This window comes from Natrix helvetica (genome assembly GCF_964273705.1).
Source record: "Natrix helvetica genome assembly, chromosome: 4".
NCBI lineage: Eukaryota > Metazoa > Chordata > Lepidosauria > Squamata > Natricidae > Natrix > Natrix helvetica.
The window spans coordinates 71,665,934-71,738,022 of NC_138550.1; the positions used below are offsets into that span (position 1 = coordinate 71,665,934).

The 72,089-nt window shown below is 41.9% G+C and overlaps 1 protein-coding gene across 1 annotated transcript; it reads left to right on the top strand.

Moving 5' to 3' along the window:
• Positions 1 to 29,545: 29,545 nt before the first annotated feature.
• HBEGF (heparin binding EGF like growth factor) lies at positions 29,546 to 43,497 on the top strand. Its single transcript, XM_081951695.1, has 6 exons — positions 29,546 to 29,859; positions 30,862 to 31,041; positions 35,301 to 35,466; positions 40,500 to 40,655; positions 41,823 to 41,914; positions 42,950 to 43,497. Exons 1-5 carry the CDS (start codon positions 29,832 to 29,834, stop codon positions 41,893 to 41,895), a joined length of 603 nt encoding a protein of 200 aa, XP_081807821.1. The 5' UTR covers positions 29,546 to 29,831; the 3' UTR covers positions 41,896 to 41,914; positions 42,950 to 43,497.
• Positions 43,498 to 72,089: the final 28,592 nt, after the last annotated feature.

Below are 72,089 nucleotides of genomic sequence, written 5' to 3' on the forward strand. Positions count from 1 at the left end.
AGCCCGCGCGGCTGCGTTCTGAACTAACTGCAGTCTCCGGGCGCGTCCCAAGGGCAGCCCCATGTAGAGAGCGTTGCAGTAATCCAGGCGGGACGTCACCAGCGCATGAGTGACCGTGCGTAGGGCATCCCGGTCCAGTAGGGGGCGCAATTGGCGCACCAGGCGAACCTGGTGGAACGCCCCCCTCGCCACGGCTGCCACATGGTCATCCATTGACAGCCGGGCATCAAGGAGGACGCCCAAATTGCGCGCCCGTTCCACAGGGGGCAACTGTTCGCTCCCTATGGCCAGCGATGGAATCAGCTGGCTGAACCGAGGTGCCAGTAGCCACAGCCACTCAGTCTTGGAGGGGTTGAGTTTAAGTCTGTTGTCCCCCATCCAGACCCCGACGGCCTCCAAACACCGGGACATCACTTCGTGTGAACATGAGACCAGTCTAAATGGAAAGCACTTGGCTCTTGATGGAACTCAACAAACAAAAAAGAACATAGAATAACAGAGTTGGAAGGGACCTTAGCAGTATCCTAGTCCAACCCTCTGCTCAAGCAGGAGACCCTATATCTGGGATGGCGAACCTATGGCACGCATGCCACAGGTGGCACGTGGAGCCATTTGTCAGGGCACATGAGGCGTTGCCCTGTCAGCAAGTCATTGAGAGAGACAGCAGAAGGATCTCTTCAGTGGCTCCCAGAGAGCTTTCAATCATGAAGGTCTAGCAGCCAGGGCACAATTTCTGGAAAGAAATTTAGTGTCCAATTTTCCACGCCAATTTGTATCAGATATAACTTTCTGTGAGCTTCCAGACAAGTTTCAAGCAAGCAGAAGTCCCAAAGTTCTTCACAGCCATGCTTTTCCTTTAAGTTACAGGCTGCCCATTTCAAAGGGATGGCTCTTGAATCTGCCCTAGCTCTTAGTTAATGAGGCCAAATTGAGTTTAGCTAGTGTGCAATCCAGGCTATTTAGCATTTTTAAAATTACACACAATGAACCTGGGGATTCTACTCATGAGACCACCAGTGCAACATATCCTGCTTTACTGGGCAATGGGGCAGCATCATTTTTGAGTCAGTCAGGGCTTGGGTTTTGAAGATCCTTTCTGCTACTCTTCAAGTGGGGGAATTGCCTGAGGGGAATTGACCTTCCCCCATGGGATGAACAGGAAGATATTACTGCTTAGGCTTTTTTGTGCCAGGGCAAAAATCAACCTATTAGAAGCTTTGTGTGGAGGAGATAGTTTCAATCTAATTCTGAATGGTCTCTCTCTCTCCCTCTCCCTCTCCCTCTCCCTCTCCCTCTCCCTCTCCCTCTCCCTCTCCCTCTCCCTCTCCCTCTCTCTCTCTCTCTCTTTCTCTGTATCTGTGTGTGTGCGCATGCGCATGTGTGTAGCTGCTTCTACAATACAGAAAATACAGACATTTTGGACAAAATTTCCCTCCCACTAGACAGAAATCTAAGGTGTTCAGAACTTGCTGTGCTAGCCATTCTCAAATACAATTCTTACATGAATACATTAAACTGATTACAATATAAATGAGACAAGAAAGAAAACCTTACAATGAATTTATGTGAAGGAAGCAAAGAAAAAAAACCTTACAATCAATTTCCACCCTCTCCCATAGTCTTTACAGCTGTCTTCTGGGGATAGAAGAGAGTCTTTTGGTCTTTACTTCTCTATCTCAGGGTCCGTTCTTTCATATCTGCTGGATGGCATTAGGCTTAGCTTGCTGGTAAGAGTGGTCAATCAGGCTTGGCAGAGTCTGTCCCAGGCTTGGCTAAGTTTTTCCCCCCCTCATGTCAGGTTTTATCAGAACGCAATCACCAGCAGCCAATTCAAGAGTTATGGTTTGAGGTAGCAGTTTTTTGTTTCTGAGGTGAAGAAAAAGAGGAGAAGTATACAGTTCTTTACAGACATATCTTTAGTCTCATGTTGTGGAATTTCCCCCATTCTGTCTAAGTGTGGAAACACAAACATTATTTCAGAAGGCAGACAATGTAAATTTCATGGAATGACATTCCCACTGCCTCTATGATTGAAGCACTTTTGCAATGATGAGTAAATTTCCAAGAGGGACAACAATTTGTATTGCAAACAAACAAACAAGCAAAATATCATAGGGTAGAGCACCTTGACTCATAAGCATTTAAAAATGCACTCATGCGTAAAAGAGGGAGGGAAGAAGAAAAGCTTCAAAAAAATGGCAATTAAAAAAATGAGGTACTTTGAGTCAACACTCCAAAATATCAGATTCCATTCAGATGGAAGCAAATTCTCATTAAGTATGTTAAAACATTTACAAATGTAAGCAAAATATCTCAAAATAATTTCTTTTTATAGGTTTAATTAAGCATTTCAAACCTCAAAAATTTCCAGAAGAAAAAATTAAAATTGTATTCAGAGCAGACAAGGAACTGTAACTGCATAGCTTTTATATGCAGATGAAAAGATCACAACAGTGAAAGGTAAAGGTGCAGGAGCAGGTCACCCATTTACTCCAAATTTCTCAGAAGAGAGAGAGAAAAAAGTGGTTAAAGTGAGAAGAAAAACCACAGCTGCCTTTAATGACCCAGAAGGAGGGAAGGAAAGAAGGGAGGGATGCACAGAGGCATTCACAGGTATCACTAGGGGCATCTCATACACACACTCATGGTAAAAATGAGCAAACACTCACACTCCCCCTCTTTCCTGCTTCCCTCCAAAGAATGACCCAGAAGGAAGAGGGGGGGAATACACGCAGGAAATCACAGGTCTCTGCATCCCTTCACTTAATACTCCCTGGGGCATCTTGGACACATATTCACATTCATACTGCAATCAGACCTTCATGCTTGCTCATGCCAACCAATCATAGGTATTTCAGGAAGCTTTTTCACAAGCCAATGAGCTCCATTTTGCATTATTATTAGAGGATCTCACTCGCTCTTCAGGTTTGGAAATGGTAACACACATGCATATATACACATACCATTAAACAACCTTGCAACTTACTGTTTCTTTATATGAAAGGGAATCAAAATACATTCACACCAACTTTTACCATCAACATACTCACATTTGCACTGCAATCAGACTGCTTGTGTAAATTAATTTCTCATACAAAAATCCCATTTCATTTTTTCTTCATGCGAAGCAGTTATTGCAATTATTTCAGGGAGCTGTACATGTTTATGTTTGTTTATGTTTATTTGGATTTATATGCTGCCCTTCTCCAAAAGGACTCAGGGCGGCGTACAACATTAAAAAACACACATCCCAAAAGTTAAAAAAATTAAATCCATATCCAAAAAAAACAAACCGAATTTAAAAGACAATACATTTAAAATAAATTAAAATTAACAGGCCAGGCCGGCTTGCTGGAAAAGCCAACTTTTTAGGGCGCGTCAGAAGGACCGGAGGTCAGGGATTATGCGAAGCTCCGGGGGCAGCTCATTCCAGAGGGAAGGCACTCCCACAGAGAAGGCTCTCCCCCTGGGGGTCACCAGCCGACACTGTCTGGCCGACGGCACCCTGAGGAGGCCAACTCTGTGGGATCGTACTGGACGGTGGGAGGCTACTGGTGGCAGTAGGTGGTCTCGCAGGTCCCCTTGGTCTAAGCCATGGAGTGCTTTAAAGGTCATAATTAATACCTTGAATCGCACCCGGAAAACAATTGGCAACCAGTGCAGGCCGCCTAAAAGGGGTGTAACATGGGAACACCCCATGACAACCCACGTGGCCTCATTCTGGACCAGCTGAAGCCTCCGGGTGCTCTTCAAGGGCAGCCCCATGTAGAGAGATTACAGTAGTCCAGGCGAGAAAGGACGAGGGCATGAGTGACTGTGCACAGAGAATCCCGATCCAGGAAGGGGTGCAACTGACGTACCAGGCGAACCTGGTAAAAGACCCCCTGGTCACGGCCATCAGGTGTTCTTCTAAACTAAGCCACGTATCCAGGAGGACTCCCAGATTGCAAGCCTTCTCTGAGGCAGCTAAAATTTCTCCCCCTATCATCAAAGATGGGACAAGATGTACAAATCGGGATGACGGAAACCACAGCCACTCAGTCTTGGAGGGATTGAGCTTGAGCCTGTTCCTCCCCATCCAGATCCTCACAGCCTCCAGGCATCGGGATATCACATCGAGGGAATCGTTTGGGTGGTTTGGGGTAGAGATGAAAAGTTGGGTATCATCAGCATATTGATGATACTGTACCCCAAAACCATGGATGATCTCGCCCAGAGGTTTCATATATATGTTGAACAGGAGGGGTGAGAGAACCGACCCCTTGGACACCCCACAAGTGACCTTGGGGTCGATCCCTACCCTCCAGTCAACACAAACTGCGACCGATCTGACAGGTAGAAGGAGAACCACCGTAAAACAGTGCCCCCCACTCCCAACCCCCCGAGTCGTCACAGTAGGATACCATGGTCGATGGTATCGAAAGCCGCCGAGAGGTCTAATAGGACCAGGACAGAGGAACAGCCCCTGTCTCAGGCCCGCCAGAGATCATCGACCAACGCGACCAATGCCCTCTCTATGCTGTACCCGGGCCTGAAACCCGACTGAAACGGATCCAGGTAGGCAGCTTCATCCAGGTACTGGGGAAGCTAACGTGCTACCACACTCTCAACAACCTTTGCTGCAAAGCAAAGGTTGGAGACTGGACGATAGTTGGCTAAAGAAGCTGGGTCCAGGGAAGGCTTCTTGAGGAGGGGCCTCACCACCGCCTCCTTCAAGGCGGAGGGAAAGAACCCCTCTCTCAATGAAGCGTTGGTAATTGTCTGGAGCCAGCCTCGTGTCACCTCCCGGGAAGCCGAAACTAACCAAGAGGGACACTGGTCCAGCACACAAGTGGCCGCACTGAGTCTCCCCATAATCCTGTCCATGCCTTCGGGGGTCACAGGGTCAAACCCATCCCAGATTGTCTCCTCAAGATTCATCCCCGTCGGCTGGCCCGAATCTACCCAGTCAGAGCCCAAGCCTGTCCGGATCTGAGCGATTTTATCTTGCAGATACTGAACAAATTCTTCAGCCCTACCCTGCAAGGGGTCTTCCCCAGTTCCTTGGTTAAGTAAGGAGCGGGTCACCCTAAATAGGGCGGCTGGGTGTTTATCTGCAGACGCGATAAGAGCGGAAAAATATTGCCATTTTGCCGCTTCCATTAAACTGGGTCTTCCCCAGTTCCTTGGTTAAGTAAGGAACGGGTCACCCTAAACAGGGCAACTGGGCATGTCACTGCATTAATTGGTTTGCTTAGCTGTGCTGAAATTTATTGTGCATGCTCCAGTTCTTATCTGACAAATGATTTAGTATGCATTACGTCACACACATTCCAACTTTCCTTTCTTCTGATCTTCTGTTTGCCTGTGAAGGATGCACATATCTCTTGCCAAGATGTGATTAATTCAGTTAGCAAAGTTTTTGTATTTTTATTTTCTTTTATATTAAAATGTTTTTATTAGATCTTGCTTCGGGTTTTATTTTTGCTTGTTTTCAAAAGTACGCTCAAAGAGAAAAGCCACGGTCCACACTTCATTAATTTAGGGTGGAACTCCCCCCTGAAAAATGGTAGCAGAGGATGGTTGTATGATTTATGACTTTTCCTTATTAGCTACTTCCAACAGATAAATGTAATAGGCTAATTAGAGAGGATGATTTATCAACTGAGGAACGATTAGATCATCTTTCTAACAATGCCGAAAAAGAAAAAGAAAAATGGAGCACATTCCGATGGCTCCCTCCCCTCTGATACAGAAGCAGAAAGCTTTTCACGCTGGCTTCCAAGTTTCCAAATGCCCATAGCTTCGGCAATCGGACCGGATGAAAAATCAGCTGTGGGGGAAAGATCTCAACAAGATGGGACTGCTCCAGGAGATAACAATCTACAACTGAGGTTAGTAGAACATCTCCCTTCTAATTATGCATGTTCCCAAATATCTCCAAGAGATTTTGAAATGCTCAGGGCTAAACCAAAGCGTTCACTGCCGCTAGAGCAAATTCACCCCCACACAGAAAGAGAAACTTATGAATCTTCTGAGCAAGATATGGAAAGCTATTGTAATCACATAGAATTTTTTGAATGCCAGCTTTTACAGGCCAAAATAGATTACGCAGTGTTAGAGGCAAGTAAGAAGGGTTTTCCTATTTTTCAAACTTCTGAAAATGCCATCTTGCCTTCTTCTCCAAAGCCTAAGACACACCCCCTGGAGGATACTGTGTCAGGCAAATCAGAACAGAGAGATGTGCACACGTCACAATTGCCACGTGGTTTCCTTTGTTCTCCAATATATGCCACGCAGGCAGATATATTGCAGCCAAGAAGTGAAGCTGCACCGCCATCTCCTGGCAGAAATAATTTACTAAAAGGAACCGACATACATTTAAAAATCAACGAACAATTTCAGGCAATGCAACAGACACTTTCACAAATGTCACTAGATTATTCAAGTATTCAGGCTGCTAGGCCACAAATGCCTTCTCAGGCCCAATTTTCAGCACCTCCTGATGGTTCACGTGCCTTTCCAGATAGAACAAGACAGTACTTAATGCAGCAAAGGCAGATGTCTGCCCCCCAAGCAAGCCAAGTTAATTTTGCTGCTCAAGCATCAACTGCACCTGTAATACAGAGACCACAGGTCCAATTACAGTGCCCCCTGGGTCAACAACCAGCATTTTTACCTGCACAGCAAGTTGTTCAAATGCATATTCCTCAACAGGCATTTTCTATCGCTCCTTTGACTGGTGAGTCCAAATTAAAAATGTCGGGACAGAATTATAAAGCCTGGATCAGTGAGGTTGCACTCTTGCTTCGCAGAGAAAGTACCCATTGTATGGTGTTTAATCTTCCTGCCCAACCATGGACTCCTGCAATAAGAGACCTAGAGACTAGGGCTTGCACAACATTATTGATGTCCATGGATACTGAACTGCAGGTTACTTTTCCGCCTGATGCAACAGCCCAACAAATTTGGACCCTTTTGGAAGATTGCTACAGGCCCATTTCAATTGAATCTTCATGTTTGCTCATGTCCAAGTTCCATGGTTCGAAGTTGAAACCTGGTGAACAAATTGGTGGAAGACAAGGTCATTGTGGTCCAAGGCATGATCCGCAACCTCCACTCACAACATTGGCTATAACCAACGATCCACAACCTGATCCAGAGTACGACAGATGTCTTTTGTGGACTTTGGACAGTGGAGCAACTTTACACGTTACTTACAGAAAGGAACTTTTCACAGAGATGCACGAGCCTGAATCTGAATTTCGAGAACTGTACTCCTTCTCCAGCCACCCTTGTAAGGTCATGGGAAAGGAACTGTTTACGTTGAAGAGCTTGATACATCCATCCCTGATGTTTATTACATACCTTCAGCAACCAGCAATTTGCTTAGTCAGTGTCACTTATCTAGAGTGTTAAAGTTCCAGGTTTACCACCTCAAGAAAGCAAGTTACATAGTTAAAGATGGAGATATTGTTGCTGAAACCATGCTGATTGGTGGTGTTTATTACTTAAAGCCAAGAGCACAGGCAAGTATGCAAACTCCAAAAAGGGAAAGCACAGACCCAGAGAGAATTGGTTCAGAGAGAGATCCTGTTGCTACTCCAAAGGCTCCTAAAGCCAACAAACAAAAAATAAGGAAGCAGGTTGCTCAGAGCAAGCCTGAGGTTCCTCATGAAACTGTTAATGTTGAAAATTCACTAATTGGTAAACCTTTGCATTCCAGGTGTATCCACAAGTGGCATAGAAGATTGGGGCATGCCAGTTTCTGTGTTCTTAGAAAAATGCCGGAGTTTGCAAAAGGTTTGGATCTAAAGGGGTGTAAGGTGTTTTTGGATTGTGCAGTTTGCAGGAAGGCCAAATTCAAAACAGCTGCCATTCCCAAACACGATACATGCCTGTCAACACACATTTTTGATTTGGTTCACACTGACATAGTGGGTCCTTACCCCCCCCACTCCAACCGGGCCCACGCCAACTACCGAAGCCATCTTCCACTGGCATCAATATCCATGCCAGCTGCCTCAGCCACTCCCCGCTGATCCAATCTATCATGTCCATAAGCAAGGTGGAGGGGGGGGAGCAACCGGGATAACACCATGGCGTGGGGAGCGGCAGCTGCAGAGCCCCCAGGCTGGGTGTCTCGCCGCCGCTGCCACTGCCAACGACCACTCCCACGCCGGCTGCAGAGACCCCAGGCCAGGCGTCCCGCCGCAGCCGCTGACCACACCCACGCTGGCAGCCGCCGACGCTCTCCATTCTCCTTTCACTGCCAACTGCCCCATTTCACTCACGACGTTCTGGCTACAAGGCAGGACATCGCAGCTCAACGGTATCCCCGAGGTCCCAGGAAGTTCTCATAGCTGGACCTGGAACCAACGATGGGATAGGGTACCCCCTGCAAGCCCCAAGAAGGACAATCATCTCCCCGAAGCTCTCCTCAAACGCGACAGGACACCATCTTGGGCATGTGCAGTGATTTTTTTCCTGTCCCTTTAAATCTTCAATTTTCTTTCCTTGGGAAACATGTGGCTCATTCTCCAAGCATAGGAAAACTCAGAGAGAAGTTTAAATCCTAACTACTCTCCCCTTCCCCACAGGTTCAAGCCCAAGCTGAGAAGCTTACTTATTTTGCTAGCTGGTCAAACCTATCACAATCAATCCAATGCCATTCATTTCTACATATCATTAGTATAGATGCACACCTAAGAATTTTAACAGACATTACATCAAATTAATCAAGTCCAATTATCTAGGTCTTCCCATTCAGACAGGCTTTACCTTTTTATTACCTGCTAAATTTCTTACTTTTGCTCAAAGTTACCCCCGTTTTTCTATCTCCTTAAGCACTAGATTGTTAATACCTGTCTCTGCCCTGGGGTGTTCACTGTCCTCTTTCTAATTTGGACCCGCCAGCACATGCTGGCTAATTTTTAAAGATCCAAACTCTTCTATCTTGATCTCCCAGCAAGTGCTGGCATAGTTTTAAAGATCAAGGTGTATGGAGACCTTCATTAACACATCATTTGCATCTCTTGAGCTCTACTTTTCTTTTTTAAAGACAACTATTTCTGCTGCAACAGCTTTTTTTTTACGTAACTCTATGGACTCCTCAGTCACCTTGGGGAAGAAACTCAGATAGAGCTCCTCTTCAGTTCATCTGATGGTGGCCAGAAAATCAGCAAATTTGTTGACAAAATCTAAATCAAAACTGCCTTCTGGAGGCCAGGTTTCTACTTTAGGACTAATAGAATAGGTTGGCCAGATAGGTGTGCAGAGGGTTTTTACTCAGGTCGAAGGTAAACCTCTAGTAGGAATTTCCTTCATCTCATACATGCACACACAAGGTAACACTCTCCTCCTCCCCCCAAAAGGGAAAAGAAAAATCTATACTCACATAGAAGAGTACAAACTTCCAGGGCTAAAAGACATGAGAACAAGGTCCCCTCTCCCACAGAAAAGGCATTGTTGGAGGATTAGAGGTAAGGAGGGGTAGATAGCTTGCAGGCAGAGTTTGGGGGGAAAAACCCACCAGTATTGCTGGTAACATTATTGGTATATCACAGATGAGAAATGGGGTCTGGATTCACATACTTCAGGAAAGAGATGAACAGATAAAATCATTTAAACAGACAATACATGCAAGGATGAGACTTCTCTTGTAAATAAACTTAAAACATTCTCTGGGTTGTTACTTTAAGGTACAGGGAAGGAAGGGAAAAATACTTCTCTTTACTCTGTTTTTGTTGGCCAAACAAACGCAAAGTAAAGACTCCCCTCCCCCTTCACTCAGTTTTCTGGGCCCGACAAACTGAGGGAAGGCAATTTCTGCCAGTTTACTCTTTTCTTTCTTTGAACAATTTAAAATTCTTGTCTTTTTGGATTGGAGACATTACATTACCTTGAGGGTGCACAAAGACTTAGACACACATATACACAAGGACAAGGAGAAAATAAGAGGGGGGAAAAGAGAACTCTCAGGTTTACACATCCTAGTCATTCCCAGCACAAATCTGTTAAATTAGGGAAGGCACAAATCTTAACAAACAAACCACATGGTTACATAGACGACAGAGAAAGAGACAAACAGAGAAGAGAAAAAAAAGAAACCCCAACATTTCCCCTTTTCTTTTAAGTACCTTTATGTAGGCAAATTAGTTTTCTTGTATCATCTTTCAGCAAAGCCCATTGCCACAGTTTCCTTGCTCTCCATGCCAACCAAGATAGGCATGTGCCTGGCATCCCAGGCTTCAAGGAAATCTCCAAGGGAAATTCCTGTCACCCACGAGCTAACGCTTTACATGTAGGGCTCACTTTGGCCTAGCTGGAAGAATAAAAAATTCCGGGAAGGACTTTGATTCCCTCAACGAAGTATTTGGCCCCTTTCCTCGTAGGGAATTCTGCTAAAGTTTTCCAAATCCAAAAAGATGATCCGGGGAGGACCTCTGCTCCTCTGCAGTGAGTATCAGCACCTCCTCTCTTTACGCATAATGGGCTTTGCTTTTTGGTTTTCAGAGGACAAAAGCAACAACAACAACAACAAATTTCATTCACTTTTCCATCCATTTTCACACACACTCTCCTTTCCCTAACAGAAGGTCCTGTGCTCTGGCCTGACTCTAATACTTTCCAGGCTCTCTTGGTAAAACATTCAGAGGAACCAAGATCAAACTGTGACTGGGAGAAAGATTTCATCATCACCACATGCAGGCATACACATATTTCCACGCTTTGCCATGCTTTAAAATTAAATTTTAGAGAATTAAAATTTAGAGGTACTCACCTTCTTTCCAGGCAGCCTTTGAGCTCAAACTCAAAACCCCTTTAAAACCTAGATCCAAATGGCTAAGGCCAAGATAAAGTCCACCCACAGACTCAATGGGGTCTGTGCCGGCATGGGGAGCTTACCTGGGCCATATCCATTGGTTAGGCTAGCTTGGGTGCCAATTGTTGAAAGAAATGTCCTTCTGGGTTCGGCTCCAAGTAAGGAAAAAGACACTGGAGACACAGAGGCTGCTTGGAAAGATGGTTTTAATGGTGGACAGGACCACATGGCTTGAGTCCTGAACAGAAAAGGTAATCACATGCTTCAATGTTGGTGGAGAAGAGAAGGGAGGCTGAGATGCTGTCCCTGGTTTTATGCCCTTTGATCTTGAGCTTGTATACTGATTGGTTGTCAGACTCCCATGGAGCCATGCAGGGGCAACTCTCTAGGCTGCATTTTGAATCCAGGTTTGGTTGAGTTCTCAGATGCCATGTGGTGAGTTGGGTAAAGGGCCAATATTATCATGCCTTAATCCCATTCCCCTGGATCTGAAGGAGAGAACTCTTTATTACAGTGATGGCGAACCTTTTTGGCTCGTGTGCCGTAAGTGGGGGGAGTGCAGGGTGTGGGTTTGCTGCACCCATAATGCAATGCGCAGCCCCCAGTGCACATGCGCGCACTACAGGCACTCGCCCTCCCATTTTACTTGTTTTTATCGCCCTCTCCAGGCTCCAGAGGCTTTATAGTAGCCTGGGGAGGGCGAAAACAGCCTCCCCCACCCCCCAGGATGCCCTCCGGAGGTGTCAGCGAAGCCTCCGGACAGTCCCTGAAGTCTTTGGAGCACGCAAAACGATCCTCCGAGCAAACCAGACTTCCATTTTGCTCGGTGGGTCGTTTGAGCACTCCGAAGCCTTCAGGGACCATCCGGAGGCTTCCCTGACGCCTTTGGAGTGCTCAAAACGACCCTCCGAGCAAACTCAGAGGGTCTTTTTAAGCATTCGGAAGGTGTCAGGGAAGCCTCCGGACGGTCCCCGAAGCCTTGGTTTTTAAGCATTTATGGGAAAGGGTAAAAAGGTACACAGAAAAATTTGGCAGCTCCCGTGCTAGTGGTAGAAATCCCTCCAAATCTCACAATTTTTACAATGTTAAAAACAACGTATAAAAGATAAGCATAAACAGAGTCTTGTTCTACATTATATCAGCCATGTGATCAATCATCTCTTTGTCACTTTCTACTATATCAACAATTACCATAATATTTCAAATACATTTATTTTTGTGACCTGAGCCTTTTCGATATTGCTCCCTCCTCCCTGTCCCCAGATGGAGCCACAGCCCCCCCTTCATATCTTGTACATTACTACCTTTTTCACCACCTCCCTTATTTTCATCCTCTAGGAGAGAAATATGTTTTTTAATGAAGGCTTCTGCCTCCTCCACTGTATTAATTCTAATTCTATTTCCCTCCCCAAAAATCAACATTCCCTCTGGCAGTAACCATCTAAACCAAACTCCTTTGTTGTATAATTTCTTTGATAAGGAGGAATACTTCCTCCTTTTTTCCCTTATTTTTTTCGGGATTTGCTTAAGAATGGTAATTTCTTTATCTTTATATTTTAATGGTCCCTCCCTTTAATGGTCCCCCCCTAGCACCTCATCCCTCATGGTCCTCCTAAGAAATTTAACATGTACCTCCCTTGGAACATTGTGTGTTCTAGCATATGCTGAATTAATCCTGTAAACCAGATCCATATCCCACCACAACTGTTCTTTGTTTCTCTTAATATATTCTGCTAAAATTGTACTCATAATATCCTTAAGATCTTCATTTTCTGTCTCTGCTTCTGGAATCTGAGAAAAAAGGACATTATTTCAAGTTCTATTTTTGCCATAAAATTGTCCAGTTCTAAATTTCCCTTCCGGACTGCCTTAACCTCCTCCCCCAATCCAGCTGTCCCCTCCTCCAACACCCCAATTCTTTGTTTATTTTCTGTTATATGATGTTGTATACCTCTGAGTTCATCTTTGAGATCTGTCACCTCTTTTTTCAGTTCCAAGGCACGGAGGTACACCAGAAAGGGGAAAAGTCAGATAATCAAAATTAATCAGGAAGACCACGTAACAGGAGAAGTCCAGAGCACTTTCAGAGGGGGTATTAAAACAATACCAGAGATTTTTTTTCAAAGGTAGTTTCAAAAGGCAGGCTTCATTTATAAGTACAAAAACGAAGACGGAGGGGCGCCATCTTGGCTCCTCCTTTCACAGGGAGAAGAACAAGGATTTCCATAAAGTTTTTTTCCTTTTAAGAAAACAGCTCAGCAATCACCTCTTGCAGCTGTGATATCGATTTTTCTCACATAGTTAGTACAAGTGGCAAGTCAGCCTTTATTCTCTCTCCATTCCGATATAGAGAGAGATAGTTCAAATGCCGCTTTGTCTGAGGGGGGGGGGTAAAGAAAAAGAAACACCCCCCTCTAATCTTCTAGTTTCAAATAGATTGAACAGAAACTTACAATAGTCTGCTCCTTATCCTTAACAATGATTAAGGAGATTAAGATGGATCTCCCCCCATCGGCATTCCAGCCACTCTTCCTTCGATTAACTCCTTCCTCCCGGAGCCCATTCGGCGAAAGGGCAGACAGCCAGAAGCTGTTTCATGCTCACTCCCCGGCTCCTGGGGCAAGGCTGGAAACACCCCCTCCGGCTGCCGCCGAATCTGGGGGGTTCCAGCAAGCCGCCCTGCGGCAGGAGACCCCTCCAGGGCCCCCTGTGCTCCTGAAAGGAGCCCACCGGGGAGGCGAGCAGCAGGCAACACGCTCCGTCACCTACAGGAACTGAAAGTGATCCTGACTTGGCCTTCTTAATGGCCCATTGACAAAGTGTGTGAGGGCAGGAAGCTGCAGGGAGCTATTCTCTCTTTAAAACATGTTTCTTCCTTTTCACATCTAGTGAAATATAATATTCTGCCATTTCAATATTTCCTAGGATATTTCATTTTTCTGGGAGAGGGCTGGGTGATAACTTTCCACACTATCTTAGCACCTTGTGATACTTCAGAAATAGACTGAAAATGAGGGAACAGCCAGATAAAGTACAATCTCTCATTTCAGCATAAAATTTCCCACCCCAAAGCCTGAGCCTGACTCTGCTCCATTAATGAGATCAGAGTGAGCTGCTGCTTTGGAAAAGACATTTGCCAATCACTTTCCTTAATGTGTGCTGAGTGGGTAGGCTGGTAATTTCAAAACCAGAATTAGTCCTCTGTCAAACCCCAGTAACACATCTGTGACTTGCCAGTTGGACTATTTCCGAACATAGGTCTAGTGTTCATTTAAAAGAGCACTAAGCCTCTGTCCAGAAATAGCCAAGCTAACAGTTTACAAGCATAAAGGAGAAGCATGGAATGGAGTGTGAGGAAGCAAATGGTACGTTCCTGGCTAGTGCTACAAAGAAGTGGTAGTGCTGACATCACAAGGCTGTGGCCAGAAGCACTGCTAGTCTGGGGGGAGGGAAAATGGTGTAGGATTTCTACGATTTGAATTTTTCATATATTCAATAGGTTTTTTTCCTGTTTATCTGTCTGCCAGAGCTGATGTTTTTTCCCCTTTTGCTCAATGTTTTCATCTCTTTCATTATAACTGACTGAAAAGTTAATAAAAATTGATTTTGCTCTTCAAAAATTTCATTTATTTGGTATTCTTCATTTTCATTGTTGCCTATACTATTAGCATTCTCAGGTTTTTTTTCTAATTCTTGCAATTCAAGAATTGAGCAATGAATGAGAAATCTATTTGGAATTTTTCTTTTGTATGTTCACTATTAAAAATGGATTGTGTATACTTTTGGGGCTCTTCTCCAAGACTGGTATGGTTGAACCTATTAGTAGTTAAACAAGCACCAGCATAGCTCCCGATGAGGGGGATTATGATGATTATATTATCCATGATAATTATGGCTTAGTATTGCTTAGGGTTATTTTTTTTAATAAAAGTTTTTATTTTTAAACAATCATAAAACAAACAAACATAGACACCCAAAGTATAAAAACCATCCACGAATTTCCTACAGTGTGTCAATTGGTTACCAAGCTTTTGTACCACCTCACAATAGTCTTCACTTGCAATTTACATAAAATCTCATATCATCAATCTAATAGTATATGTATACAATTATTATGATTATTAAACATGCATTGACTATAGCTATTATTACATCCTTTTTATGTGAAATATTCTAAATTTAAAATAAATTTATATTATGGCATTTCATTACATCATCCTGGAATCCTCCAGTAATATTACATCTTTATATTCTATTTTATATAGAATTAGTTATCTTTTATAACAAAGCTTTTCAACATCATCTCCATAGTCCTCACTTACAATTTATGTAAAATTTCATATTATCAATCTAATGTATATATGTGCATTATTATCATTGTTAATCATTTATTTGACTATAAACTATTATTACTTTGTCTTATGCATAATAATCAAAATTTAACTAAGTTTAACTTAATTTTTATTATGGCATTTCATTTCATCATCCTGTATCCTTCCAGTAGTAGTGCAGTCCTATATCTCTTGCCATTTGTAGAATTTGGATTCTAATTGTTTTCTTGAAAAGTCTTATGTGGACTTCTCTTGGCAATTTGTTGTTCATTGCATATCTTGTAAAGACTCGAAACCCTCCATCTGCTGCTTCCATCAGCTTGCCTTTAGTTATCACTGGTGCTTCTGTCAAAAATTTTCTCTATTTCTGCCAGATTTCCTCCCTTTTCTTCTTCCACATTTTGAAGTCTGAGATAAGAGTTCCAGTTCGTCAACCTCTCCTTTGGATATTCCACTCCTATCATTTCCCTCCACGCTCGATTTACAGTCAATGTCAACAATTTTCTTATCACTTTGTTCATATTTTCCTTCAATTTTTTGAACTCTATCCTCAAATTTCATCATAGTTTTAAAAATATTCTCAAATCTTCCCTCCATTCTTTCTGTTCTTTGTTTTATAATCTCAAATTTCTTTTCAATGTTTTCTGTACTTATTTGTAGTTTTTGAATTTCTAGCATAATTATTTGCAATGTTAATTCCTTTTTTTCTTCATGTTGTGCCATTTTTCCAAGTTGTAAACACTGCCATTAAGACAGCCAAGGCTTTTTGCTAGGTTTCAAACAGATTCACTGTAATCTTTCAAGTCAAGGCTTTCTCTTAACTCCAGTCCAGCTACTGATAGTACTCCAGATTACAGTGACATGCAGTCAGGTGAGGCAAGTGAGGCACAGCCTCACCAGTCTCATCATGAAAAAAAAAGTAAAAGGAAAAAGCTGAGCTAGTTACTGCCTCACCGTGGATGACTCTGCTTAACTGTTAAAAAAAGCTGGAAAAGGTACGTGTGGGTTGGAGGGAGGGGGAGGAATTCAAACTTCATCCTCCTGGTGCTGTGCAGGGCTTTGGGCAAAGGCTGGAGGGAAGGACCCTGGCTCGCTTGTGCTCTCCCTCCCCAAGAGTAGTTTGATTACAGGCAGAGCCACGTTGTGGGGCCGGTGTGTGTGCTACAGCATGGCTCTTTGCCTGGCTTCCTGCCTCCTCCTGTGGTCTCCTCACTGGTGCTCTCCCTCCCCAAGTGTAGTGACTTCCTCCCCAGGCCCCCATTCATTTCTCTCTCACACACACACAGCTGGATAAAACTATATAAAAATCTAGCCCAGCTTCACTGATTACAAGTTTGAAAAGGCAACGTGGCTCCACCTGCAATCAAACTACACTTGGGGAGGGAGAGCACAAGCGAGCACTGAGGAGACCACAGGAGGAGGCAGGAAGCCAGGCAAAGAGCCATGCTGTAGTACACACACTTCCCCCCAGCCTCTTTCTTTTGGAAGGCTCAGATCGGCTCCCCTCCGGCTTCTCTGCCTCTCCTCTCACCCCAGCCTGCCAGCAGGAGGTGGTGGGTGGGCTTTATTGTGTTCCAGGCATTTCCCACCCAGACAGCAGGCTGCATTTGCAATGGTGGAGGTGTTTGGGAAAGGCAGCAGGGGAATGGGGGGGATGGCAGAGGAGCTGCTTTCAAGCCACTGGAAAAGATATCCAATCCAACTTTTGTGTGTGGGGGGGTTTGTTTGAGAGTGAGTGAGAGAGGGAAGGGGTAGGAGAGATAGTCCAATCCAACTTGTGTGTGTGTGTGTGTGTGTGTGTGTGTGTTTGAGAGAGGGGGAGGAAGGGAGAGAGGGAGGAAGGAGGGGAAGGAGAAGAAAAAGAAAAAGAAAGAAGGAGCAAAAGAGAAAAACAAATGCTGTCACTTTAAATTGGAACTGAGCATGCCTGGCTGTGGAATTCTGGGAGTTGAAGTCCACAAGTCTAAAAATATTTGAAACCCAGCACTGTGTCAGTGCCTCACCAGTCATAAACCTCACCGCACGTCACTGCTCCAGAAGAGCACCTGCATAAACAAACAGTGCTCTTCCCACTGTCCCATTCAATAAACAAAGTCAGAAGCCTTGAGATATAAGATGTTTCCAAGCCTCCAGCCTCTAAGTGGCAGTGTTACTTCTTTTTCCTCTGTTTCTACCCCTTTCTTTAAGCTCCGGTTGAGAAAATAAAAAAAAATGCTTAAAAGGTACAATCCAGCTGAGAATTGAAAAGAAAGAGATTCTTGATCCACAAAACAAAAAATGGGGGAAAATAGAAGAAGAGGAAAAAAAGACCACCCAATTTAAAAAGTAAGAGGCATTTGTAAAAATTCCATCCATAAAAAAAATGAAATTAAAAAAAGAAAGATAACACACTGATTTTAATCCAGGCTTAATTCGGTGCGTATTTTCTTCAGTCTTCAATTTTAGTTTTACTCTAAATCTTTTTGGGTATTCTCTTCTCTAATATTTAAATTTATCTCACCATTTCACACTGTCTCTCCTGCTTTTCTTCCATTCAGGGGCTGTCCCGACCTTGTGCAGCTTCAATGGCTGCTTCTCTTTCGCCGGAAAAAAGGGCTTCTCCTGGATCAATCAGGGACTTTGTGATGTCCCCAAGATTAGCAGGACATGCCCTTCTCTATCACCGTCTCAACAAAATGGTTTAGATCTAAAAGGACCATCCAGCAGCAGAGATATCGACAGCAATCCTGGAGCTCCAAGATTGCATGTTGTGTCATCGCGACATCAAGCCCCGCCTCTGGTATTGCTCAGGGCTATTTTTGAAACCTCAATTCTTTTAAAATGCATAAAGTCACTGGAAGAATGTGGGCTGAGCTATTAGTAACATGCAGATGATACCTAGTTTTACCTGTTCTTCATTTGATAAAAGTGGGGGAGTCAGCATTTTAAACCAATGCCTAGGGAGTGTAATGGATTGAATAAGGGACAAGAAATTGAGATTCAGTCTAGACAAGACAGTCAGATATACTGTTTGTGAGTGGTTCATCTGTCTAGTCAAATGAGGGATCACCCTGGAAGGAACATCACCTTCTCCAAAAGGTTAAAATGACCAAGTAGCCTCTATGGTATATTATTATTTATTAAATTTGCCAAGCCAAATCAGGCCCTTACAGAAGGATAGGAGCCAATCTCACCTTAGGAGACAAGATATTCCAAAGGGCAGGAGTCTTGGCAGAGCTGTTCTCTTGGACTTCGCCAGCCAGAATTCCCTGACCAACAGGGTCTGCAGCATTTTTCCTCTGCCGGCTTGGCTGGAATAGGCGAGTCTGATAAGGATGGAATGATTTCTCAGGTAACTGGATCTGTGCCATGTATGGCTTTAAAGATGATAACAAACACCTTGAATTGTACCTGGAAGCAAACTGGTAGCCAGTGCAACTCACAGAACAGTGGCATAACAGTGGGCCCCAAAACTGCCTGCACTGCCACATTCTGCACCAGTTGTAGCTTCCAAATGCTCTTCAATGGTAGTCCATGAGAGCAGTAGTCCAGAATGCATTTTATCAGTTTTGACAAATACCCTGATTGGAACAGCTATACACAATATTTCAATTTCTGGTTTGTAAAACGTTTATCTTTTCACTATTTGGGGTGTTTAGAACCTACAGTAGATTGCTGCAATGAATGGGAATTTTATATTGCTGTTCTTTTCTATGTAAATTATATAGCTTTTATGTTGTTTTATGCTTTTATATTGTTTCTATATTATTTTACATTTTATAAATAAATAAATATAAATACAGTGCTAGCAGTATTAACAGTAAGACTAAATAATTTATGTTATATCAACAAATATGACACACAGGCAGAGTACTGTTTTATTAATGTATTCTCAAATACACTTCAAACATACTTTATTTCCTGAGGAATACTTAATCAATATAAAAAGGACTTTCCCACACCTTCTTGTAATCTATGTGTCAATACCCGTAAGTGTGTTGGAACATTCTTTCAAGGTAGGTATTGGGTGGAGCTTGCCAAGAACTTTCCCCAGATTTGGAAATACAAATGTTTTATAGCCATTTCTTTGTTCCTTGCTGCAAGTCATTTTAAGATGGCCTTTAGCCAAGTCGGTGATAAGTTCCAATCCCAGCAGTCATCTCAATCTTATTGCCTGAAAATCCAGCTGGAAGAAAAGAAGTATTTCTGGATCTGGCAAACAGGGGTTAAGAACTTATGGATTTCTTTCAGTCATGCTATTGATTTAAAAGCACCACCGAAAGAAGTAATGAATAGTATGAATCCCAAAATATTAAATTTTATTTTAGAGTCAAATTAATATATGTAAACATTTCTTACCAAACATCATAACTTTAGGACATTGCAAATATGTGTGTGTGTGTTTGTGTATACAGGTGAAACTCGAAAAAATTAGAATATCATGCAAAAGTTCATTTATTTCAGTAATGCAACTTAAAAGTTGAAACTAATATATGAGATAAGACTCATTACATGCAAAGCAAGAGAGTTGAAGCCATGATTTGTCATAATTGTGATGATTATGGCATACAGCTCATGAAAACCCCAAATCCACCATCTCAGAAAATTAGAATATTACATGCAATCAATAAAACAAGGATTATACATAGAACAATATCGGACTTCTGAAAAGTATAAGCATGCATATGTACTCAGTACTTGGTTTGGGCCCCTTTTGCAGGAATTACTGTCTCAATGCGGCGTGGCATGGAAGCTATCAGCCTGTGGCACTGCTGAGGTGTTCTGGAAGACCAGGATGCTTCAATAGCGGCCTTCAGCTCTTCTGCATTGTTCGGTCTCATGTCTCTCATCTTTCTCTTAGCAATGCCCCATAGATTCTCTATGGGGTTCAAGTCAGGCGAGTTTGCTGGCCAATCAAGCACAGTAATCCCACGGTCATTGAACCAGGTTTTGGTACTTTTGGCAATGTGGGCAGCTGGAAAATGAAGTCAGCATCCCCATAAAGCTCGTCTGTGGAAGGAAGCATGAAGTGCTCCAAAATCTCCTGGTAGACGGCTGCGTTGACCCTGGTCTTAATGAAGCACAGTGGTCTAAAGTCCTGTTGCTCAGTGGTCCAAAGTCCTCTTTTCTGATGAGAGCAACTTTTGCCAAAAGCACCAAAAACTGGTTCAATGACCATGGGATTACTGTGCTTGACCTCTCCATTCTTCCTCCATACTCTGGGTCCTTGGTTTCCAAATGAGAAGCAAAAGTTGCTGCCCACACTGCCAAAAGCACCAAAACCTGGTTCAATGACTGTTGGATTGACCTAGGGGGTATCCTGAATGTGCCAAGCCGCGGGAGCTGGGGCAGAGCACCACATGGCTTGGCACCTTAGGGATACCCCCTAGGTCAGTGAATGGTGCTCTTCCCGGCTGGAGAGGGGATTTGCCGGGCGGCTGCTCGTGAGCATGGTTACCTCATGGCTGCTTCGCCCCTGAGGCTGTGCCCGGCTCTTTGGGAGCCAGTTCACAAGGGAGCAGCTGCCTGGCAGCCCCAAAACAATAAGCCCTCCCTGATATATATATGTTGTATTTGTGCTGATAAATACAAAAGGGAGACTAGTATAGATCCATTTCGAGCTATTTAGCTCTCATCAGCTAGCCATACCCTTACTGGGATTTCTTCCTCCCATATTTGGGCATACCAGGGGTTGTAACACACACACACACACATATACACACACACACACACACACACATACATATGTAGATTTTCACGGGTGTAGGTATGCTGGTTTTGTTGTATTCGGGTCTTTTCCCGTGTAAAGTTGAGATTGTCTTTGCAACGTTTCGGCAGGATCGCACCTGCCATCTTCAAGCGTGCCCATATATATGCTGGTTTTGTTGTATTCGGGTCTTTTCCCGTGTAAAGTTGAGATTGTCTTTGCAACGTTTCGGCAGGATCGCACCTGCCATCTTCAAGCTGTGGGCTTAAAATGGGAACGGAGCTGCCGTCTTTCTATAAGTCTTGGTGGGAGGGGATGGGGTGGTGGCTTTGTTTCAGTAAGTGGAATGATTGGTTGTGTGGTTGTATCATGATTGGTAGATTGGTGCTGATTGGTGCAGGTTGTGTGTGCATTGTTGTTTTGTATTTTAACGGCTTGGGTGGTGGGTGGTGTTCGTTTGTTGGCTAGGGCTGGTTTCCAGATGTTTGGTAGGCGGGAGGTATCATCACGTTTGTTCATGCTGTGGGGATGTTTCTCTATTTCGATGGCTTCCATGATTATTCTCTTGTGGAGGTGTTCTGTTTTGGAGATTAACCTGGCTCCTTCAAAGTTGATTTCGTGTCCTGTAGCTTTAAGGTGCTGGAAAAGGGAAGAAGTTTTTTCTTTTTTTCTTACTGCATTTTTGTGTTCTGTGATGCGTGCATTTATTCTCCTGTTTGTTTGTCCTATGTATATTGCTGGGCAGATTTTGCATGGTATTTCGTAGACTCCTTGGTTTTCTAGCTGGATTTTGTCTTTGGGGTTTCTTAAGATGTTGGCTATTTTTTGGTCAGTGGTGAAGGCTGTCCTGATATTGTGCTTGTGGAGAATTTTGCTGATTTTATCTGTGGTGCCTTTGATGTAAGGGAGGAGGGCGATGCCATTTTCCTGTTCTGTATCTTGGTTTTTTGGGGGAGTCTCCTTTTGGATTAGGTTGGTGATTGTTTTTCTTTGGAATCCATTGGAGATTAATACATTTGTGAGTTTGTGTAATTCAGTTTTCAGGTGGTCTTTGTCGGCTAGGCGTTTGGTTCTGGAGATGAGGGTCTTGGCTACAGAGTTGATCTGTGCAGGGTGGTGATGGGATTGTGCATTTAAGTAGCGGTTGGTGTGTGTTTTTTTCTGGTAGATGGTGTGTCCTAGGGAGCCATTGGGTTTATATATATATGTGTTTTCGTAGATTTTCACTGGTGTAGGTATGCTGGTTTTGTTGTATTCAGGTCTTTTCCCGTGTAAGATTGGGATTGTCTTGGAAACGTTTCGGCAAGATCTCACTTGCCATCTTCAGGCTGCTGTCTTTGGCTTAAAATGCGAACGGAGCTGCCATCTTCTGTAAAACTTGGTGGGAGGGGATGGGGTGCTGGCTTTGTTTCAGTAAGTGGAATGATTGGTTGTGTGGTTGTATCATGATTGGTAGATTGGTGCTGATTAGTGCTGGCTGTGTGTGCATTGTTGTTTTGTATTGTAACGGCCTGGGTGGTGGGTGGTGTTCGTTTGTGTGTGTATGTATGTATGTATGTATGTATGTATGTATGTATGTATGTACGTACGTACGTACATACATTTCTGGTTGCATCTTCAACAACACAATGTTCATTCCTTTTTTTTATTAAAAATTTTAAATAAATTTTACAATTATCACCCCCCTTACCCTTCCCTCTTCCCACCCTCCCCCCCCCCGACTCCCAGAGCAAAATACAGGGTATAAACATTTAACAACCATACGCTAACATAAGCTAACTAATTTTAACATGTTATTATTCTTGTGCTTTAACTCCCCCTTTATTAAACTAACTTTGAATAAATTGTAACATTCTTTATGCCTTCATTCATAAGCTAACTGAAATTTTTTAGTCTGGTATTTGTTTTGAATATAGTCAATCCATCTTCTCCAGTCCAGCTTGTACTTCTTATCTGAGTGATCCTTCAGATACGCTGAAATTTTGGCCATCTTTGCTAAGTTTACTACTTTTAACGTCCATTCTTGGATAGTGGGCAACTCTTCCTTCTTCCTATATTGCACCACCAACAATCTTGCTGCCGTCGTTAGGTTCAAAATCAAATTAGTCTCTATGACGGTACAGTCTGAAACTATGCCTAACAAAAACTATGCCCAACTGGGGTGTGAACTTTATCCACTTTTTCAAAATATTTTGAATAACCCACCATATTTTTATCCAAAATGCTTTAACTTTTTTACAAGTCCACCAAATATGGTAGTACGTGGCACCAACATACAGGCTAGCCTTTTTGGATCTAAATGCTATCTGTACAGCATCTTGTAGAAATTCTCTCTCAAGTTCTGAGCTTGCGTACATTTTACATTTCTTACCCAAATCTTTTCCCATGTTTCCATCATTATTTGTTCTTCAAAATTTTGTGCCCATTTTATCATACAATCTTTAACTAATTCTGTTTCTGAGTCTATTTCTATCAATACATTATACAACCTTTTTATGTGCATTTGACCCTGATCCCTGTTTTGTTTTATTAAGTTATCCTCATTTTGGATAATACCGGATTTCTGGTCTTTTTTCCATCTAGCCTGTAACTGACCATACTGAAACCAGGTTTGAATTACCCTTTCATCTCTTAATGTATTCAAAGATTTCAACTGCAGTGCACCTCTATCCATACTAAGGAGTTCTGCATATGTAGTTACATCTTGTTTTTGTTCTATACTTATGTTCTCTATAGCGTGTCTAGGCACCCCCCCACACACACGTAGGTATCTTGTCGTTTAGCCTACCTTGATATTTTTTCCAGACACGCAGTAAGGCATTCCTTAAAATATGACTTTTAAAGATCTTGTCGGCCTTCTTGTCGTATATTAAATAAGCATGCCAGCCATATACCAAATCATAACCCTCAATATTCAATATTCTATCCTCTGTTAAGTTGATCCAATCACTGACTGTTGCTAAAACTGCTGCTTCATAGTATAATTTTAAATTGGGCATTTTGAAGCCTCCTCTTTCATGTATGTCTTGCATTATTTTAAGTTTTATTCTCGGTTTCTTTCCTGCTCAAACAAAATTGTTAATACCTTTCTGCCATTCCTCCAAATTTGCATCTTTTTTAAGTATTGGTATCATTTGGAAGAAGAATAGAAACTTGGGCAAAACATTCATTTTAACTGCAGTTATCCTTCCCAACAAAGACAATTGTAATTTTTTCCAATTATTCATTTCTATCTGTATTTTATGCCATAATGGTTCATAATTGTACTTATATAATTTCCCATTTGAAGTTGTAATATAAATTCCTAAATATTTAACCCTTTTTACTATCTCACATCCTGTTACTCTTTCTAATTCTTTTTTTTTTTTTTTGGTTCGTAGTCATATTTTTAGCTATCATCTTTGTCTTCCCTAGATTTACTTTGAACCCAGATACTTGACCATATTGGTTAATTATATTCATTAGACCTATAACTATTCATAGTGCCTAATCTTAATTCCTTGTAGTTCATCAGACCCACGTATTCTGTTCAATAACAATTCCAGGGTTAAGATAAACAATAATGGAGACAAGGGACACCCCTGTCTTGTTCCTTTTTCAATTTTAAAAGATTCTGTTAACTATAATTTGTGCTGTCTGTTTCTGGTATATTGCTTTGATAGATTGCATGAAATGCTCTCCGAACTGCATCTTTTCTAATATTTTTATTAAAAATTGCCAATTGACTTGGTTGAATGCTTTCTCCGCATCTAAGAATAGAAGCACTACCGGGACTTGATTATACTTTCCCAAATATTCCATTATATTAATGATTTGTCTTACATTACTTTTCATTTGCCTTCCCTGTATAAAACCAGACTGATCATTGTGAATCGTTTGTTGCACAATTGGCATTAACCTATTTACCAATATTTTAGCAAAGATTTTGTAGTCTGTATTAAATAATGAAATAGGCCTGTAGTTTTTTGGCTGGGTAGGATCCTGTTCTTCTTTTGGAATCAATGAAATAAAAGCTGTTTTCCAAGATGGTGGGACCCTGCCTTCCATTTGAATTTTATTAAATAGTTCCCTAAGAGGTTCCATCATTTCTAGTTGTAACTTTTTATAATAAACTGCTGTCAAGCCATCTGTGCCAGGCGCTTTGCCGATTTTTAATTGCCTAATTGCCAGGAAGATTTCCTCTGTAGTTACAAGTTGATTCAATCTTCCCCTTTGCTCATCTGTAAGTACAGGAATTTTCTCTTTCTCCAAATATCGGTCTATGTCTGACACTTGTATTTTGTCCCCAGCATACAATCTGGTGTAAAATTCTAAAAAAGTCTTTTTAATCATATCCTGTTGAAAAACTTCTTTCCCTTTATATTCTACTTTCTCTATATTACGGGATCTTTGTTTTTCCTTAACATATATGCTAACCATCGACCTGGTTTATTAGCATTACAAAAAGTGTTATGTTTAGCATATAGAAAATTAGTGGCTATCTGGTCCGACATTAGCATATTGAACTGCCCTCGCAATAAAGTAATTATCTCTTTTGTCTTCTTGTCATCTGGTTTAGACATTAACTCCTGCTCTTTTTTTTTAATCTCTTCCTCTAATTCCCTGTTTCTCCCTTTGTCTGCGCCCATGAACATTATTCAGATTTATTAAACCGCCTCTCATGTATGCTTTACTTGCGTCCCAAACCATTTCCATAGATATCCGTGTTCATTCCTTTTTTTGTACAAACCAAATAGGGTCCAATAATTCTGAAATACTCTTTTTGTTGTATAAGCCTTACTCTAAGATCTAGTGAGGTTTTTGGTAATAGTATTTAAACATTTTTTCATTGTTTTGATAAAACCATAGACAACTGATTCCTCAGTGCCTTCAACAATGGGAGATTTTCTAAAAATTCAGGGAGATATTCAGAGATGCGTCTGCCTTGAAAGTAGCCTGTGAACTGTATAGCCATCAAACATCAGCAGCTGATCATAGGAAATTTTTTATGATCACAGGAATTTGTATTATGCAGTGGTGGAATTCAAATAATCTAAAAACCAGTTTTCTGCCCTAATGATTTCTTCCAACAACCAGTTCACCAAACTGGTCAGAAAGTTAACAACTAGTTCTTCCGAAGTGGTGGAAACTGGCTGAATCCCGCCACTGGTATTATGTCATAACATGCTTCATGATAATTTTTATATCATAAAATGTGTTATAAAATTTTCCAAATTTCAATTCTATGAGAACCATGGGTTCCCAATTTTGGAAACATTCTGTAAATTAATCCATTTGCAATACCTTGGTTCAAAACATTTTGCCCTATGATGCACTATTTTACCCAGTTAAAGGTGATAGGCAGTAATCTTTTAATAATATATAGAAGTTGGGGATCTCCAGGCCTTTATTCTATTTAGTCTAAAATCTGCATATCAGATTGTTTTATTGGTAACAGACATTTTTAAAAAAGACTATATTCTTTTTAGTCTGATAGGGTTTAATAATCCCTTTTAATATGTGGTAAGTATAAATTCTGCAAGGTGGGAGAGGAGGGAAATGATAAATAATATTTATCTTTTAATATAGACAAGTCTAAAAACAATAATCTGCTAGCTGATTTAAAGAAATGATCTCAGTTTCTATCAGGCTCTTCTAGATTACTCTATATTAATTTAATTTAATTTAATTTTATTTTATTTATAGACCGCCCCCTCTCCCCAAAGGGACTCGGGGCGGTGTACAGACCACAATAAAACAATATACAAACTTAAATAATTATAAATACCCATTAAAACAAATTATATGATAGGCTGTACATTATAGTTAAAAATTAAAACAACCTATAAAATCTATCCCTAAACATTTAAAATTTAAAATACAGGCTAGAGGGACACAAAAGCTACAGTTAGGCCAGGCCAGCTAAATTAAACAGGTGGGTCTTTAGTTTGTTACGGAAGGAGCGGAGATCGGTCGTTATTCTAATGTTGGGGGGAGGTCATTCCAGAGGGTCGGGCCCATCACAGAGAAGGCCCTACTCCTGGGCGTCGCCCGCTGGCACTGCCTAGTGGACGGCACCCGGAGGAGTCCCTCCCTGTGAGAACGAATCGGCCGCAGGGATGTATGGGGCTGGATGCGATCCCGCAGGATATATAGTGTTTGAAAGCACTTCAAATTGATGTAGTAGAGGGAGTAGAGCAGCTCTATTATATTTTGAAGCAAAACTTGTCCAATTAACTAAGATGCTTTATAGAAACATTCCAACATTTTAGAATATGCTGATGAAGTGAGGTTCATGTCATGGAAGCTTATGCTTTTTAATAAAATTGGTTAGTGGGGAAAGGAGCTACTCAACTCCTGGATTTTTGTCATCAGATCCGATGAAGAATTATTGGAAATAAGAAATCATGTAACAATCTAATTGGTTTAATAAATATTGTACTTCACCATGGATAAAAAGTAAACATTGTCATGTTAGTTCATGAGGAAAGAAAACTGAAAACCCAGAGCTGGACAAGACCATCATTAGAAGCAGCCTAAATGCCACAAAGATGTCTGAGTGTAAAGGTTCTCCAGTGCTTTAATTAAACTTGTAGCTGTCAAAATAAATCTTTTCAATTCTGCACAGAAATGAATAGGTTAACATTGAGAATAAAGGATAGGCAGGAATCAGTGCACTTCAAGGTGTGGGGACAATTTTATGATTGGTTAGAAAATGAAGAAGTAGTAGCGTTGTTGTAAAATAAGATAGATGTATGGGATGGTAGAAAAGCAATCTCGATTATATTTTTAACTTTAGGGGGAGGAAAAATTGTTATAAATGTTAAAGTATAACACATATTATTAATAATAGTTATAAGATTGTATATTTGTGAATGTATGTATGAGAAATAAAAAAACTTTTTTTCAAAAAATGTTTTCAATAAGGATGAAAGGAATTAGAAGAATGCTAAGGAAACAAAACCATGTCAGCACAGAAACAAGGCTGATCAGAAACCACATTTTTTCTGAATGACTCAGAGTTGGCAATTGGTTAAATGTTAGTAAAAGTTGCCCTTTCCAACTATTACCACTTAAGCATGCAAAGAAAAAAAATAATTCAGACCATACCCATATGACATGCCAGCCCTTACTCTAAAGTGATCTTATTCAATCAAGCAGTGATTGAATTACTTTTTAGATGGTCAACATCCTTGACATCTCCAACCTGTCAGGATGTCCCCCAACCATTCCTAGATTGCCTCAGAGAATAGTTAATCACTTCCCTTGATGTTTTAGGCTTGGGAGAGGTAATGTGTCATCCACAGACTGATGAGCTAACAGTCCAAAACTCCAGATGAAGTCATCCATGGTTTCGTGGAGACGGCAAAGAAGTCCTCAGTCACCTTTCAGGCCAAAAGTCATCAGAAATTGAAACTGAGGCTCCCAGCAAATGCCTTCTGAGAATGAGTCTTCAAGAAGAACTAGCCACATACCATGATCTCCCACCATGATCTCCCACTTAAATAAGGAAGGTCTGGTGCATAATAGTAATTATTAGCATCGTTTAATTCCAGAATAACTTACTTTAAAAGGACATCAGAATAGGAACTACCATTTCTTTGAAAAGGGTGTTTAATTACTTCCTAGAGAAATCCGATCAGACTGCCTCGTATGGCTGTATTAAGGAGCTATGCTGGACAAGAATCATGTAAACCTGGTTTGCTAAATCCCTGAATCTACTAAGCAAATAGTTGCTTAGAGGAATAGATGTATCCAGCCTATGCTGTACTTGTGTTACAAAGTTGGAGTACAAGCAGAGTATGTTTGTCTGTGTGAGTTTGACGGACATGTGGTTATGAAACCTGTAATATAATGCCAAGACACTTAAGTATCCAAGATGAACTGAACAGAGGAACATTAAGCTATATCCTTGGCTTGCTAAAATCATGCTGTGGAGAAGGAAAATGTGTGATGACCCCAGCCCGGGACTGTATCTTAAGTAAAAGGAAGGGAACACTTGTGTTTTCAAGCTCCTACATTTTCCCTGTTCTAGAGCTGCCTTTATGTTACAGAAATGACCCAATCTTGAATCTTCCCATAAATCAATCAAATCCCACTCCGCTCCGCCCCACAACCCATTACCAGAATGGGCAGAGGAGGTGGCAGCAGAAGTTTGCTACCCTATCTGTGATACAGGACCTGTCCTATAAAGTTGCAGTAAAAGGGTTATTACTTTGAGTCATTTTATCCTGGTTTAGCAGTTTAAAAGTCAGTACAAAATACCAACTCTGGACTCGAGAGTCTGTAACCAACATTTTCTCATTTCACTATCCTGAAAACATCCCGATAAGTAGGCCATGACAGTTCCACGTTTGATAGATGACGTCGTTGAACAGCATAATGTATTTTTAAACTACCAAAACCTAAACGTGTATCAGCAATCGGGAAAAGGGATCACACATCCGAGGGAACTGAACTGTGTAGTTTCTTGAAACTGCTAATGTCTCAGAACGCGAGCGGGCGCGGACAATTCCACCTGTAGCACCTACTGTTCAGAGGATCACCGACTAAAAAGCGAAAGATAGACTCTGGCCCTCCCAAAAGCAGCCAAAAGTCGGGGAAGCGCCATTTTCCCCAAAGAAATGGAACCAGGCGAGGAAGCAGCCGCGCCCGAGGGCATGGTGAGGGACTCCTTCCCGGCGACCGCACCGCAGGAGGGCCCGCGCTCTCGCCCAGGGAGTGGGCGTGGCGTCGACTGTCGAGCCCTGCCTGGCCTGGCCCGGCCCCTCCAGCTGGGAGCTGCTCTCCTAGGGGCGCTGGGTCGCTATTCTTCGAATCAGCCTGGCAGTTAGGCGGTCGGCGCTGCACGGGGCTGAGTCTGCTTTGTCTTGGTCCCGGGAACAGTCGCCGCGACATCCGGACGAGCCCGCCCCGGTCATTTGGCGTACTCCGCCTTAAGAAGCGAGTCCAGGAAAAGGCCCGTCTTTACAGCCCTTCCGTCGGGCCCGATAGCAGCGAAGAGAGCGGCGAAGCCTTGCCAGGAGCGGTGATGATCTCGAGCGTTGTTCTGGCGGCAGGTAAGCAGGGAGACGGAATGACTTTGCGCCCGAATGGACGCAAACACAAATCCTGGTCGTGAATGTTGGAGAACGCACCTTGTCCTGGAAGGAGGGTGAGAGGGTCGCTCCGCAGACGAAATAGCTCTAAATTGCGAAGTTGCGTTGGTCGCAGTACATGCTCTCGCCTAAGCGAATACGAGACTTATTTCTGACTGGTAATGACACCGAAAATAAAACATGATTGGTAGTCCATTCACAGTTGCTTGGCGGTTTTCTGAGAAGCTGCCTGCCGGGTCAGGGCTTCTTTCCACCACTGCCAAATTTAGCTTGTTTTGATAGCTAATATGGGGCTATATGACAGCATTGAATCGTTGGGATGGGTGTATTATTTATATAGTAAAGGGATACGTTTTGAGTCCCCTTACCCTTAGTGAATTCCCTGGAACATTTGAGAGTAAATGTAATTTTTAAATTGCACGAAGTTTATAACAACATCGATTCTCTGTTGGTTACATTTATCCTAATTTTTAAAAGGTGCTTGGAAGTATTTTCAGATTAGAATGCTTTTCCACTAGTTGCTATATCCCTGAGTCTACTAGGCAAATTGTTGCCCAGAGGAATGGAAGTATCCCAGTCTATGCTGTACTTGTGTTACACAATTGACTAGAAGCAGAGTATGTTTGTCTATGTGTGTTTGCTGGGCATGTGGTTTTGAAAATATGAGAACACCTACTATAATTAGTGCATTTGTGTGCCATTCACATGTAAGTGAATCTGGCCTTCATTTGTATCTTGTTTTGTTCATGCCTTTGTTTTTGTGTTGCACTGTTGTTCTATAAATATCTTTGCCCCTCCTGTAATGTTAGTTCACTTGTGCTGCTCTGCGAGAGAATTACATGACAAATTTTAGCTTTGTTTAAATCATTTTGGATTTTGACTCCAACATTTGGTAATATTAGAATTTCTAAATTTTCTTTCTTTTTTGGGAGAGTACTGAAATGTCCTTAATTCTACTTGTAGTTTGTGCCATCCTGGTGAATGGGGAAGGGACTGGCATACTCCAGAATGAAACTCCCAGGAGAGAAAACACAGACGACTTGACAAATCTACATCTCCGCCCATCCCCAAAAGTTTTGGAACATATAGGACAGAAAGATGTTTTGTTATCCAAAGAAGATACCTTAAGCAATCTCCCTCAAGGTATGGCTCAGAATGGTACTATTTCCCTATTACTGTACAAACGGTTGTAGCTATAAGCAATATATATATATAATCAATATATATATATAATCATATAATCATTGGTAGAGACTGTTAACCTTGCATGCTCTCTGAAGAAGGAGCATATCTATTATTTCTAGAGATCACTGGTTTTACTTACATAGCCTGGCAGTAACTGATTTTGCTTATATCAGTATGTATAATCATACCTACTTTTGAATTCTTGTAGTTTTTGAATGACAGAAGTTGCGATTGCTGATGCTGGTTGGTGAATATCTTCAAAAACTTGTGATATCATTCCAAATTATGGAATACGATTTATTATAAAGGACAACATTGGCTCCTAATAACCTCATTTGCTTTTAAATAGATGAAAAAAGAAGGGCAGCCAGGATTTTAGCAGAGGCAACCTAAAATTTATAAATACATGTTAAGGCTATCTAAATTCAATAAATAAGTGAAATATGTTACTGTGTTATTTTTTGTGCATGATGTCTTTGATCCTTTCTCTGTTTAAAGAACTGGAAATAGCCAAGGAAATTCTAGGGAGTGTTTAAATTGTAAACATAAGTAAATATATTTCGGGATGACCTGCCGGTATATAACCAGTACATATGCTCCAATTTTATAATAGAATAATAGAAATTAAAGCACCTGTATTTCAATATTAGCCATGCAACATGTTTGTTGTACTGCTTTAAATGTTTGTAAATCTAGCATCCAATGTTCTATGGAAATTCTTGTCATATTTGATTGATGTCAGAACGGATTGATAATGTGGTCATTTCTCACTTATATGTTCCGAACTGTTGTCCTAGAGGCCCTAATTTGAGTCAGTCACACATTTCAATTCTTATGTGCTATTAGAACTGCTACTTCTCCCACCCACAGCTTTATATGTTCTAGTGAAATATTGCCATTTACTTTCCACAAATCCTGCCACTTGTAGCATATATGTTATTCTACTTTTTGAATAGCAGAGCAATATTGAACAGCTATATAATCTACTGCTAGTTGGTACTTTCACGTTTATAGAGATATAATATGCTTTGGGGGTTATTTTTTATCCTTCACTAATTTTCCTCTAAGGATCTGCAAACTTGGTGACATCAGTATTTTCCTCCCTCTTCCCCCTCCTCATCCTATTGACAAAATTTCCTTCATCTTAGGGAAAACATTTTCTAGCATTGATATTCCATGGCAACAGTATTTTTAAATATAACAAAATAAGTAAGCCTAGTTGGCATTTTCACTACTGTATAGAATTACAGTCACTGGGAGATTTGAGAAAGGATTAGCTGGTGAAAAATGGTCCAGGCCATATAGAACCTATTGCTTATCCCCACATGTTAATTACTTTATGTGTGGGTCTATCCAGACAGAAATATTAATTTTCCAGTCTGTAAATGCTGTCAATTGATGAGAGGATCCACAAATGACTCACAGTTCCTGTCCCACACAGTGTGTCTCTTCTTACCTTACTGAGTTTAGTCACTAGGGCGAAGTTGTACCATCTGAGGGCGTCTAGCTTGGGTTTCCATTTCATCCTCTTTGCCTGTTTATGTCTTGAGACCCTAGCATGTTTTCTGCTAAATACTGATGCCCATGAAATAGTCATAGCAAATGTGTGGGAAGAACACTGAGCTGCTCTCCTTAACTAGGTTCACTATTCAGCATATCTTTGGAACCAGACTTTCCATATAGCTAAGACTGTGTATTCAGTTGACCTGTTTGTTTTAGTCATTTAGAGTCCTCAATTGCTGGTGTGTGTGTATGTGTGTATTTATGTACAGAGATTTTTAAAAATCGCTCAAAGGGCTCCTCCTTTCCCTCTGATTTTTGAAGACTGTGCTATATATTTCATTTAGATTTCTGGAGATCTGATAGATATATAGTGGATAATAGAATAGTTCAATACTTCCACTTTTCCCTACTTTTTTCTAGTTGAACTAGGTAAGGATCTATAGCTGGGGTCAGAATAATAAGCAGTGATCTATCCAGGCCTGTCAAATTGGCGGCCCAAGGGCTGGATCCATCACGCATAGGCCATGTCTATCCTGGCTCTGCAAAAGCAAAAAAGTCACAATATGTCACATGATGCGAACGAGTTTGACATGTGTGATCTATACTCTAAAAACTTCTTCAAGTGAAACTCATCTACTTTTGATAACCCCATGGAAATGCTTTGCTGTTGCTTTCTTCCTTGTTTTCTCCATAGTGAGGGGGGAGGAGTATCCAGGATGGGTTGACCTTATCCTCCAGCTGATTGGACTGAGTCAGATAAGCTCTTGGGACACGCCCCTGGCACACCAGGCAAACTAAGATTTAAGTTTGTCTCATTCCAACCAGGGTCTCTGGGCATGAAGGTGACCTCCACCACCATAGGCAGGTGGTTGAGAACTTGCATAGCTACGGCCTACCAATCTCAGGGCATTCAGCCGCTGAGTCCCATCAAAGCACACTCCACACGAAGTGCGGCCACCACTGCGGCCTGGGCTACCCAGGCGTTATGGACAGAGATATGTAGGGCTGCCACATGGTCTTCCCCCTCACCTTTCATGAGGAACTACAAGTTAGACACCTTCGCCTTGGCTTCGTTTGGTCGCAGGGTTTTACAGGCGGTTCAGAGGGCAGGGGACACTCCCCACCAGGCTTAGTTTGGCCATGTGCCCTCAACATGTGACCCTCCCTAGGGATGCGCTAGTTTTGGTACATCCCATCCTGGATACTCCTCCCCCCTCACTATGGAGAAAGGGCATTGGTATTTACCTGATACACCTCTTCTCATAGTGGGGGGAGGAGTATCCAGACCCCCCTTGACATGGTTATGTAACATGTGTTATGATGCTTGTTGCACTGGTATGTTTAAGTTATACATCAATAAAAGGTTTGAAACCATTCTAAGGTCTGGAGTGGATGGCATAACGAGTCGGATAGAGTTCTTCGCCAATAACTGGGCGGTGCCTGGTGGGCCAGGGGCATGTCCCAAGAGCTTATCTGACTCAGTCCAATCAGCTGGAGGATAAGGTCAACCCATCCTGGATACTCCTCTCCCCACTATGAGAAGAGGCGTATCAGGTAAGTACCAACGCCCTTTTTCAACTCCCCTCCTCTGATCTATAACCCTAGGGCTTCCCGGTTTTCTCTCATCCAAACACAAACCAGGTCTGACTCTGCTCAGTGTTTTTGAGATTAGGTAATCATGCCTCCTAACATTATTACCTAATGGGAGTTATGAGCAATTGCAAGTTTGCTCAATAAGAATGATTTCTTTTTGTTGTAATAAACAACTTAGCTATTTACTTTGCCAGTTATGTTGCTGAATGTGTTATGCCTATTCTGCCTCAAGCTTGGTTTCATGGAACTACCAAAGCACAACCATTACACAACGAAAATCAACACACTTTAATTGTAATTTTATACAATGATACATTCTCTTTTATTGTTGCAGAAGGAACAATATAAATGGGGTTCTTAATCTTTTTTTCTACTAATTATTTTCCTGTAGATCTTGCCTTGCCATTTTCTTGATACATGTCCTTTTTTTGATATGTTGCATGGGAAAAGCAATTTAACTTTATGTATGACTCCACTGTAAATTTAGCATGCCATAAGTCAGCCATTGGTTAACTGGGGTACACCTACTTTAGGAGGACTGTGAACAGCATTAGGAAAAAACCCAGAAAAGTTAAAGGCAAAGAGCAGTACAATCTCTTGCTTCTCTGCATTGTGGTGATCAGCATTAACAAAGCAAATCTTGGCATATGTAATTCCGTATGCCTTTTCTGCATGTGTGTATGAATCCTAAATGTATAACTGAAAATTGCAATAATGCCGGAAAGCTCTTGAGGTTGCACTATGATTAGAGATAATAGGAATCATTGTGTTTATGTGAGTCTCAAATGGATCCTACTTGAATTCTTAGGCTGTCATTCAGGCAATATAGGGCCTATGTATTATATATTATACTATATTATAGGCTATATCCAAATAACAACATGGACCTTGGACATTTTGCGAAATGTGTTTGGGGAGAACACAAGGTTATAGCTTGTTCGTCTTACCATGAATATTTAGATGAAACCCCATTTTTAGGGAGAGAGATACATCATAACTTAATTTTCTAGAAAAAAATGCAAGTGCTAATATTTCTAATCCAATTTGAGCTATAATGCTTGGGATATGCTTCAGTATTCTAACACATAATGTAAAATTAGTAAATCTCTTTCTTTTTCCAGTTGCTTTCTTGTCCAAACCTCAAGAACCTTTGACTCCAAATAACGGAGGGAAGAAAAGGAGAAAAGGAAAGGGAAAGAAAAGAGATCCTTGCTTGGGAAAATACAAGGATTATTGTATTCATGGAAAATGCAAATATATTAAGAAACTTAAATCTCCATCTTGTATGTAAGTTATTTATACTATTTATATCCTGTAATAGTTAATTGCGTATAGGGAAAACAATAGCTATATTGCAGATTTATTTTCCAGTTAAATGAATTAGAAGTTCATACCAATAAGAGAGAGTTGTATACTGAAACTCTCATTCAAAAAAAGATATAGCTTCTTCAAAAAAAGAATAGCAGGATATTCCTTTACATACTGTAACTTACAGTATCATCTAGTACTTAAAAGTTATAATGAGAAAAAGCACAGGAAGCTTTTCTTTGTATTCTTCTTTGCAAAGTCATGTTCTTTTTTTTTTCTTCCATAGAAGAGATCCATATTTCCTGTTCATTGTATATTAGGTCACAAAATATCATGTGGGCCATATAGATTCTATATTTTTAAAATCAATCAATATATGTGTCCAGAAATTTTGCTTTCAGAAGGATAATCTTAGCCATTTTAGAAATTAGGAATCAGAAGTAACAGAAATATTTTTACTCAGAATGGAAAAATTGGTATACATAAAATTGGTCATACAGGCCTCTTTTGATTCTTACCTGGGTTTCATTAGCACTGTTTTGGTGCCTTGTAAATTAGAGAATCTGAACATGATGCTCTTTTGATAACATATTACTGAAATGGTTTGGATTTATTTGAAAAATATATTCCCTGCTCCTCCATCGCTCACCCCGAGATGATAGATGACGCAAGTAATAGAACAAAGTCAAACTACTGTATTTTTCGGAGTATAAGACGCACCAAGATTTTGAAGAGGTAATTTTTTTAGAAAAAGGTTTTGTCCTCCCCACCCCCCAGGAGCACTCTGCACTCTGTTTTTTGGGGGAGGGCAAAAACGTGACACACGGGCTCGATCTTCCTAAAGGGTGAGGCTTTTATCGATCTCAAATCCACTTTTCTCTACCCCTCCCATGGCACGGCAGGACTAAACATATCTCTCTGCACTTTTTTTCCCCCCATCCCTCTGATCCGAAGAGATTGGATTGGTGGGGTGTGGAGGAAGGGAAGGGAAGAAGAACAATCTCTCTACGAAGACTTTTCTCAGAACGCTAGATTAGGAAGTTAAAAACCTGGAACAGGGTACAATCAAGCTTGATTCAAAGGCTTTGGATCCTGAGATCGTTGCGCTGCCACCCGAAAATGCTATTACCGTGATCTCTGCCGCCTGGAACCGCCCGAGAAGGGGCAGGTAAAGTGGGCACTGCAGATATCGCAGTACCAGCATTTTGGGTGGCAACGGATGAAAATCTTAAAGGGGAAAACAACCAAGAAGCTTGGGAATCTCTGAAAAATGAGATTATAAAATCCTGGCTCAATAGCAATAATTATGAGAGGGATCTAGGAATTCTAGTGGACAATCTCTTAAGTATGAGCCAGGAATGTGTTGCAGCTACTAAAAAGGCCAATGCTGTGCTAGGCTGCATCAACAGAGGGATAGTATCAAGATCACACAAAGTGTTAGTACTACTTTATACTGCAATTGTAAGACCACACTTGGAGTATTGTGTCCAGATACAAAAAAGATGTTGAGACTCAAATAGAGTGCAGAAAAAAGTAACAAAGATGATTAGGGGCATAAACCATACAATGAACAGTTGCTGGGAATGTCTAACTTAATGAAGAGAAAGATTGGGGGTGACATGAAAGCAGTCTTCCAATATTTGAGGGGCTGTCACAGAGAAGAGGGGGAACCTATTCTCCAAGGCACTTCAGGGCAAGATAAGATCTTATCAAAGAGAGATCCAAACTTGAAATAAGGAAAAAATCCCTGTCAGTGAGAACAATTAATCATTTAAACAGCTTGCCTCCAGAAGTTATGGGTGCTCTATTATTGGAGGTTTTTAAGACTGGACAGCCATTTGTCCAGAATGGTATAGGGTCTCTACTTGAGCAGAAAGGTGGCCTAGAAGACCTCCAAGGTCCTTCCAACTGAATTATTCTGTCATTCTATAATGACAGTTTATTTAGATTGCCAGATGACATGAAGATAGATGGTTTGGTGCAACAAACATGTTGGGCAAGTGATGTCTGGAGCTATATAATGCTTGACTAAAAATGTCAGAGAAAGCTGCCTGATTCACATGCAACTCTAAGCCACATATGCATCATGTACACACATAGGAGGGATTAAACTTGTGGTATGATACTGTGATGCTGCTTTCATCATTCTGACAAAAGTAGTGAGTTTCTATTGGGTGCCACTGCACAAATCACATGAATAGTGACCAGGCTAATTCTTTGCTCAGCCACATTTTACTATAAATATAGATAGACCACAATTGGGATAGAGCTTCAGTCACTAAATAATGTGATTATTAATGTGGTTTTTGCAATGGATGTTAAGTGAATCACACAGTCATTAAGCAAATCCTGCTTCCCCTCATTGACTTTGTTTGTTGGAAGCCAACTGGGAAAGTTGCAAATGGTATTTGCCAAACTCCTTAATGAGGGGTTGTGACTGTACTGGTCATAGGTGTGAGGACTAGTCATGAATCACTTTTCTTCAGTGTCATCATAACTTTGAAGGATTGCTAAACAAATGGTCATAAATTGAGGACAACAACTAGCTTCTCTTCAGCTAATCCAGGAGCTGTTAAAATGTTGTAATGGGAACAATCGTGTCTGTTTTGCCACTGCACCTCTATACCTAGAACCAGAAGATGAAATAAAGCATTGTTTAACTCTCATCAGAGTCGTAACTATGAGAATTCTCAATTATCCTAGTCATAGTTGTATCAAAAGTGGTTTTTACTTTGAAAAACACAGCACGGAAAAACAAAGCAACATTGTCATTCCATATATTGCTGGAATATCTGTAAAGCTCAGGTGGATTTTTAGTCAACATCACATACTTGTACATTTTAAGGCCAAGAATGCATTAAGGCAGAAACTTGTCCATCCCGAGGATAAAACACAAAGAGAGCAATGTGTTATATGCAATGCAATGCAGTGAGACATGTGCAGATCTGTACATTGATGAACCAAAGCAACCACTTCACAAGTGCATGGCAAAACATAAGAAATCTAACCTATCAGGACAAGAGTCAGCAGTCCATCTGCATTTGAAAGATAGCGGTCACTCTTTTGAAGACAGCAAAGTCCACATTTGAAAGAGGGGTAAAGAGGGCCATTTATGTTAATATTGAGCAGCCCTCTTTCAACAGAGGAGGAGGGATAAGACACCCTCAATTTATCCCCAGTTTACAACACAGTCCTATTGGCTGTTCCAAGAAGATTCTACATCTCTGACTCAGGTGACCCTGAGGTCACAGATAAAACCCCAAGTAACCACAATGATTCTCAGAGAGTGTTAAGGCCAGTTGACTGCAAAGAAAATACAATCTTTCCATTCCCCACATCCATCCTGTCAGAATCTGTCATTCCCCCTAATCTCAATTGTCAATAATTGTCCTTCCATCTCCAGCACCAGCCAATACAATTGATGAAGCTTCCAGGTTAGGAAGCAAAACGTCTTGTTTTTCCTCAAAAATCAATCCAGTCACTTTTCAAAATAAAAACCACGTTTGATATTCTCATATCCAAGCCCTGGAATAATAGAAAGCATGAGAAAGAATCTTAAAATTACTCTCACCTTCACTGTGTCAGGTATAAGATGAAATAGAGAAAGCTTTGACAGCTTTCAGGATTCTGTTACAATACCCTAATCATTATCCAAGACTCTTAATAATGCCAGTTTCCTGATCTTGCCTAGCTTGAAAGGCTGGTAAGAATATACACAATGAAATTAAAACAGAAGAAAAACTTCTGCAACAGCTCTCTATATAAATGTACATCTTTCATTAGGACAAATAATGCTATAAAACTCACCAAGCAGGATTATGAATCATCCTACTACTGCTATTATGTTACAGTATGTAAATGATAACTCACTTTCCAGTTGCAAATGTGAATTTGACATGGTGGCGTCTGCTTATGTATGCATGCACATTTCTATAAAAATTGAATTTAAAATGATACAAGTATTTACAGACATATATTTGACTTTAAAACTAAGTCTACTCTCAATATGGTTTAGCATATCATGCAAATACATTCTTTTTAGGAATAATATTTCTGTCTGAAAGAAATATTTTAACTTTTCATACCATGGAAAGCAATAGAGTGAGAAATAATCAGTGAGAAAGTATGAATCAGCGAGTGAGAACTGGGAACCTATGAATACCTTGCTAAGCCTATTATTAGATCATTGGAGAATAAATGTTTAGGCCTTACAGCAGGGGGATATGCAACAGTTACAATTGAACTCATGAGGTGGCCAATTTCCAGAGATACAGGCTTCTGAGAAAAAGGCATTGCCTGAAAGGTGAATTAGCTTCTTGGGATGTTACCTGCCAATTAACAAGAGAGGCATATGCTTTATTTTGTTACATGCTTGCATGATATTTTAATATTAAAACAATATTTGAAAAAGATTGGGAAGTGATGGGGTGAATGTATGTTCATGGTCATCACATTGTCTACCTCTGCCTTATAAAGGTAGGTATACTTCCTATCCCTCTGGTGGGGCTACAAATTGGCATTTGTACTGTAATTTTATAAATTCCTTGTACAATAACAGTTCTACAGAATTATAAATGACAGACATAAAAGAAACAAAACTTCTAGAAATTCTAGAAATAAGAATTCTAAATAACAATAATAACAAATTACTTCTGTTTATAAGAGTATCCTCTACAGCTCGGCCTGGTTAAAACCTAAATAGATTTTCAGAAATCTTCTGGGGAAAAAAACTTTATAGAATTAATTGTAAATATTTTTTTCACCCTTGAATGAATTAATATGTATGCTTAGGACATCAGTATATAAAACAATCTGTATAGGGTGTACAGTCAGAACTGAAATTCTCAACAAGAAAAAAGTGGAGAAGAGACTTAATGGATTGTACATTGGGAACAAAGCTTTTTTTTCCCATTAAACTTAGATGGAAGTAGCCAAGTGTATCAATAACAGATGCCATTACAGCCCTATTGAATAAGCTTCATGTATTGATTTTTAAAATACTTAATTCCTAGATGCCAGGAAGACTACCATGGGGAGAGGTGTCATGCTCTTAGCCTACCAGTTGAAAACCGCTTTGATGGTTACGATCGTACAACTATCCTGGCAGTTACAGCAGTGATTTTGTCATCCCTGTGTCTTATCATCATTGCAGTATTGTTGATGCTGAGGCAAGTAGTTTAATAGGATTGAGATGTATGGAGACATATAACTTCCTTCAGTTTATGATGATTTGAAAATCTGGTCTCCTGAAGGAACAATGTATGCATTTATTTGTATAATCTCTGTTTTTCTAAGGCTCTCTGAGAGGTTTATATTTTATCTATAGCCTCTTATCCAAGCCTATGGCACTTTGATGATAGAAATACGGCATGTGCTTTGTGACCATTTTCTGAGTGTCTCTAAAGCAAATTAACTTTAGGATTTCTATGGAATCTGAAGGAGCGTGGTGGCTGAGCAGTTAAGATGCTGGGCTTGTGACCAGAAGGTTGGCAGTTTGAGACCAAGTACCCCATGATGGAGGGAGATTCCATTACTTGCCTCATCCTGCCAACTAGCAGTAAACAGTAAATGCATGTAGATAAATAGATACTACTTTGGTGGGAAGGTAACAGCATTCTTGTGTGTCTTTGGTATATAATCATGCTGGCCACATGACTGTGGAAGTGTCTTTGGACAATGCTAGCTCTCTGGCTGTAAATCAGAGATGAGCACTGCCCCTTAGAATTGGGCATAACTGGCAGAGGAAACCTTTACCTTATGGAATCTGAGCTTCAGAAAAGATTGACAGATCCAATAAGTTCTATTAAATATGCACAAAGGTTTGTAGCTCTTGCCTGCTTCAGCTTCCCATCAATCTTAAGGATCTTTTCTGAATGGAACTTAAACTGATATATTTGCCTAAGACTTTCTACAGAGTATACCAGAGTTTAACTGATTTTTTAAATTCTATTTCTCCTTAATTTGATTTCAATACAACCTCTGAGAAGGCAGATTATATCTTTATGACAAATAGTTGATAAAACATGCAGAGAATGTGAATCCTGTTTTTGTTCCTCTGCTTTGATCATATGACTTTAGAAATTATGTTAAATTACTTTTTTCATTATTGAGTGGCAATCAGGATACCTCACATGAACCAGCTGGTAAAGGACTAAAGTCTAGTTTTAGTGCAAAGAATTCAATATTTTGTGGTGGTTCTATCCCAAAAAATACAGGATGGGATTTCCCATATTACATCTTCAAGATTAGTAATGGAACAACCATAGGTCCCCTTTGAATATCTGTGTAAATTTAGAATTGTTTTAATCTTGGCTCCTCTTTTTCCAATTTTCTAGATGTCACAAGCAAGGAGTATATGATGTAGAGAATGAAGAGAAAGTTAAATTGGGCATCACTGTCAATCAATGAACTGTCCAAGAACTGCAAGGTAACCCTTTCAGCATATAATATCTGGGTAAACTTGGCCTTCTGTTTGTTGGTATGAGGAGAGACTATTTAATGGGTTGGTTCTTTCCTCTCATTTGGCAGATCAACATAAAAAGGAAATGTTTATCATCCTGGGTTAGTCATAAGAATTTCTTTAGAAACAACTTTGAGAATCCAGAGTAAATGTTACTGATTGTTTCTGCTGTTGCATCTTGTCTCACTGGGATCTACCTAGTTGTGCTGAACTACGGTAATAGTGAGGCATTGGAGAGGAAACAGAACTGTTACAAAAGAGACACCTCAGCCCAAGGGAGGGAAAAGTGTAAGAGTAAATATATCTTAATTATGCCATGTCCAAGTTTATCTGGAGAGCTGCTTTAGCAGGCTTTCTAGTGTCTGTGTTTTACTCTACCAACAATATAGGTCTTTCCAGAAATCTTAAGTAGTCTTGATTTCTGAATTTGTCTGCCTCACAGGGCTTGACACCAGTCAACTACTTTGCTATTGCAATCCAGGCACTTATTACTTTTTTTCCCTGAAAATTTGTGCAGCTCAGGCACATTTTTAAAATATATACATTATTTACCCCTCTTTGCCCTTCTATGGCAGCTGCTATTTTCCATTTCCATTGCATTACTTAGGCTACTGTAGACCACATTTTAGACTCAAAAATAAATGTTCTGTTTTTCCTTGGAGGCCATTTCCTTTAAGATGATCTTGGATTTTGAAGATGCACATAATCCTTTGATGGGATTTCCCTAATCAGATAAAATCCTTTAAGAAAGTATAACTGGATCTGTTGTAGAAGGTTAGCAGGTTGAATGTCGTTAGTTCTGCTGAACTCCATGAGAATGCATCAATATAAGCCTCCAGTCAATTAGTCTGTATTAACCCTGAAATAGCTCTAGTTTATCCTAATTCTGTTTGGAGATGGCTGTCAATATTATATGTAGAGTCACTAAAAATTAGTATTATGAATCAAATGTTGTGTAAATGATTTGTTTTAACTTGAGGCATGCTTTTATTACAAATTCAGGTTTAAGCAGTGAAACAAGTTCTACACTCACAATTGAATGGATAATACTCTTTCTAGGACACGCTTAAAGAAGAACTTGTACAAATGAGAACAACTTTGTTTTCAAGGAGATAATGCTTTGTTAAAGAAGCAAATCATATCTCTAAATTGAAAGAATTCTCTGAGAGACAGAACCACATTTATTTGCAGAGGACTTGTTCACAATCTGGAGCTACAACCCGAGAAGATTTTAAATTTGTCTTCTTACCAGTGGAAAATGACTTTGGCATGAACCAAGCAAACAATGAACCAGGCAACTGGATTCTTTACAAAACTGTTGCTGAATAATGCTCTGAAAAACTGTGAAACACTCTCCTGAAGAGATCTACTTCTTGAACTTTTATTTACTCCAAAAAATATTTAACAAGATGCTTCATTTTAAGTTATATATTTATTTTAGATACAGTGTACATGTTATTTATTTAAGACTTAATCCTGTAATCCTGAAATCAACAGGAAAGAGAGGAGTATTGCACAGTGTACCATTCTAATAAATAATCTTTCTTATGCTTGCTGGCACTTGAATCCTGATTTAGAGATTAAAAGTGAAAAGCAATTATTTTTACTGATACAATATTATAATATTTAACAATTGCCAAAATATATGCAGTCTGGACTAAAATTCTTATAGCAAATCTTTGATTCTTTAGTAAATTTGGCATTCTGAAAACATCAGAATATTTCCTCTAGAGCAGTTTTAAAAATGTTATCTAATCTTGTCTCTATTGCAGTTGTATTACTGATGGTTTGACAATGCTGAATTCTGCATAGTGCTTTTTCAAAAGACATTTTAGGTCAGCATGCAAAGCATTTGAACCTCAAAGCAAATGTTTTGCTTTCTTTGATTTATTCTTATGTTTTTATATGCTGTTTTGTGTTCTTGTTAGCCACCAAGACTCCTCTGATTGTGGCAACATATGGATGGATGGATGGATGGATGGATGGATGGATGGATGGATGGATGGATGGAAGAAAGGATGGATGGATGGAAGAAAGGATGGATGGATGGTCAAAACATCTCTGTGCTGAGCTTGGAGCAGGTGCTTCAAGTTCCAAATGAGAGTTCATTGTGGAAACTGAACATTTCCACAATGAACCAAAAACTATAAATGTGTTAAGCACAGCTGTATTCTTTTGCAAATGGTAACAAATACACATTGCCCATGGTGGATTTACTACTAAGGAGATAAAGCTGAGTTTTGCCCATTCATTTCTGACCCCAAGTAAGAATCAAGTGAGTAAGAATAATGCAGAAGGTAGGGGAGAAGTTTTACTTTAAGCTTCTTTCAGACATAACTATTTTGTATATTGCTGAAAGTTGTACTTTGGGGTGGGATTTTTTTGCATAGATATATTCAATTTAGATGCAATATTATTAAATTAGCAAGAGATTTGCCTTTTATCTCATATAATCTAAGCAATGGATATCTTACATGCTAAACTATAATTAAGTTAGATTAGCATGAAACCACCTGCTGTGATATGTAAACCATTGCAAACTCTTTATGAGTTAGCACGTAGTATAGTTTTGCTTCTTTTATGATGTATGCTTAAGCTTTATGCTAAAGCATTGAACTGAATGTTTACATAGAGTGAAACATTTTTGTATAATACATTTTGTATAATGGCACATTAAAAAGAAAAACTTAAATTTTCAAGCACATAATAGCAAAATTGCATAAAACAAGGAAAAACTGTATACCCCACATTTCCACAGTTGTTAATCTGATTTATTTATCTTTGCAGTTGTAAAATCTGTTCTACTGGTCATATTTTCTCCTTTAAAACATCTTAACATAAAATGACTGTTTGCTGAATGTTCATATTTTACATATGTGTTTCATCCAGTCAACTTTTAATCATCCAAATAAATTCTTGGATAAACTGGGCTTGTTATATCTACTAGGAAGTGTTTTCCTTCCAGTATAACAGAGTGGGAGGGGCTTTTGGAAGTCTTCTAGTCCAATCCCCTGCTCAAGCAGGAAAATCTATACCATTCAGAAGAATGATTGTCTGTAATGAAAGGAATTTCATTAATGAGATTTATGCTTTATCCACCATTACTCAGAGATTGAGTTGCTGAATTTCAGTCGCACTTTTGTTCATTTTTTTTTCTTCAAAATGAAAAAAGAGACTAGGAATGGGAAGATTATGAAGGGCAAATCACTCCTATTCTTGCTCTTAAACCAATAGATACTTTCCCAAAATCAGCCTGAAATACATTGTTTCATTTCTATTACTAAGCTAAAAACAGGCAGTAAAATGGTGAATGATATAAAGAATTATATAGAGAAGCATTAATACTCCATATCTATATCACATCAGAATGAACTCTAGACTATAACATGGTACTCCTTGAAGAGATCCTATTCCAAGTTCCCACTAGGCATGAGCCTGCTTAGCTCCTGAGCAGTGATGGGATTCAAATTTTTTTACAACTGGTTCTGTGGGCATGGCTTGGTGGGTGTGGCTTGATGTTTGTGGTAGGGGAAGGATATTGTAACATCTCCATTCCCACCCCACTCCAGGGGAAGGTTACTGCAAAATCTCCATTTTTTCCCAATTAGTTGGGACTCAGGAAACAGAGAATAGATGGTGGCGGGGCCAGTCAGAGGTAGTACTTACTGGTTCTCCGAACTACTGAAAATTTCTGCTACCGGTTCTCCAAAACTGGTCAGAATCTGCTGAATACCATCTCTGCTGCTGAGGCCGTACAAGAACAGCAAGGAATAGTTGGGACAGGAACATTAGTATAGCCTTTATTGTCATTGTACATCACGTATACAATGAAATTGGTTTTAGCCCCACTGGTGCAATCTATGACAAAAAATACGAACAACACAAATTGCATAAAGAATATTGTGAGCTTGTGGGGGCACGATTTCCATCTTTATGCCACTCTGCCACCTGAGACATACTGTAGGTTTGTATTACACTAATGATTTTTGCTTTCATATTCTCTAATAGACTATGTCAACTGAGAAATATATTTGAGGATGAGCCCAGGTAGTATGCTAAACCATAATGTGGCTTCTTTTGCTTTTGCTAAACATACTATGAACTCAACCATTGTGGCTTGTTGAATATGGTTTACCATGTTATACATGGAGCAGTCCATTATGGTTTGTTCAACAAACTAGTTCAGAATGAACTATACCTTGACATTGCATTTTAATCCAGCTAATGTTGATTGCAAATGTCAATTATTAGGAGAAAGATTGTGCTAAAATTATTAGCTGGAAGACATAATCATCTTCATATGCAAATTTAGAGGAGTAAAAGCATAACATTTTTTCTCACAAGAAAATATTGCAGAACTCTCCCAGAATATCCCAGAAATCTCAGATTGAGTTGTCGCCCACTCATATATATCAATGTATTTTTCTCCTGTCCATGAGATGGAAGAAAAGAACAAGTAGTCCTCATCACAATTGAGCCCAAAATTTATGTTGTTAAGTGAAAAATTTGTTTAGTGAGATGCTTTATTTGATGACTTTTCTTGCAACATTTGTTAAGTGAATCATTGCAGTTCTGAAATTAGTAACACAGTTAAGTGTTAGTTAGTTAGTTTCTCCATTGACTGTTTATCAGAAGGTCACAAAAGTGGATCACATGACTCTGGAACACTGCAACCGTCATAAATGTGAACCACCTGTCAAGCATTTGAATGTAAATCACATGATCATGGGTATGCTGCAATAGCCATAAGTGTGAAACATGGTCACGGGTCACTTTTTTCAGTGCTGTTGTAACTTTGAACGGTGACTATATGAACCACTGTAAGTCAAGGTCTATTTGTATGTTGTTTTAAAAACCAACACTTTTTACTGCATCATGTTAATGAAGTTGGTAATGTAAGTGCCCACATGGAAAATAGCACAAGTTACTTTGTGGGTAGCAGCTGGTTAACTCACCTTCCCACTGACCTTCCCTTGCACCATGGCTATGTGTTGTAGTCTGGCTGAGAGGAAGCCCTCCCCATTCTTTCCTTGGTTACTTGCTGCTCTTGCCCAGATATCTCCAAGCAGCCAGCATTTTTGACAATGCACTTCCAAAGTACCTGGATGGCAAAACATCTGGCTGGTTAATGGTAGAAAAACTGAGGAACAGAATCAATCTGCCTGCATCACAGAAGGTGTGTGGGGTTGTCTAAATTTCTCTTTCAACCCTAACCTCAGTTTGAGCAAGCAAACAAGCCATTCTCCCCAGTGGTGGAGGCAGCATCCAGATTGGGTTAACCTTCATCCAATTATATTGAGGACTGGGTCTTGTAATGTTGTTTAAGCTCCGCCCCTGTTGCTAGGTAGATCCCAGCTTCAACTCAGTCCAAAAGCTGAGGACGGACGCGTTATCGTGTTTCTCCGGTGTTTTGATCACTATTGGTATCGTAAATTTGTTTATTGATAGCTTGCTGAGTGGATTTGTTTAAGGAGAGTTTGGCTCTACCAACAGCCGATCAGCCCAAAGGTCCTAGCGGCCAGGCTTTTGATTGTGCCTCTAAGCCCTCTCAGGGCAAGCAGGCTATTAAAGGGAGCGAAAGTCTCTGCTGCGAACGGAAAATTCGCCTCTCGAGTCAGCAAGTATACTTGTTGTGAAAGGATTTAAATTGCTATTGCTCCTGAGTGCCCGCAGAGTCCCCTCGACTTGGGCTGCAGAGTGCTTGACTAGGGAACGCTCCGCCACTCCTTTAAAAGTAGAGCGGCGAACCGCACACTGTATTTAAGTCAAACATTTTAAAATGTCTTTAAAACTGCTAACGGCCACGGAGCGACCCAGATTGACGGAATTGCAAGATCGCCGCAGAAGAGCCTGTTGCAAGCCTCGGGCATTGCGAGGAGAGGCTTTGGTGGCAGTTAAAAAGAGCGGGAACGCCATTTTGATTCAAACGGCTGTCAAGGATTCCAAAATGGCGGCCACCAGCACACAGACTCCCGAAGCCTCAACTGACAGGGCAATGGAGGCTCAAATTCTGGCTCCTACTGAGGCTGGCTTAACTCCTCAACCAACCCCTCAGCCCAGTACCTCTGAGGGCAGGGGTTCCAACAGCAGCAGCAGCAGCAAAAGTAAGAAGTCTGCAAAGGCAGACAGTGACAAAAAGGCAAAGAAGGCTAAAAAGGCAGCAAGCTCCCGTTATGAGAGGCAGAAAGAAAAAGCCTTAGATCGCTTACACAATAAGGCTGCCAGCAAGAAAACATCCTCTCCTAAGCCTAGTGATATGCCTCAGTTGCCCCAAGGACAGTATTCCCTTCTGCTTTCTCCGGGTGGCAATCAGACCAATGACAACCCCATTAACCCTGTCTTCCCAATAGATGTCTCCAACATCTGGGGGTCATCCCAAGCCAACCAGGGGTGCATGTCTGGTGGTGGAATGGAGTTGCTTCCTGTTGTCCAGAGGCTGGATTCTCTGCCTTCTACCTCCAGTTCTGTGGGACAGCCACAGGGTGGCTTTGCACCAATGATTCTGCCCAATTGGACATTATAAACTCAGCCATCTCCCAGAGCATAGCGGCCAGTTTCCAACAGCAACAGGCCCTGGCTCTCAGGCAGGCGGTGGCCACAGCTACAAGACCACCTGCTGCTGCCCAGGTAGCCGTACCTGCTGAACCTGAAGCTTCTGACCAGGAGGAATTAGACCACTCCTCAGAGTCAGAGGAAGGAGAACTGAGGGAGGCTGAACTGTCCGAGGATGAGGGCAGAGACCCTGACCAGAAACCCCTTTCTGGCCTTTTTCCTCCGGCCCTGTTTCCTTCTCTCTTGTACAAGGCCAAGGCATCCTCCAAGATAGGGCCCCAGACAACGACCACGCCTCGACCTACAACGGTGAGTGCAGAGTCCCTGTATGCGGAGCAGACACCCCCAACTGAGGTTGTCCCAATGCCCAAAATTTTCGTGGACCTGATCCAGCGACAGTGGGCAGCTCCAACGTCTGGGCCCAATCCTTCGGCCAATGACAGGAGGTTCTTTAATGTGGCCAATGAACTGTCCCAATTTCTGGCAGTCCCTCCTATTGATGCTCTGGTGATCGCCCTTTACACCCCTGCGCACATGCCAGGGGCTCCAGAGGATGTTCTCAAACCGGAAGAGAAAAAGGCCGAACTGACCCTACAGAGGGGTCATCAGGCAGCGGCTTGGGCGGTAAAGGCCGCCACTACAGCATCTTTCTTCACCCGCCCGTGTTTACTGTGGCTGCAGGAACTGCAACAATGTGTTCCGGTGTCCGACATACAGTCCCATCAAGACATTGCCAAGTTGGTGGCGGCGATTCAGTTTGCGTCGGACGCTACTCTGACCTCTGCCAGATTCGCCGCCAGGTCAATGGCCTCCTCCATGGCCTCCAGAAGGTTGCTGTGGCTTCATCAGTGGCAGACCGATGCTCGCCACAAATGGAAGCTGGCTTCTGCCCCTTTCAAGGGGGGTTCTCTTTTCGGGGATGCCCTTGACCCATACCTCATTGAGAACAAAGAAAAATGGAAGGTCCTTCCATCTGCCCTGAAGAAGGGCTTCAACCGCCTGGCTCCTTACCCCAGGTGCTCGTCCTTCCGTGGCCAGGACACTGGTTCGTTCTATCGGAACCAGGACTATGGTTCCTCCTTTCGGGGGCGGACTATGGGACACAGGGTTATAGGCAACAGGGAGGTTTTACCTCCAGGCAGAGTTTTCAGTCCGACCGTTTCCAACACGGGAAATCTGCCAGGCGGCCCTTTCGAGGGGGGGTCGCTACTATCGTAGAACCTAGGCCCCCCGAATCTAGTTACCCTATCGGGGGTAGGTTAGCAAAGTTCGCCCACGTTTGGGATGCTACTACCTCTGACGCTTGGGTCAGATCTACAGTTAGGCAAGGGCTTGCCCTTGAGTTTTTCTCCAACCCCCCTAGTTCTTTCAGGGCCTGCCCCGTATCTTCCAACCCAGCTCGCAGGCGCCTCATGTTGGAGGCAGTCCAGCACCTCCTCGACATTTCCGCCATACAGCCGGTACCAACGGAGGAATGCGGGCTGGGGTTTTATTCTATCCTGTTTGTTATTCCGAAGGCCTCGGGGGGCTGGAGAGCCATTTTAGATCTCAAACGATTAAACCAGTTTATTTGTTACAAACGTTTCAAAATGCATTCTTTACAAACCATTTTGGGCAGTTCTTACATTTCACATACCTGGGGCAGCACTTTCAATACACTGTCCTCCCCTTTGGCCTGTCCTCAGCTCCTCGGGTCTTCACTAAGATCCTAGCTGCTTTGGTTGCTGACATCAGGGAAGTGCCTATTCGGCTTCAGGCCTACCTGGATGACATTCTGATTCAGTCCTCCTCCCCCCGCCAGGCTCGGAGGGACATCGCCTCCACTATACAGGCTCTCCAGGCTCATGGGTTCTCCATCAATGTTCCCAAGGGCCATCTGCGCCCATCCACCAGGTTGGTTCACCTAGGGGCATTGATTGACACTGAGATATGCAAAGTGTACCTCTCCCGAGAGAGGCAGGAAAAATTGAGCTCCCTCTCAGGTCAGGTGGCCATGTCACACAGGTGGTCTTTGGCACTGCTGTTTAAATTGATGGGTACCATAGTGTCTGCCATTGGGATTGTTCCATGGGCTCGCTTGCACTCACGTCAACTTTAATGGTTCCTCTTACCTTTTCAGAGGAAGCTGTTGAGCTGTTCACTGGCCAAGGTTCAGGTTCCGGCGAAGGTCAAGCGTTCGCTCACTTGGTGGACTTCCAGGCAATAACAGACGGCCTGTGTTTGAAGGACCAGGAGTTCCTGACGGTTGCCACGGATGCCAGTCTCTTTGGCTGGGGGGCCACCCTCCAGGCACAGGTAGCACAGGGCCAGTAGGACCAGTTGGACCGCACCCACAACATAAACTGGCTAGAGTTGAGGGCGGTCCACCTGGCTCTACACCACTTCCTCCCGTCGGTGGCGGGGAAGCATGTCCTCGTGCTTACGGACAATGTGTCTGCCAAGGCACATATCAACTGCCAAGGAGGCACCAAATCTCAGCCTCTCATGGACAAAGCCATGAGGCTGGGCCTTTGGGCAGAGAAGAACTTGCTGTCCCTCACCTCGGAACATATCTCGGAGGTGGACAATGTGTAGGCGGACTGGCTCAGCTGCGAGACTCTGGACAATGCCGAGTGGCAACTGCACCCCTCGTTATTTCAGGACATTGTGGACGGGTTTGGTATGCCGGTGGTGGATCTGTTCGCCACCCCTCAGAACAGTCAACTTCCACAGTTCTTTTCCAGATACCCTGCTCCTCGGGCGGAAGGGGTGGATGCCTTGAGATGTCACTGGCCCAAAGGCCTTCTGTACACCTTCCCGCCCTTGCTACTTTTGCCCAAGGTAGTGCAAAAGATTCTGAGGGAGGGGGCCGAGATGGTGCTGGTCGCCCCACACTGGCCACACAGGCCTTGGTTCGCTGACCTGCGGACACTTTCTGTAGGCAGGCCTTGGAGGATCCCTTGGGACAGGATCTCCCTCCGTCAGGGGTCGCTGGAACATCCAGACCCTCAGTGGTTCCAGTTGACCGCCTGGCGTTTGAGCGGAACATCCTAAGGGAGGACAGATTCTCCCCCAGGGTCATTGACACCATTCAGGCCGCGAGACGGCCATCCACTGACAGGATTTACAATGCCACCTGGAAGGTCTTCTGTGCTTGGTGCATTGACAAGTCCTTGGACCCTGCCCAAGTCACAATACCACAACTGCTTGAGTTCCTGCAGAATGGTCTGGACAAAGCTCTGGCTCCAAATACCATCAGGAGACAGGTGGTGGCCATATCTTCCATTTTGGCGTGTGGGGGGTCCCCTTCCCTTGCACAGTTACCCATGGTGCGCAACTTCCTCAGGGGGGCGTCCAATCTCAAGCCCCCTGCAGTCCATAGGTACCCTTCCTGGGATCTGACCAAGGTTCTAGATGCATTGACCAGGGCTCCCTTTGAACCTCTGAGGGAGGTCTCACTCAGGTTTCTGTCCTTAAAGGTTTCCTTCCTGGTGGCCATAACTTCGGCACGTCGGATTTTGGAGTTGCAGGCTCTTTCGTCCAGAAAGGAGCTGTGCGTTTTCCATGCTGGTCGAGTGGTCTTACACCTGGACCCCTCCTTCATCCCCAAGGTGTGTTCTTGTTTCCACAGGACTCAAGAGGTGATTTTGCCCAATTTCTGTCCTAATCCGGTCCATCCTCTGGTGGCACACCTTGGATGTCAGGAGGGCCCTTAAGATTTATCTACAGCATACGGCTGCGACTCGGAAATCCGATGCTCTCTTTGTCTCCTTTCAGCCCACTTCATTGGGTAACAAGGTCTCCTCTCCTACCATTGGCAGATAGTTAAAGGCCTGCATTTCCTTGGCCTACCAGTCTCAGTCTCTCCCGGTGCCTGCTCGGATCATGGCGCATTCCACCAGAAGCGCTTCCACTTCAGCTGCATGGGCTGCCCAAGCGTCCCTGCATGAGATCTGTAGGGCGGCCACCTGGGCTACTCCAAATGCGTTCATTAAACACTACAGGATGGATTCCTTTGCATCAGCGGAGGCGGCCTTTGGTCGCGTAGTGCTGCAATCAGTGGTTGGGGCTGATGCTTCATTGTCACAGTTTTAGACCCACCCTGGGACAGTTACTGCTTGGGTACATCCCAATCTGGATGCTGCCTCCACCACTGGGGAGAAAGGGCATTGGTACTTACCTGAGACGCCTCTTCTCCTAGGGTGGAGGCAGCATCCAGCCCCTCCCTGTTTTGGGGTGTATTCCTATTTTATGGTTAGCGTGTTAAGGTTCTGTTTTAAATGTTTACAGTTTATGTTAAAAAAATGAATTTTTACATAATAAAAGCATAAGAAGGAGCAAGATTTGCTGTGTGGTGTTGATTCTCTTTCAAGGTGGTAGGATGGTGTGTTCTATGGTTATGACTGGTTTGAGCAACGGTTGGCCAGAGAGTGTGTATGTTCCTTTTGTTGGTGATAACGCGTTGGGTCAAATATTTCTCTTTGTCGAAGCTGGGATCTACCTAGCAACAGGGGCGGAGCTTAAACATTACAAGACCCAGTCCTCAATATAATTGGATGAAGGTTAACCCAATCTGGATGCTGCCTCCACCCTAGGAGAAGAGGCGTCTCAGGTAAGTACCAACGCCCTTTCTCTAGAGGCTAGTTCTACTCACAGCATATCAAATCTTAACAGAGGATAAATCAAATCCTATACATTGGTATGCAGAAGGGAATATCAGTCTCATGAAATATCTGCATTTGGTTTTCTAAGGTGTTGATATTCTGGTGACTAAGAAAGCTGTTGGATGAAGCTCTGTACTCTAGCAGCTAAGGAAAAAATAGTCACAGAGGCATGGAATCTCATGGCTAGATAAGAAGGGACAATCCTACAGCTGGTTGAAGCCCTGCTGGACAACAACAAGCCTTTGAAGACTTCCATGTGATATAGAGTGCTTGCATTTTTGTGTGTTTTTCAATAGAAATCATACTTTTCCTGATAAATCACTTTGATCCAGGTCCAGCCTGCGTTAGTAGCTGGATCTGACACCAAGATATAGGCTCCATTGTCAGGAAATGACCCCATAAGTGGGATATCAATTTTAAGAGCCCTTAAAATCAAAGCAAATGACTACAAGTAAATTAAACAGTTGAATCCATACATTATGTTATTATTCAATGGCAGTTGGTTTGGAGGGAAAATTAAATCTGAGCTGACAAGAACTGTGGGAAGAGCTATTACTAGAAGTTCACTCTGTGGAACAAATTAGCAGAAAACATGGAAGCAAAAAGAAATACAGAGTGGAAAAGTCAGGTCTTGAAGAATAAAGGGTTTGAAGTTAACATCTGATGAACTCCCATTAGAGAGACCTGGGCCAAAGTTCAGGGGAGACAATACAAAGAAACCTGTAGTTTAGCAGTTAAAATGTTAAATCTGGGTAAATCTGTTCTACTATTCCTGTGAAGTAGTAGTCCTATTCTACTAAGAAGCCTGAATGTAGTTTATCAATCTTTGGTAATTGCAGGACGACTTCCGGCAGCTGAAGGTGACGGACGTGTGCGTCCGCCTTTTCGCTGCTTTGGTGGGCTCCCCTGAAGTCTAGGGGGAGCACAGGGTGCCTTGGAGGGGCGCCCTGCCATAGGGCAGCTCGCTGGGACCCCCTGGAACGGCCGCAGCCACGGGGAGGTCTCCAGCCTTGCCCCAGGAGCTGGAGAGCGTAGGGAGCGCGCGGAATGCCACTGCGCGCTTCGCCGAATGCAGCCTGGAAGGAAACAATTAATTCGAACGAAACAGCTGAAGCGCGGTGAGGTGAGGGGTCTCCCCTGGTCTTTTACTATGTTTACTCTTTTGACTGTTCTGCAGTTTTTTTTGGGGGGGGGGACTTTGTTTCAACCTCTGGAGGAGTTCAGATTGGAGGGGGGGAAATTCCACCCCCTTGGAAAAGCGGCACTTGGAAAATCTCTCCCTTTTATGGGGGAGAGAGAAAGTTTAAAATTTACTTTCACTTCCCTTAAATAATGGGGGGGATTTTTTCTTGACTACAACTGCGAGAGAAAGGATGGCTGAACTGATTCTTCTCTAAACTATCTATGGGAACTTTGATCTTGTTGTTTCCTGACCACCTGTACTGGCTGAGCCAATATGGCCAACTTCCTCCTTCTTCTTTGTCTTCATGAATGAGACTCCTCCCTTGGAAAACTTTATGGCTTTCAACTAATTTCCACCCCAGAGATCTCCAGGAGCCTCTTCAAATATGTTTTCCCCCTGAATTTGGAATATTTTGACCCACCTATTTGCTCCAGTTTTGTACTAGAAGACTTATTCTCCTTTGGACTTGCTTGCTTGGTGATCCCTACCGGCTGTGCTCTCCCACAGACACCATTTCTTTGCATAGAACAATAACTATCTCTGAGCCTCATGATGGGTCCAAAGAAGTTACCGCCTGGTAAGGCCTCATCAGCCCCAACATCTTCCACGTCCAGTCCCATTGCTCACCAGTCACAACTGGGATCTTTTTTACAACCTAAAGCCTCTGAAGAGAGTGCAAAGGATTTGTCTATTCATCAGATGCTTCAATCCATTTTAAAGGGACAGGATGAAATCAAAAAACAATTGCAGGACTTAAATGAGCAGCTCAGAGAGACGAAACAGCAAACCATACGGAATGAACAGAGGATAGGTGTACTGGAGGAGGGTGCGGTTGGGATGAGAGACAGATGAAGATAATCCAAAGGGGGAATGTAGAATTTGGAAATCAGATGTTAAAAATGGAATTTCAAAGGATGTCTTTTTTCTTAGGTTCCAAAACTTGCCAGAAGTTGAGAATGAAGATCTTAAGGAGATTATGACTACAATACTAGCAGAATATATTAATAGAGATAAACAACAGCTTTGGTGGGACATTGACTTGATCTATAGGGTTAATTCAGCCTATGCAAGAACACACAATGTTCCAAGGAAAGTTCATGTTAAATTTCTTAGAAAAACTACAAGAGATGAGGTTCTAGGAGCTCAAAGGGGAGGACCATTAAAATATAAAGATAAAGAAATAACCATTCTTAAACAGATCCCAAAGAAAGTAAGAGATAACAGAAGGAAATATTCCTTCTTAGCAAAAAAAAGTATACATTAATGGGGTCTGGTTTAGGTGGCTGTTACCAGAAGGCATGTTGATTTTCTGGGAGGGCAGTAGAATTAGAAGCAACACAGTAGTGGAAGCAGAGGCTTTCACTAAAAAACACAATGCTCTCTTAGGTGAAATGGGGGATGCTACACAAGAAACAAAGGAGGGAGGGGCTGAGGCTCTGCCAGTGGGAGGACGCAACAACTAGAAGACTCAGATCACAAAAGTGATTTGAAACATTATTGCAATTGTTGTTACAATGTACCTTTATGGAAGTGATACAAAACAAATGATTGAAACATACGTATGATTTTGTGTTAAACTCAAAACTGCTAATATTTATGTAAATGTTGATATTTTTCTATTTTTGTTTGTAAAAGTTGCAAGACCTGGGGGAGCTTCTCCCCCCCGCACGATGTAGCTGTCCATAATGTTCCATAACCCTATAATCCCTTTTCCTTGTAAAACTTTTATAATCAATAAAATGTGAACAATAAAATAAAATAAAAATCTTTGGTAATTACAAAGAAACAATTTGTATTTGCAATTTGATGGAAGGAGGGGGGAATCTATAGACCAGGGGTGGCGAACAAGTTCGACAAAAAGAGCCAAAATTTTAAACTGTGAGAGTCAGAGAGCCACACCACGCAGTGACCTGCCAAAACAGACCCGGAAGCAATGTTCCCTCTAATTTTTTTTCGATGTGAGCAGAAAAGTATAGTGTTTGAGCGGCACATTTTCATGCCTGAGCACCCGAATTTTTTTCACAGATGTCACCTAAGACAACAACGAAATCAGTATTATTTGAAACTCAAAGTTATGTTTCTTCAAGGTACCCGCTTAATTCAAAGTGTTATATAATATCAGTATCACTTAACAACGCTCCTGCTTAGCAAACAAAATGTTGGCTCAGAAACTCTGGCATTTGAAGCACGCAACTCTTAAAGCTGTCAAGTTACAAGACCCTTGCACCCCTAACCCTTTAGGGAAAAACCCCCCAGGGGTCTTCAAACCTGACAGCTTTAACACTTGTGGACTTCAACTCCCAGAATTCCTCCTCCAGTCATGTTGCAGCGACGTCATCTGCGTGGATCTGCTCCATCTTTGCTTTCTTCATTGTGGGCAGGGCTTCTGCTGAAGATGCCGACGAGTACGAGTTGCCACCAGAATAACTGCTGCTACCTCCTCCTCCTCCTCCTCCAACAGAATCACCAGATTTGCTCTTGAGCTCAGCGCTGGGTTACCTCTGCCCCCTCCCCCTCCTCCGTGCTTTTGAGGAGCCATGAGGCTTTTTTTCCCCTGCTCCCCCCCGCCTTCCTACTGGCTCCTGCAGCCTCATGGCTCCTCAAAAGCACGGCGGAGGAGGAGGAGGGGGCAGGGGTAACCCAGCTCTGACTGAGCTCAGCTGCTCCGAGCGGAGGGGAGGCACCGCTGCCACGCGCGGAGATGCCGGCTGGAGCTTTGGCAGCTTCATCTCAGCCGCAGCGCCGGGCGGCAAATCCGGCAGTGCTGCCTGTTAGAGGAGGATGAAGAGGAGGTGGCAGCAGTTCTTCCGGTGGCGGTGGGGGCTTTGGGGGTTCACAACTAGCCTCAGTCGCCCCGTGCTCCTCAAAGCAAGTCTGGGGAAGTCCTTTGCAGGCGGCCTGTTCTAGCTGCCTGCAAAGGACCTCCCCAGCTTCTGAAAGGGAGCGCGCGATCCGAGCCACAGTATACTAAATAATGATAAGAGGCAAAGAGCCTCATTTATTTTGGCCGGGAGCCGCATGCGGCTCGCGAGCCGCGTGTTTGCCACCCCTGCTATAGACTTTAGGAGAGAAATGTAGGACTGGCAAATGCCTAACCATGTCTCTCACACTGTCAACACTCTTTAACAGTAACTAAGCAAGCATCAATGACATTTTATTTTATCTTTTATTTATCAATTTCTTTATCAAATCTTTGTTCCAATAGCACACTATCTAAGTGTGTGTGTGTGGGGGGGGGGGGAGAAATTCATTACTTCTATTAGGTTCATTTGTAGATTTTATTTTTAAGGATCAATTAAACTTTCATTGATTGTGTTTTTAATTTCATTCTGGTTGATTTTCTCCTCCACTTCAGCATTTTGTTAACATCTAATTCTGACAAAGATCTCAGAAAATTGCTCACTGCTAAATGACCTTTTTGTTGGCAACAACATTGCAGTGCTCATTTAGCCTTTCTCCCTTTGTGTGCCTTTAACCATCATCACTAAGACATCCTTCTCCTTCGGTGTCTGCCACAAATTCCTTATTTAATGACTTGGTGATATCATTCTTTTAACTAATGGTGAACTTTTTTTCAAATCGTCGTATTTTTTTCATTAATGTTAGCGGTGGGTGATTAACAGTGACCACCAGATAAGTAATAGGCCATGAAACTTTCCTCTGTTTCTAACCAGTGAAGATAACAATAGTCAAACTGTTTATAAGCCAAATCTTTTTCATAAGCATGTGGGAAAATATGATAATAATTTCAAGCCAAGAACTAGTGATACTGAATCCACAACACTGTTCTTTCCCAGGCATTGTCAGCATTAGCACAAAGAGCCTTTTCCTACCCTTCAAATGGGGAAATGAAAAACAGTTTCAAACAAGCATGTACGAATAACTTGGATCAGGCATGAGTCCAAGATAATTTTTCCAATTTCAGAGATATTTGTCTTCCTTCAGGTCAGTGTCTGATTCTGGTCTCATGTAATCTGGGACAAAGCAGGTTGGTTTTGAAGCTATGGACCAACTCTGAAGGGTACATTTATTTTTATAGGCCTAGTTTGATTTATTCCTGTCCCTCTAATCCTCTCTGTTAAAGGGTAGGTGGGTGAAGAGACAAAAAAGAAGGCAAATAGCTTCCAAGCTGAACACTTGGTCTTTATGGTTATAATACTTTTCAGAGGAATAAAGCCATTCATTCCTTTACATTTGATCAGAATGGATCATTGATGGGTAATAGTAGCACAACTGCCATGTAACTTCTATAAACAAACTGTCAAGGTTCCGTCTGATGAACCCAACCAAAGCAAGCACGATTGAGACGATCCAGTCTCTTTTTGCAAAACTTTATTGAGTACATCATTTTGGCATGTTTGAAGGCAAAATCAGATCCAGGGCTTTCCCGTGCAAACCTCTATAGTTAAAGTTCACATTCCACAATCCCCCAATAAGCTCAGATCACATTATCCAATACGGTCTTGGGATATTGTTGTGGAAAAGTGTTTTTGGCTTCTGTAAATACCTGCTGAAATGTCCTTGGTTCTCACACTGACATCTTGATGTTTGGGCTATTTTCTATTTCCTTCTTTCTCCCCCCCACAGTTCAATCGCAAGCTGAGATGTGATAATAGTTGCAACAGCAAAAGTTTTTGAAGCTTGACACAAGGACTGCAACTAGGAAATAGATTGTGGGTGCCTGATTACATTGGCAACTGTGCAGAGTTTATGCTCTTTTCCCCTGAATTCATAGTAGAGGAAGGGCAGCACAGCTAAGCTGGTCCATGTGTCATAGTGAGACAGGTGGTTGATAAGAAGAGAGGGATTGATAAAAGTATTTGGCAAAACCACACTTTGTGCTCATTCATAATTTGTTTAACTGTATCTTATTGGCTGATGGCAGAATGCTAAGACATGAATCCTATTTTACAAAACACAATGGCTTCATTCCAGTGGTGGGTTGCAGGCGGTACGCACCGGTACGGGCATACCATTGCCTGCTGGGAGCACTGGGTACCATTCCAGTACGATGCTCCGGAGGGCCCACCCGCCCGCCCGAGCTCCTTACCTGTATTTGAGCTCTTCAGCGCTTCCATGCACGCAGTATACAGCGCCTGCACGATGCTCTGCCAAGTAGCTGGAGCGTCGTGGAGGTGTCACGGAGGTAAGGACGCATGCACGTGCGTGTGCACGTGCTGTGTGTGTGTATGTAGGGGACGCCAGGTCCTGTTGCACCATACCGGTTGCACCAGGATCCGGAACCTACCACTGCTTCATTCATACAGCACACTAAATCAAAACAACAACAAATAGGCATTATAGCTTAAATTTCTACATAATCCCCAGATTTTATTGAATTCTAGTTCCAGTTTGACTTCTACTGATTTAAAAAAAAACCACAAATATGAAATGGTTAAGTATTATTTGTCTCCAAAATCAAATTTCTGTACAAGAGGACTAGAAAAATACCTATTTAGTGTAGGTAAATACTTAGTTACCTACGCTAAATAATAAAGGTACCATATACCTCCAGAGCAAGAACTTTTATGTCAGAAATTGTGAAGGGTGCATCATTTTAAGAGATTGTATCAGTTATTTCAGGGATAGGTACTTTGTAGACTACATGCCATTGCTGCAGCATCTCATATCACATTGTCCATTTTCAGCACCAAAGTAGCCTATTTTCAGCAGTGCTGTGGTTTATTTGAAGGCTTTTGGGAGATAAACCAATTCCATCTCACTATTAAACTTCTTCCCAAATTATGAACATCAACCTAAAATCACAACATCAGGTGGCCATAATAAAAGAATATTTGACAGTTCTTTTCGCATTTTTGTCTTAATGTTTGAAGACCTTTTTTAGTTTACTTTATGGTCATTGCACTGGAAGTCAATTCCGGGTTGCCCGTAGGGCCGTTTTTTGCCCTCCGGAGCCTTCAGGAGGCTTCCTTGAAGCCTCCGGAGGGCAAAAAACAGCCTTAAAAGAAGGCTGAAGTCAGCTGGCCAGCATGCACATGCGCACTGGAGCTGACAGGGCAACATCTTGCGTACCCTAACAAATGGCTCCATGTGCCACCTGTGGCACATGTGCCATAGGTTCGCCATCATGGCACTATACCATACAATTCAATATAGTTATTGCCCTGTAAATGTACATTTACATTTTTTACTATTTACTATTACAAATGTAAAACTAGTAAATGCTTTATCTGGTGATGCCAGACTCTTGCTTCGCCAGAAAAAAGGTCAAATACAGATAATCCTCGGCTTACAACTGTAATGTAGCCTGCTCATTAAGGTTGTAAGTCATGGTGGTACTTTAGTGAAGCACCCACGTGATAGCCTTGCTTAATGACCTCAATTCATTGAGGTTGCCCCGAAATGGTCCAGGCTTCTGGGATTGCACCTTGTGGCTGCTGTATTACATAGAGAGGTTGAGGGGTAGATCAGCTACTTATCAAAGGAGATCTACAGAAAAGATAAGCGAACCAAGTCATGACAGGGATTGAAAAGGAGGGTGTGGACCCAGTGGGACAGGAAACAGGCCCAAATCCTCTGGGCACCCAGTGTTATGGGGGGGGGGGAATAGACAGTGGCACTGCAGCTTCCTGCCATTAGTCATAAGGGAGAGTGTATTGCCAGGTGTCCAAATTTTGTTCACATGAACATAAGCAGCCATACCTTTGGCCAGGAGTTGTAAGTCCAGCACTATTGCAATATCAAACTTTTGCTGAACAAACAGTAATAAGTCAAGAATTACATGTAAAGGAATTGCTAAGTGTAAATACAGTTTAGGAAAATGAAAATGAAAAAATTAATTTCATCTCTGAAGAATATTTCCCCTCTATTTCCAAGTGCTGCTAGGCTGCCTCTTCATGGTGGTGAGGTCTTGAGGGAGATGAGCCAAGAACACCAGGAATGTACACCAAGAAGATACTGTATACTCCAATGAGGTTACCCAAGGCATGGCAGTCATCTCAGCTGCCCAGCTAAAGCAAGCAGACATCTATATTAGGTAACAGCAATATAAGAAGATGCTGGAAGCAGATGATCACTTTAGTGACAAATGGTATGACATATTGCATGGGAGAAGGTAATAATAGTTAACCATTCCTGTACTTTAACAATGAACATCACATGGATAGATAAAATTACATGGTTGACAATAGAATGTCTGGTGTTGGATCCCTCAGATTGCATGGCATTTAACATGATACTGTAGAAGGATCTTTTGCAGTACCAATGGTGTTTATGATATATGTATGTTGAAGCCTTTTGAATGTCTAATTGTTGATATATCATACAAGAAAAGAAAATCCGAAGCTGCAAAGAAAGAGTTACAGTAGGGACATGAAATGTAAGAAAAACTGATATGAGAAAATTTGCCATTTAAAGATTACATGAATACACATTAACATCTTAGACATCAGCAAATAGAAATGGGAATGAATTAGATATTTTAGCAAAAAAAAACTCATGCTGCTACAGATTAATGACAGCAATGAAGGTAATGAATAAAAATTGATCTCATGAAAAAAGGAGAAACTTTGAGAAAGTTGAAGAGAATTTGAAATGTTTCTACATAACCACAATATATTTATTAGGTCTATTTACTAATTCTCATTCAAATATGGAAGATGGAAGATGGAATACATTCAGAATTTCATGATAAAGTGGATGCAAAATTTCAAACAAGCAATCGTAGAGTAATAATGCAAAGAGCTAGAGCCGTGATGGCGAACCTATGGCATGCATGCCACAGGTGGCACGTGGAGCCATTTGTCAGGGCATGTGAGGCGTTGCCCTGTCAGTTCCACCACACATGCACGCGTGGCCAGCTAAACTTTGGCCTTCTTTTGAGGCAATTTTCCCTGAAGCCTCCGGAGGGCGAAAAACAGCCCTACAGCCAAACCAGAAGTCACTTCCAGTTTGGCCATAGTGCCATTTTTTGCCCTCCAGAGCCTTCAGGAGGCTTCCCTGAAGGCTCTGGAGGGCAAAAAACGGCTCTACGGACAAACCGGAAATGACTTCCGGTTTGGCCGTATGGCTGTTTTTCGCGCTCCGGAGGCTTCAGGGAAGTCTCCTGAAGGCTCCAGAGGGCGAAAAACACCCTTACAAGCAAACCAGAAGTCCGTTCCCGAAGTTCCGGTTTGTCCTTAGGCTTGTTTTTCACTCTCTGGAGGCTTCAGGGAAGCCTCCTGAAGGCTCTGGAGGGTCTCCGGGGAAAGGCTATTTTCTCCCTTCCCAGACTCCTAGAAAGCCTCTGGAGCCTGGGGAGGGCAAAAAAAGAGCACCAAAAGCAGGGGGGATTGCTGGTCGCGTACGCATGTGCGCCTAGGGGGGAAGCATGCACATGTGTGGAATGCCAGCACACAAACCCTCTGCATTTCCCCCACTTTTGGCACACGAGCCAAAAAAGGTTCACCATCACTGACCTAGAGGAAACAAATCAATAAAATTTCCTCTATGTTATATTGATATAAAATTGGTATAAAATATTTATAGATGGTGTAAAATTCCCTTAATGATTATCAAGATGGATGAATCAGACAACAATAAAAAGTTGAAGATGCTACAAAAAAAGATACAAAAAAGCAATATATATACTAGAAAAATGAATGATCACTTAAATCTGAGTTAGTAGTGTGCGGCGGCAGCCAAAAAAGATAATATAATCCTTGGTTGTATAAACAGAGGCATAGAATCAAAATTACATGAAGCATTACTACTGCTTTCTAAAACTTTAGTAAGACCAACTGGAATACTGCATTCAGTTTGGGTCACTACATTATAAAAAAAGATGTTGAGACTTTGGAACAAGTGCAGAGAAGAGTAACTGATGATTAAAGGCTTAGAAATTAAAACATATGAAGAATGGTTGCAGGGTTTGGGTATGGCTAGTCTAGAGAAAATAAGGACTAGGGTGACATGATAGTGTGTAGAATTAGAATCAACACAGTAGTGGAAGCAGAGGCTTTCACTTAAAAACACAGTGCTCTCTTAGGTGAAATGGGGGATGTTATACAAGAAACAAAGGAGGGAGGGGCTGAGGCTCTGCCAGTGGACGGGAGGGAGGATGCGACAACTAGAAGACTCAGATCACAAAAGTGATTTGAAACATTATTGCAATTGTTGTTACAATGTACAATGGAAGTGATACAAAACAAAATGATTGAAACATACTGATGATTTTGCGTTAAACTCAAAACTGCTAATACCTATGTAAATGTTGATATTTTTCTATTTTTGTTTGTAAATGTTGTGAGACCTGGGGGGGCACAATGTAGCTGTCAAAATGTCCTATAACCTTATAATCCCTTTTCCCTGTAAAACTTTTAAAATCAATAAAATTTGAACAATAAAAAAATGGGGAAGAAATTGGGGTGGGGGGGCATACAGAAAAGGTTATGCAATCTGAGAAAGATTACAACAGTAGGAAAAGTAGGGGGAAAATGATCTTCCCTTAGTTTTATTTGGCTCAAGACGGGACAAGGGAAACTGTGAAAGGTTTCTGTTAATTAGCCTTCTGTCAATCAAGTGTATTTCTGGAATCTTTTCTGTGCCTGTTCTTGACTTTGCCTTTTCTGTGCCTGTTTCTCAAAGGGTGGACTTATTTAGTATTGACAATATTGAACTAGTTGGACCAATGATCACTGAGTGGCTAGATTTACACATTATATTACATTATTATTTGTTTTAATTATGAGTATAATTATATGTTCAGTGATTGTATTTACTGTATATGCTTTTCTAAATCAGAGATGGGTTTACAGAGCACCTTATCTCAATATGAAAGAAACTACAATACATTATTGTATAGCGTGATCTATAAACTCAATGAATCTGATCAAAGTGATTTAGGGAGTGAGTCAATTAATTAAATTGAAGTTCATGTATGTGAATATAGACTTGATTGATTTTTGTTTTTTCCACTGGAATCAAGAAAATGGTGTGGTTTCACAAACATCCCCATAACATTGCATGGATGTTCAGAGTCTTAAAAACACATTCAGCTTCCAAAATAGATGACTTACCGGTAGTCCTAGACAACTGCAGTAAAAAAGAATGACAGGCACTACTCTAGTCTTGCTGCTTTGCATCCCTGTCACCCGTAAAATCTCATTGATGCCTATGCACACAATCCTATATTGCTGAAACTCCATAGGCATTATCCCCTTTCCAAGCCAAGAAAATAAACAGGCTCTTGAAAATAGTGGACTATGTGATTAAATAGCAATGCCAGGCCTTCCCTGCTACCATCAGCAGCAAAAACTATTACTAGTTGGGGGAGGGGGGGCAGACAGCATCAGCTTTCTTGTTGCACGTGAAAAACAGCATATCTGCTACTGGGACAGGGTTAAATAAGATAGCATGGATATCTAAAAGTAAATAATCTGCCATAGCCATGATTATTTCTCTGATTGAAGACCTGCTGATTTTCTAGCAAGGAAGGTAGATAGCAACAACCACCACAACAAAGTAACAGTAATAATAACAGCAGTCATGGGATTCATTTTTTTTTACTACTGGTTCTGTGGGCATGGCTTTGTGAGAGTGGCAAGGGAAAGATACTGCAAAATCCCCATTCCCTCCCCACTCTCAAATTTCCGCTAGCATTTCTCCAGAACCTGTCAGAACTGGCCCAATACCACCTCTGAATAACAGGCAAATCTTCCCTGCAACCTCCCACTGTGTGTGTTTGTGTGTGTACATGAAAAATGCCAAAATGCTCCAGATTTTTACATGAAACTACATTCAACACAGCTTCCTCCCCACCCACTTTTGCATCCTCTTCCAACTTACCGTTGAATATTGCTATGGTTTTAGTAATGGCGTAGATGAGAATGTACAGAAAAATTAAATCCAGGCTAGTTCAAGGTGTTCAAAAGATCAATCTGAGGGACTGAGATTCAACTTGCTTTAGATGAAGTTGAATTCTGCCAATAGAGGACTCCCTCCTTTTCAAATTCAAGTTGTTGAGATAGAGCAGTTTCTTAACCACAGCAATTTTAAAATAGGTGGATTTCAATTCCTATAATTCCACAGTTAGGAAGTCCATACAAAATCACAAAGTTTGATAAACATTGTCTTTAATTTATTCATGCTTCTTGGATTTATGAGCTAAATGATGGCAAAAGTATAATTACTTTTAGAGGAATTAGTGTTATTTTCAGCATGTCTACAAATTATTTTGAAATGACAACCCATCGCACAGGAGGTTTGTGTCACTAGGATCCTCTTGGCACTGAGGACAGACAGATCTCATAGCATATACACCTCTTTTCTAATCTGTCTTTGTAAATGTCTATATTAGATTTATGACCTGACTTCTGCAACAGAAATAAAATTGGGAGAAACCATGTATTTAAAAAACCATTATTGTTGCCATTTCTTTTAATATATTTATTAAATCAATACATGTTTTAAAAATACATTAAAATGAGAGAAAGCCTTTGAATTTTGGGGATCTTCCTTCCGTCCTTTTATCACAGTTCCAATCAGAAAACTAGTATTTAATGTCTAATTAAAATAATTTACTAAAATTTAATAAGATTCTATCTGAACTTTAAGTAACAATTTCTTGGATAAAATTAATATTTTATGTAGTAAGTGGTTTAAAATAATGGTAGTTATACAAATATGAAGAAGAACTCTTCTTCAAGTACTAAGCCAAGGGCATTTCAGTTCCTTCAAATAAAGTATTTCGTAAGGTTTTTTTTTAGCTTAAATCTTAAAAGGCTATTACCTCTCTGAAGACCTTAGCAGATCTCACAATTTAAAATCACGGATAATTCTGGGATGAGGAAATTACAATAGAAATTCTTCTATGTATTGTAGGAAATTAATGCAATTAATGATTCATTTGTTGGCACCATTCCCTTTTAGTCATTGTAAAATGACTAAAGCCCTGTATGGCAGCTCTTAATGGTTCCAGCTTTCAGATGATATCAAAGTAAGATGCTGTCTTTTACTATCTAGATAGTAACTAGAGAAAAAATAAGTCAGATAATCACATCATCCAATTTTTCAAATACCTTCTATGTTGTAAATGTATGTTTAAGAAGAAAACAAAAACAGTCAAACAGCTTCTAAACAGACTTAGTCTTGGTTCTCTGGCCAAATTCCTTTCAATGTATTTGTCCCCTCCATGTTCAGCTTATATTTGAAGAAGCCCTAAAAGGTCAAGCTCTGACAAACATTCCTTTCAGAGAACTGAATATACATAGATCAACCATTCAAAACCCTCCTACAAGGCTTTTCTGGCACATAGAAAATAATTGTCACTTGGTGTCTCCAACTTTAATGGCAAACAGGAGTTTTATAGGTCAAAACATGCATCATCAGTTACATTCTTTGTATACTGATGAGTGGAGAAGTTGGCAAATTATAATCCTGCCAGCTAAAGACTGTTCTAATTTTCTTTCCATTTTTTATAAAGCTCTGTTTGCAGCAAGGAGGAGAATGCTAATAAGCTAGTTGCTGGGATCATACTTCACATTAAATTATAATGTGATTTGATTGATTTTGGAACATGAACCAAGGAAATGGGAAGTATTTAACAAACTATGGACAAACAAATTATGACTTAGGGCAGTAGCTGTGTTCTGTGAACCTAGTTGCAGAATATTCATTGCAAAGGCATGAAACATATATGGTGCTAATCATAGCAAAAGAGCTACCTGAGGCTGCTGTTCAGGTGATATATCAAATCCTAGACAAAAATGTTTATTGGTTATTTTCAGTATCAGTCAGTGTCTTAGATACTCTTGTGGCAGAGGTCATATTCAGCCAGTTCTGACAGGTTCTGAAGAACCAGTAGTAGAAATTTTGAGCTGTTCGGAGAACTGGCAAATAGGCTGGCCCTGCCCTTGCTGCCTCCCAGCTGATCTTCTTTTGTTACCTTGAACAGGAGAATGGAGCTGGAAAGCAAGTTAGTGGGGTGGGGAGGGAATGGGGATTTTGCAGTAACCTTCCCCCAGGAGTGGAGAGGGAATGGGAATTTTGCAGTATCCTTCCCCTGCCATGCTCACAAACCCACACCATGCCCACAAAGCCACGGCCACAGAACATAGTAAGAGTAAAAAAAATTTGAATCCCACCAGTGCCTTGTGGTGGTTCTTACTTGAAGCTGTAGCTGGTGAGCAAACTAAGTCCTGTCATTTAGAAATATAATAACAGAATTGAAAGGGACCTTTTAGGACATCTAGTCCAACCCTCTGCTCAAGCAAGAGAACCTATACCCGTGATGGCGAACCTATGGCACGCGTGCCACAAGTGGCACACGGAGCCATTTGTCAGGGCACGCGAGGCGCTGCCCTGTCAGCTGGCCAGCGTGCATGCGCGCGCTGGCCAGCTGAGTTCACCTTTTTAAAAGCTATTTTTTGCCTTCCCCAGGCTCCAGAGGCTTTATAGGAGCCTGGGGAGGGCGAAAAGAGCCTCCCCGCCCCCCCCCCCGGAGGCTTCAGGGACCGTCCCTGAAGCCTTCGGAACGCTTAAAAACACCCTCCGAGCAAACCGGAAGTGACTTCCGGGTTGCTCGGAGGGTGGTTTTAAGCGTTCCGAAGGCTTCAGGGACCGTCCGAGGCTTCCCTGATGCCTTCGGTGCGCTTAAAACCACCCTCCAAGCAACCCGGAAGTCACTTCCGGTTTGCTTGGAGGGTGGTTTTAAGCACTCCGAAGGCTTCAGGGAAGCCTCCGGACAGTCCCTGAAGCCTCCGGAGGGCCTCCGGGGGGTCGAGGAAGGCTCTTTTCGCCCTCCCCAGGCTCCTATAAAGCCTCTGGAGCCTGGGGAGGGCAAAAAAAAACATGTAAAAATGGGGGGGTCACGCGTTGTGCGTGCATGCGCACTGGGGAGGGTCACGCATTGCATTATGGGTGCGGCACGCCCGCACTCAACCCCCCTGCACTCCCCCCCACTTGTGGCACGCGAGCCAAAAAAGGTTCGCCATCACTGCCCTATACCATTCCTGACAGATGGCTGTCCAGTCTCTTCTTGAAAGCTTCCAGTGATGAAGTACCCACAACTTCTGAAGGCAAGCTGTTCCATTGGCTGATTGTTCTGTCAGAAAAATTCTCCTTATTTCTAGGTTGAATCTCTCCTTAATCAGTTTCCATGATAAATAAAGGATAAATCATTCGTACTCTGTGATTATATATTAGATACATAATCATAAAAGTAATCAAGGCAACTTGGCCTAACCAAAATTTACCTTATGGTGCTGATTCAGATGACTTGTTATTCTTAGACACATTATGGCTTAGTATACCATGTAAATCACTTTATAATAGAAGTTTAGATGTTTCTATTATATATATTTTATTATATAGTCATATAATACATATATGAATATCGTGTTTTCCTGAAAATAAGATCCAACCAGAACATAAGCCCTAGCATAATTTTTAGCATGTGTCTAATACAAGCCCTATCCCCCAAATAAGCCCCAATTAAGTGCCTGCCCACTCCTTCCCACTGTCTGGTTGCTCACAGCTGCAACAGAGCAGGCACTACAAGGTGAGGTGAGCAGATGTGTGTGTGTGAGTGTGTGGAGCTGCCCCACAACCTGCACCTATGCACCTCAGGGCCGTCGCAGCCACCAACAGTAGCAGCCATGTCCAGCAGGAGCCCACCTGCCCACCCACTCCATCCCACTGCCTGGTTGCTCACAACCCTAGTGGAGCGGCTGGCTGTGTGTCGTGTCGGTGCCACTGCCATGAGGTCAGGTGAGGCAGGTGGCAGGGAGGTGGAGCTGCTCCACATGCCCTGCATCCGCGCACCTCAGGATCCCCACAGCTAGGCCACCCATCTTTGCCAGGGCAATCAGAGAGCAGCTTGAGATGAGCCTGCTCTTGCCACCTGAAGTTTGGTTTCAGGAAAAATTTGTCCTGTAATCTGCAACTCATACACTTCAGAAACATTTGGACCACACATCTTGACAAGTTGTTTGTTTGTTTTGTTTGTTTTGTTTTATTGGATTTATATGCCGCCCTTCTCCCAAAGGACTCAGGGCGGCGTAAAACATTAAAAAACACACATCCCGAAAGTTAAAAAGAAATTAAATACATATCCAAAAAAACAAACCCAATTTATAGGACAATACATTTTAAAAATGAGTTAAAATTAACAGGCCAGGCCGGCTTATTGTGTGTCAAGGGTAAAGCAATAGACACAATTTACATAAACTTCTGCAAAGCCTTTGATTTAATGGTGCACAACAAACTACTGTTGAAACTAAGTTATTATGGCATCTCCAGATCCCTGTACAAGTGGCAAATCCAAATTTCAACTAATAAATGCTTTGTCCTACACACTGGCAATAAAAATCAGAACACCAAATACAAGTTGGGCAGAAACGATCTTGTAGATGACCTTCACTTTGTCAAGGATCTAGGAGGACTCATCTCAAATGATCCAAGCCCCAGAGCTCATTATAACAGCATTGCCAAAAAGGCATTAAGAGTTGTTAACCTAATTTTGCAAAGCTTCTTCTTCGGTAACATTGTATTGCTAATTATGGCATACAAAACCTTTGCTAGACCAATTTTTGAATACAGCTCATCCGCCTGGAACCCACACTGGGTATTGGACATTAACACAATGGAGCAGATTCAGAGGCATTTCTCGAAAAGAATACTCCACTCCTCTACTCACAATATAATTTCCTATGCCTCCAGGCTTGAAATTTTGGACTTGGACAATCTGGAATTGCAATCAGATCTAAGCATCGTACACAAAATTGTCTTCTACAATGTTTTATAATAATACTTTATTTACAGTCACAGAACCAAAACACAACCAGTACAAAAGAGACACAGCAGCCAGTCACCAAAAGCCCAACTAAAGGAGGTTACAGCTCTCTCCTCTAATGGTCACAGCTCTCAAGAAAAACTGGAAACCTGAGAGGTGATGTACGAGGAGACATCCCCAAGGCAATGCACAAACAAATCATAGCCATCAGGACCAGAAGGGACGATTTCAGGAAGAGACAGTAACCTAGATCTGTCCGCGCTATACATAGGGCAAAATAGAAGGACATGCTCCGCTGTCTCAACCTCGGCTCTGTCACAAGGGCACAGCTGCTTATTAATCAGGAGCCTCTTGAAACGACCATCCAGAAGTGCTGAGGGCAAGACATTGAAGCGAGCTAGGGAAAAAGCTCTTCTATACTTGGGAATGGTTAGGGTATAAAAATAGGAAGCCATCCTCAATCCATAGTTATTAACTTGGTTGAGAGTCAGGGGGGAGCAAGTTTTATTGGCTCTGGCTCGTAGATATTGTAAATCAATGTCCACAAGCCGTTGGACTATCCTAAATTGGGCATCCTTGAGGTCGTAGTTTCCCAGTGCATCCTCCATAAAACCTAGCAGATGAAGTTTCTTCAGCAGCTCTTTCTCCCAGCGAGAAATATGGGAGTCTACAAACGCCAGGGAGAGGTAGCTGCCAGGAACTGCCAGAAAGAGCACCCGAAACCACCATTTAAAGGTGTTTATCCAGGCCAAGCATTCCACTGATCGAATGCCCAGTTCCAGGTATATCAGGGCAAAACCAACACAAGAGGGAAGACCCAGAAGTTTTCTAAGGAAAGCAGCCTGGGTTCTTTCAATGCAATCTTTGAAGCCCCGTATCCATATGGGAATGCCGTAAAGAGTTTGGGCCAGCGTTTTGGCTTTGTAAATACGTAGGGCAGAAGGAATGAACTGGCCACCCTGGGTATAAAAGAATCTTAAAATCTGCTGGTGACTACAGGAAGCCAAGTTCAGCACCTGGGTTCGATGTCTAGTCCAGGCACCAGTGTTCTGAAATTGAATACCTAAATACTTAAAATGGAAAACCTGCTTAACAGCATTACCACTGATATCCCAGTTATACAATTTCCGGGCTCTAGTAAACACTAGTACTTTTGATTTATCATAGTTAATAGCCAAATGGTTTTCGGCACAGTAAGACCCAAATGCAGAAAGTAATCTTTTCAGTCCTGGCCTTGACAATGAAAGGAGAACCGCATCATCAGCGTAAAGAAGAAGCGGGATCTTTGTAGTTGTCAGCTTCGGGGCGTGGGACTCAATATGTCCGATGTAACCAGCCAGGTCATATAAAAATATATTAAACAGAAGAGGAGCCAGAACACATCCCTGCCTTACTCCATTCTTAATCGGGATAGGATTAGAAAGTTCTCCCTGCAGACCACACCTGACCTGGCTGGAGGTCTGATTGTACAAGGACCTAATTAAGAACAGCAAACGTCTGTCAATAGAACTTTTAAGCAGTTTTGACCACAACAAACCCCTAGGGACTGAGTCAAATGCTGACTTTAGGTCGATGAAAGCAGTGAAGAGTTTGCCACCTGGTATAGTAGTATATTTGTCAACCAGGTGCACTAGGGCAAAGCAGTGATCTAGTGTGGCACAGCCCGCTTTCAGCACCAATGATATTGGATTCCTCAACCCAAGTGAGGAGTCTGCGATGGAGGTATTTGGCATACAATTTCCCAATAATGGAGAGCAGGCTTATGGGGCGATAGTGAGCTGGGTTGTTTCTATTTCCTCGTTTAAAAACTGGCACAATAATTGCTAAACTCCAGGAGGAAGGTACCCTGCCAGAGGAATTAATATACGTAAAGAGTCTTGCCAAAAGAGGAATCCACCATTCAGGGTTGGATTTTAGCAGATCAGGGGGAATAGCATCAGGGCCAGGAGCTTTGCCTGACTTAAGTTCGGAGATAAACTCAGTGATCTCAGCATGGGTCACAGGTTGCTAGTCAGGAGCTACAGGAGACAGCTG

Bases quoted from the DNA above. Each gene is read 5' to 3' on its own strand.
- HBEGF (XM_081951695.1), top strand. From the start codon at position 29,832: ATGATCTCGAGCGTTGTTCTGGCGGCAG. The intron at 29,860-30,861 runs GTAAGCAGGGAG...TTCTACTTGTAG, and splicing joins GAGCGTTGTTCTGGCGGCAG to TTTGTGCCATCCTGGTGAAT. The intron at 31,042-35,300 runs GTATGGCTCAGA...TTCTTTTTCCAG, and splicing joins CTTAAGCAATCTCCCTCAAG to TTGCTTTCTTGTCCAAACCT.